Here is a 72089-nt window from a genome sequence, read left to right on the forward strand (position 1 = left end):
CTGAACAGGGAACTTCAGAGGCTTGGCGAAGGTAGGTGCCTGCCGAAACCTCTGCCTACACTTCGCTCGTTCCAACTCCTACTCGTGAAAATAGGGGTCAATGCGAGTGGATATGGCTATCAGCTCTTCCAGTGTGGCTGGACTGTCCCTAGTGGCTAATGTTCAATCTTTTATGTTAAAACTATTATGTCTTTTATGGTCATGTAAAGGTTTTTTTTCCGATAGACTTCACATGGTCAGCCAGTCCTTTCCAGAACACAGGAATAAGGACTTTATCTGGCCACTCCAGCTCAGATGCCAAAATCCAGAAGTGGACGGAAAAATGGATGAACCCTGTGTGAATGCCAGCAGTTGGAGCGCCAAATCATGGGTGACACGAGGTCCCAAAAAGACCTGTCTCAGAGAGTTCAGAAACCTTGGAGCACTCTGCACCACATGATCATCACGCTCCACAGTGGCGTTGCCCACTCCAACGCCCTGCCCGACAACAGGGATACAATAAATCCCACCTTCGCCCGCTCTGTGGGAAAATGTGCAGCCAGGACCTCAAGGTGTATGGCACACTGACTCACGAATCCGGAACACAGCTTACTGTCACCAGTAAACTTATCAGGTAGCGGGAGATGGGATAAGGTTGGAGCAGGAGTGGCAGTGGACAAACTGGCTGTAGCTATGCTAGCAGCCTGAACAGGGATTCCATCAGTTCCTGTATGGCTTTGTGGTCTCTGACAGGCGTTCCATTCGCCGTGATGAAGTCTCTGGCCTTCCAGATTGGTCCATAGTCGTGACATACGCCATAAGCATAGCGTGAGTCAGAGTAGATTGTAGCTTTGCGTTGGGCAGACATTTTGCAAGCTTCTGCCAAGGCCCTCAGCTCTGCCTCCTGTGCAGAGACAGATGGAGGCAATGGTTGTGACAGCAGCACCGTGTCTTCAGTGACCACCGCTATACCAGTGTGAAAGCGGCCTTCTTGGTCTGCATACCTTGATCCATCCACGAAGAGCGTCAGGTCAGGATGTTCCAAAGGTACATCAGTGACTGAGTCAAACCCGGAGGTTTCTTGTCTCATGAGAGCGAGACAGTCATGCTGAGCCATTTCAGAGTCGACTACCTCTTCCATCGTTGTGTCAGAGATGTGGGCTTCACTCTCTTCCCCCCTTGGCAGAGGTAGGAGAGTAGCTGGGTTCAGGACAGCACATCTGGAGATGGAGACATTGTCAGGAAGAAGAAGAGAGCATTGTAGGCGTAAATGGCGGGCAGCAGACAGGTGCTTTGGCTGTGTCTGGGCCAGGATGGCTGTAATGTCATGAGGTGCCATTATCCTCAGTTCATGGCCTAGAATGATGTCAGAAGTCTTGTCAAGTAGCAAATGTGTTGCAAACACGGCTCTCATGCAGGTTGGGGCTCCACGGGCCACTGGGTCGAGTCTGGCTGAGTAGTACCCAAGAGGCCGTTGCCTGCCTCCGTGGAGCTGAGTGAGGACTCCAGTTGCATGTCCTTGCTTTTCCATGACGAATAGGCAGAACAATTTGGCGTAGTCAGGGAGTCCCAGGGCAGGAGAGGATGTGATAGCAGTTTTTAGCATGTAGAACCCATCGATGGCTTCCTTGGTCAGCGTGAAAGGAGTATCCTTGAGGCAGTCATACAGGGGTTGCATGTGGAGAGAGGCATCCAGGATCCAGGGGCGGCAGTAGGATACAAGTCCAAGGAAGGACTGCAGCTGTGGGGGCTTGGTTGGCAAAGGTATGCTCTGGACAGCTGTTTTCCTGTCTTCAGTCAGGTGCTTGGTGAGAGATGCAGTGTCCCAGGAACACAACTTTTTCCTTGCAGAACTGTAGCTTGTCTTTAGATGCCTTGCATCCGTTGGTGGCCAGGAACTGTAGCAAGGAGATGGACTCCGTCTGTGCATCTGATAGGGTGTCAGCACAGAGGAGGAGGTCATCCACATACTGCAGTAGGGTTGTAGTCGAGTGTGTCATCTTCCAGGGTTCCTGGACTGTTGTCATGGCTTGGGTGAACATGGAAGGGCTATTTTGTGCTCCTTGTGGCATCACAGTCCAAGTATATTGTCGACCGTCGTGGATGAAAGCAAACAGGTACTGACTGTCAGGATGTAGAGGTACGCTGAAGAAGGCATTGGCCAAGTCAATCACTGTGAACCATGGAGCGGTAGGTGGGATTGATGACAACATTGTGTGTGGGTTGGGCACGATGGGTGTGTCCAACACGGTGGCCTCATTGACAGCACGCAGGTCATGTACCATGCGGAACTTTGTGGGCTGACCTTTAGGTGTTTTCTTCTTTACTGGAAACAAAGGGGTGTTGCACGGTGACTTGGTAGGGATGATTGCTCCATTTTCCAGGTAGATTTGAAGTTGTTGTGCAATGGCGGCAGATTGCGATATGGAGAGTGGATATTGCGGTTTCCGTGGCAACAGAGCTCCTGGTTTCAGTTCCACTTTTACAGGCTGAACTTTGAGCCTGCCAATGTCTTCCGGTCCGCGCGCCCACATTGAGTCTGGGATCAGTGCCAGCAGTTCAATGTCCACGAGATTCACAGGTGTGTCCTGTAAGGAGAAGAGGCCGTACACTTCTGCGGACTGCTCCGGTGAGAGTGGAGTTGTAAGAGTGACGGTTCCATCATCGTGAAACAGGATACTGGCTTGGAGTTTTGATAGCAGGTCTGATCCTAGTAGATTGACAGGGCAGGTGGACGAGACTACTAGTTTGGACAGCATGCTTTGTGTTGGCTGTAGGCCAATGTGGAGGGGTCTGGTCATTGGGGTGTACCTCGTATTACAATCTACCCCTACACAAGGCACTACTTCATCCGTGAGACAGTCTGGATCGGGTAAGTCAATGTTCCTGATTACACTTCTCGCTGCACCGGTATCCACCAGGAAATTAAGGGGTTTACCCTCAACCTCTAGCTGGATGGTAGGCGTTGGTCCACTCGGCTGTTTTGTGGAGTGAAAGAGTATGAGTGGTGTGTGCAGTGGATCCGGATTGCCAATGTCCTATTGTGGATTGGGTCCAGGTGGCCCCTGGGTGGGCTGTTGTTGCTGCCATGGCCCCCTCTTGAGCGGAGCTGATCTGCAGTTCCTTTTAAGGTGTCCTGCTTTGCCACAGTTGTAGCAGATAGCCCTAGGCCTGTGTGGTTTTGTTGGGTCTGAAGGGTCTTGAGAGAACAGAAGAGTGGTATGGGGTCTGAGTGGTTGGTTCAGCTCTACTCCTTTTGCTGCCATGTGGAGCACTTCTGAGTCTAGTCTTCTGTACTCTGGCCTTGTAGCCTGCACTTGCTTGCGTATTGGCTCTCGGAGGCCCTGCACAAAGGCCTGCACCCATATCTGATGATGGGCTTTGTCATGTAGATCAAATCCTAGATCAGTAAACATTTGATTTAGTCTGTGGTAAAATTTTTCCACAGACTCCCCCTTTTCCTGCATGGTGTCCTGTAGGGAGGTGACTTGGTCCGCCAGGCGGTCCTTAGCCCAGACCCGGAGTTGATCGAGGAAGTCCTGCCCCAATTCTAATGACTGATAATATTCAGGTAGGCCACTTATGAGCCTCAAGGCCGGTTCCATAACGGGCCAGAAGGATTCTCCTGCTTTAATTTCTGCTAGCCCAATCAAGTCTATCCATGAGGCAGCATGTGTCTTGTGTTTTTGACTCATACATAGTAACATAGTAACATAGTTAGTAAGGCCGAAAAAAGACATTTGTCCATCCAGTTCAGCCTATATTCCATCATAATAAATACCCAGATCTACGTCCTTCTACAGAACCTAATAATTGTATGATACAATATTGTTCTGCTCCAGGAAGACATCCAGGCCTCTCTTGAACCCCTCGACTGAGTTCGCCATCACCACCTCCTCAGGCAAGCAATTCCAGATTCTCACTGCCCTAACAGTAAAGAATCCTCTTCTATGTTGGTGGAAAAACCTTCTCTCCTCCAGACGCAAAGAATGCCCCCTTGTGCCCGTCACCTTCCTTGGTATAAACAGATCCTCAGCGAGATATTTGTATTGTCCCCTTATATACTTATACATGGTTATTAGATCGCCCCTCAGTCGTCTTTTTTCTAGACTAAATAATCCTAATTTCGCTAATCTATCTGGGTATTGTAGTTCTCCCATCCCCTTTATTAATTTTGTTGCCCTCCTTTGTACTCTCTCTAGTTCCATTATATCCTTCCTGAGCACCGGTGCCCAAAACTCGACACAGTACTCCATGTGCGGTCTAACTAGGGATTTGTACAGAGGCAGTATAATGCTCTCATCATGTGTATCCAGACCTCTTTTAATGCACCCCATGATCCTGTTTGCCTTGGCAGCTGCTGCCTGGCACTGGCTGCTCCAGGTAAGTTTATCATTAACTAGGATCCCCAAGTCCTTCTCCCTGTCAGATTTACCCAGTGGTTTCCCGTTCAGTGTGTAATGGTGATATTGATTCCCTCTTCCCATGTGTATAACCTTACATTTATCATTGTTAAACCTCATCTGCCACCTTTCAGCCCAAGTTTCCAACTTATCCAGATCCATCTGTAGCAGAATACTATCTTCTCTTGTATTAACTGCTTTACATAGTTTTGTATCATCTGCAAATATCGATATTTTACTGTGTAAACCTTCTACCAGATCATTAATGAATATGTTGAAGAGAACAGGTCCCAATACTGACCCCTGCGGTACCCCACTGGTCACAGCGACCCAGTTAGAGACTATACCATTTATAACCACCCTCTGCTTTCTATCACTAAGCCAGTTACTAACCCATTTACACACATTTTCCCCCAGACCAAGCATTCTCATTTTGTGTACCAACCTCTTGTGCGGCACGGTATCAAACGCTTTGGAAAAATCGAGATATACCACGTCCAATGACTCACCGTGGTCCAGTCTATAGCTTACCTCTTCATAAAAACTGATTAGATTGGTTTGACAGGAGCGATTTCTCATAAACCCATGCTGATATGGAGTTAAACAGTTATTCTCATTGAGATAATCCAGAATAACATCCCTCAGAAACCCTTCAAATATTTTACCAACAATAGAGGTTAGACTTACTGGCCTATAATTTCCAGGTTCACTTTTAGAGCCCTTTTTGAATATTGGCACCACATTTGCTATGCGCCAGTCCTGCGGAACAGACCCTGTCGCTATAGAGTCACTAAAAATAAGAAATAATGGTTTATCTATTACATTACTTAGTTCTCTTAGTACTCGTGGGTGTATGCCATCCGGACCCGGAGATTTATCTATTTTAATCTTATTTAGCCGGTTTCGCACCTCTTCTTGGGTTAGATTGGTGACCCTTAATATAGGGTTTTCATTGTTTCTTGGGATTTCACCTAGCATTTCATTTTCCACCGTGAATACCGTGGAGAAGAAGGTGTTTAATATGTTAGCTTTTTCCTCGTCATCTACAACCATTCTTTCCTCACTATTTTTTAAGGGGCCTACATTTTCAGTTTTTATTCTTTTACTATTGATATAGTTGAAGAACAGTTTGGGATTAGTTTTACTCTCCTTAGCAATGTGCTTCTCTGTTTCCTTTTTGGCAGCTTTAATTAGTTTTTTAGATAAAGTATTTTTCTCCCTATAGTTTTTTAGAGCTTCAATGGTGCCATCCTGCTTTAGTAGTGCAAATGCTTTCTTTTTACTGTTAATTGCCTGTCTTACTTCTTTGTTTAGCCACATTGGGTTTTTCCTATTTCTAGTCCTTTTATTCCCACAAGGTATAAACCGCTTACACTGGCTATTTAGGATGTTCTTAAACATTTCCCATTTATTATCTGTATTCTCATTTCTGAGGATATTGTCCCAGTCTACCAGATTAAGGGCATCTCTAAGCTGTTCAAACTTTGCCTTCCTAAAGTTCAATGTTTTTGTGACTCCCTGACAAGTCCCCCTAGTGAAAGACAGGTGAAACTGCACAATATTGTGGTCGCTATTTCCTAAATGCCCAACCACCTGCAGATTTGTTATTCTGTCAGGTCTATTAGATAGTATTAGGTCTAAAAGTGCTGCTCCTCTGGTTGGATTCTGCACCAATTGTGAAAGATAATTTTTCTTGGTTATTAGCAGAAACCTGTTGCCTTTATGGGTTTCACAGGTTTCTGTTTCCCAGTTAATATCCGGGTAGTTAAAGTCCCCCATAACCAGGACCTCATTATGGGTTGCAGCTTCATCTATCTGCTTTAGAAGTAGACTTTCCATGCTTTCTGTTATATTTGGGGGTTTGTAACAGACCCCAATGAGAATTTTGTTACCATTTTTCCCTCCATGAATTTCAACCCATATGGACTCGACATCCTCATTCCCTTCGCTAATATCCTCCCTTAAAGTGGACTTTAGACAAGACTTTACATAGAGACAAACCCCTCCTCCTCTCCGATTTTTACGATCCTTTCTAAACAGACTGTAACCCTGTAAGTTAACTGCCCAGTCATAGCTTTCATCTAACCATGTCTCGGTTATTCCCACTATGTCAAAGTTACCTGTAGATATTTCTGCTTCTAGTTCTTCCATCTTGTTTGTCAGGCTTCTGGCGTTTGCGAGCATGCAGTTTAGAGGATTTTGTTTTGTTCCAATCTCCTCACTGTGGATTGTTTTAGAAATGTTCTTACCTCCCTTCTGAGTATGTTTTCCTGGGTCGTCTTTGTTCGAGTCTAATGTTTTTCTTCCCGTCCCCTCTTCTTCTAGTTTAACGCCCTCCTGATAGGAAGACTCATCTTCCTAAAGAAAGGCATAGGGTGCCCTTCCGGGTCGGGTAGACTGTTTACTAGAGTAGCCGCTTCCTGGGGTTTCCAGATCACGTAGCGGGTGTTACGTCTGGTACCAATTAAGCTGTCACGGAAAGGAGCTGCATGTCTAGTACGGGGACGGTCTGACACCCTGATAAACTCTGTCCTGTCTGGGCTGTCATCTTTGAAGTAAGGCATAGTTACTTTTGGTGTGTAAAGGGCCGCTGCGGTTGTATTGTCTCTTGGGTTTGCTTCACTGCTTGTGTCTGTTTCTTGCTGTGAGGATGTGGTTGGAGGGCGGACTGTTTCTACTTCCTCCTTAACCCCGTCTTCTGTATCTTTGTCTTCATCCTCATCCCCATGTGTGAATATGCCAGATGCTACCGGAGCTAAGATGGCTGCTCGGTGACGTGTGCCCTTTCTTAAAATGGCGGTAGGTGTATGTGCAGGTGTAGGTGTGGCCTGAGGTAAGATGGCCGCCGGGACATGGGGCGTGCCATCAGCATTAAGGACTGGATATAGGGAAGTAGACTTGTGTGGGTGTGGTGCTCCGCACACAGCACAAGTGTCCCTCCAATCTGGATTCTGATTCTGGCAAACTGCACATGTCCAGGCCTCTGGAGAGTAAGGGGGTGGTCTATGTGCCGTGGGTGCGGCTGCCAGAGCCATTTTATCGGGAGGTGGTCGGTAAAGATATTCACCAGTGGCAGAATTACATTCCTCAACCCACATTTGTCTTTTAATCTCTTTTGCCGTTCTATACCATGCTTCAGCATCTCTAAAAACATTATTATCTCTTAAGAGTCCTTTCTTACTAGACAACATACTTTTCCATTCTGTCTCATCAAGCCTTCCCCCTCGGGTTGTAGACCCCGTAAGTTTCAGGAGGAGCTTTACATTTTTAACATACTGTTTGCCTTCTCTTTCTGCCACTATCTCTTGTGCAGAGAATTGACTGAGTTTAGACTCGTTGGTACCCATATTTCAATTTAATTTCTAACCACCGTACTTCCTGTTTTGCCAAAACTTCATACACCTCTGGACTACCGTAATTGTGAGCACACCTGAAGGGTGTTATATGTGTAGGGTAGTACAACCTATTAGACTCAATGTGGTGTAGTAGTGTACCTTCAGGACTAGGAACAGATATCTTAGCGTGAATGTTCAGTCTAAACACTTTAAATTCAGGAAATTCAGCAGAAAAGGCGGTGTAACCAGTATTGAATCTGCGGACGGGTGTGTCTAGTACTTTGATAATGCGCCAACCCTCTTGTGAGATAGCGAGTATGAGTGTTTGTACACAGTGAGGGCAAGACATGAGACTACTGTGAGTAGTAATGCAATAGTTAAATGCGTTTCCCTTCCCGTCACTGGTTCTGTAACCAAGACAACTAGGGCTGAACTTTGGTACTTCAGCTGCAATGGGCAGTAATATAGTTAATGATCAACTTTGGCTAGTACAGTTGATCTTACTGCGGAGGGGTATAGCAATGCCACAATCCTTTGAATCAATTGTCACATATATGTGTATGCCGTGTCAGTCACGTCACCAGACCCCTGTTTTGCACTATGGGGCGAATGGCCGGACGTGAGCACCTGTATGAGTATAGCTCTTCGACCGTCTAAGGCCGGAACCAGGGCGATTGCGTGTTGGTTCTATAACAGTCCCCCCTCCGCACTTAGCTGATCTAGCAGCCCATGTGTAGTGTGGGATGGCTTAGGAGTAGACACTAGACACACCCTCAGTCGGACTGGACAATACACACAGATACAGACAATTAAGGAAATATATATCAGACCAGGTTCGTAGACTCAGGACTTTTAAATGTGGTCTATTGTCCAGGGACGACATCCAACTATCTCAGCCCAGGGGAGGACGTATACAGGGGTCAGGTAAGATGATATATTTTCTTACCTTGTTCAGAGCTGCAGACTCTTCCACCAATGACGTCCGTCCTGGGGGAGATGTGGTGCGGCTGTGGTCGCCTGGGTATCGTCCTGAGCCCCACGTTGGTCGCCAGCTGTTAATTCTGTCACACTAGGGTGTGACCCGTCTTAATTGTCTGTGGTCAAATTGGTTCTCTAGAAGAGAAAGTACGTGCACGGAGGAAAGAATCACAGAAGACAGTGGATCATGTCTCAAATGCTTCTCGCCTGGTTTAATGGTTGTAGATTGCCTCCTTTTATAGGAGTAAAGCACATTACATCATGGGTTTTTCCAACTTAACACTTATCAGAAAACTCTTTTGATCTTACATGTTCTATGTTATTATCTTTATTACTATAGTACCATTATTCTAATGATTATTAATTTTAATCTATTCCTGTACCATTATCGCCCTAATGGCGCCTTTGGGTCAAGCTGACATCTGTCTCTGCACGTATTCTACTTATCTTTGGTTTATTGGCGATCGATTCACCTTCGTGCAGATACATTTACTCTAGATAAGGTTAGGGGATTTACACAGCCTTTCTTAAAGTCCATCTGGATACTGGGTGTATCCTGGTACATCCTGGTACAGAGTGATCAACAGAATTTAGTCTTATAACAGAGAATCAGAAAACCTTAAAGCTACATGAATCTAATATATATATATTCAGCAAAGCGTCCATATAAGTTTGATTTCAGTATATCTTCATATGCCATATAGTCTCTCCATAACACTACCGCGGCAATATCCATAGCCGAGGTTGTACGCTCAAGAGCCGCCAACCTTCCCTCCAGCTGCTGGATGTAACGGTGTAGATGCTGTTCATTCACCATTACAAGTCAGACCCTGGCACTAGTGTAATGTTAGAACGGGCAGAATGCACCAAATAATAATTAGAGATGATATAAGATGCTTTTGCAGTCCGGGGTCCACCGTGCAGCTAAGACACCTGCTGCTTAGTAATGATGAACTATATGGCGGTATAATGTAAGTACACACATGTGTTAGCTTCACCCGGTATGAAGGAAGCGAACCCTGTTGCATCACAGGGCTGCGATACCGCACAGAGAGCACAAGCAAGGTAACACAGAACTCTACCCCAAGAGTCAGGGTAAGAGTTCCTCTAGATCTCTTGCGCTTGACACCGCTACTGTGGTACCAGGGAATCAACTAAATTAAACAGTTACTGCACAGGAGTGAGTGCAGTGATGCTCTGGCAGACACCACAAACCACCCTAACTAGTGCCAGGAAAGCGCATTATCTGCGCACAGCGCCGCTCTGGCGGTCGCTGCTAAATAGATTCAGTAACTTGTGCAATTGTGCAGGATAGCACTGTCGGGTGCTAGTTAGCTCTACCATTTGTGATTCCACAAAAGAGAAAAAGAAGAGAAAAGAGCGCACTCACCGGTAGTGAAACGTCAGGTTTATTCGGACATATACATAGAAAACGCAGGGAGGGAGGGTAGTGAATGCACCCGGGTGCATTCACTACCCTCCCTCCCTGCGTTTTCTATGTATATGTCCGAATAAACCTGACGTTTCACTACCGGTGAGTGCGCTCTTTTCTCTTCTTTTTCTCTTTTGTGGAATTTTATATGGACTGTTACTAGAGGAGCACCCCGGCATGTGATGCTATATGTGAGGCTATCTACGGCAGCACAGTGCAGTGAAGGAGTCTTGTGAGGGTCTAACGAATTACAGCAGTGCGGATGTGTTGCTTTTTTCTTATTTTGTGGACTTCTACCATTTGTGAGCAGGCAACAACACTAGGGATGGGAATGATTTGGAGCTTTCATCCAACGACAGGCATTCATCCACACACACAAGTTTACACTAGCGCATGGCCGAGCCGCCATGCAAACCTTTTATAGCAGTAGTGCTCCGGGACCTTCCTGATGGTGCAATAGGAGCTGCAACAGGAACATGTGACCCCCGACCTCCAATGGGAGATTATCCCGTGAGCATGCTCAGTGTAAGAAAAGCAGGACTTAGTCCCTGAAACGCCTGCTCGCTGCTGATCAGTGCTGGCTACAAAGGCAGAGCCCGGAAAGGTAGCAGTACCCAAGCGCACAGTATCAGCTTGAGCCAGACACTGGGATTGACGTCTCTGCTGAGCAGGTTTCACTGCAGCTGGAGGAGAATGGGAGACCGCAGTGTACATGGTTCGAGATTCCCCCTGTGCAGCGGAACTCGACACCTAACATCCAGTGCTTGGGTTCAAAGGCTTATTGGAGTGCATATGACTTTGTAGCAGGGCAGGCCTTGCAGTTAATACATAAGAAAACAGTATGGCAGGACCAACTGAAGAATGTGAAGTGGGTTTTCCTGTCACCATCCAGTACCTGGATTCAAAGGCTTATTGGGGTGCATATGACTGGGTAGCAGGGCAAGCCTTGCATTCAATGCAACTTTTTTTGGGAAACCCTCCTGTACCTCTCGTGAAAGGGGTATTGGGGTGCGTCGTAATTCTTGGCAGCCCAGCTACTCACTGCATAGGCAATAACAGCATAGGAGACCCACTGTTTAATAATGGCCCTTTAAGAATATTAATGCTGCCTGATGCCCCTCTAAAAGTAGGCTTTGTGACTTTAAAAGTCCCTCCTTCATAAATGAAACAAGATGTGTCTCCTTATGTGTCACACACCACATAGCCAGCTAGGGTTGTTAAATGTTACAATGACATTTCCCAGTGAATGCATTTGTATTGCTTGAAAGCAATGTTAAAATTGAAAAAGGCTTCAAAAATGCTGCTTGTGAGCATAGCCCAAATGGTGGAGGAACATTTTGGTCTGGGGTAAATTATTTTGCTTTATATACAAGTCATTAGCCTGGAAAGGATGTACTTTAACATATTTCCCAGCAAAATCCATTTTGGTTTCATTTTTGTATGTTTTTTGTGCACTTGTAAAAAATGGTGTGAAACTCTGACAACATTGCTTACAGCTGTGATCTAGGAGTTAGAAATGGGGACGATCCTCATGATGTTCCCTTTTCATTTGAGCAGTGTTTCCATCATTTACAGATGTTTTTAGACCTTAAAAGGACCCCCGAGGGGGTTCGTGGTAAAAATAATCGGGTTTCCAATAGACTTACATTGGGCTCATTGCTGGGGTCGAGTACCCGAGTATTCTAATTTGCTCGACCCGAGCACCGAGCATACTAGCATTTTAGTGCTTGCTCATCACTATTAATTACGTAGAGCCGTGAAAATAAAAAAATCACATTTTCTCCACAAAAGTGATCTTTTCGGCCTCAATTTTTTATTTTCCCTAGGGTAACAGGAGAAATTGGACTCCAAAAGTTGTTGTGCAATTTTTTAGAAATACGTTGGTATACCAATATAAGGGGTAAATGAGTGGGTGCATGGCAGAGCTCAGACGTGAGGGAGCGCCATATTGGAGAACAGATTTTGCTGGAATTGTTTGTGGGTGACATGTCACTTTGTCAGAGCCCCTGAGATGCCAGAACAGCATAAGCCACCAAAAGTGACTGCATTTTACAAAATACTTCCCTGAATGAATTCTTCTAGTGCTGCATTGAGCATACTGACACCACAGCTGTTCCATAGAAAATTATACCATTGGGCAATGAATAAAAAATAATTAAATTTTTACCACTAAAATGTTGCTTTAACGCCAGATTTTACATTGAAAAATAGGTAGATAGGTAACTGGTCACTACACCCATAGAAGAATTCGTAGAGGGGTGTCATTTCCAAAATGGGGTCACTTCAGGGGGATTCTGCTGTTTTGGCACTTTGAAAAGCCACTAAGTGCCAGAACAATAGAATCCCCCCTGTAGAAACCCTATTTTGGAAATGACACCCCTCTGGGAATTCATCTATGGATATAGTGATCATTTTCACTTCATGGATGATTTCCAGAAATACGTAGAGGAAGTTTAAGAGCAAAAATTGCAAAAATGTCATTGTAGTGCCTAATGATTTGTGCCCAGCTTGTGTCTCTTGAGACATCCCCCCACCTGCCCGCGGAAATTAAGTCAGCTGTACTCAAATGTGTCTGTAACCAAAAATAAACCAAATGCTTGAATGTCAAAAAAAGTTTAAAAACATGGTTCCGTGTGGAAGATTTTAAAGCAGTCTTGGAGGGATAAGGTTGACAATCATGGGCATCGTAGGCAGTAATAGCGGGTATCACTCCTCATTCCTCTCTTGGAACATACATGACATCTTCTCCGGGGTTTTTTAAAATTCCTGTTACTGGGATGAGTGCAATAAATTGTCGCTCAGTGAGTCTACTGACATCTTCAGATTCTAAAGGATGGGGACAAAATTTTCAAAAACAAGATTTTCAATTATCTTTTCCTGATAATCAAGGAAAGTATCTGCATTTCCGGGTTTTTGTATAACACAAAAGAATTATATGTGGCCACCTGAAACAAATAAATGATTAACTTTTTATACCAGGTATATGATTTTCTTGATACCTAGTATGGCTGTAGAACCTGATCAGCAAGGTCCACACCACCCACATATTTATTGTAGTCAATGACTGACACAGGTTTTTGCTTTGGAGTAGAGGATCCCTGTTCTGCAGTGGCCCTTGTGGCATCTGTGTGGATCAAGATGAGGATAAAAATATCTTTTTTATCCTTATATTTAAGGGCAAACAGCTCTCCATTACGTAAAGCCCGACTGCCCCTTTCGGAACTTTTTGTTGACCAATGATTTTAGAAACCCCTAAAAGTTTTTGCAAATGGTCCCACAAGCCCCTATGTTATGTTCAGCCAGACTTTTAAATAGGGGTATGCTGGTGTAGTAGTTCTCAACATACAGATTGTAGCCTTTTTGTAAAAATGGAGTTATCAGCTCCCAAACAATTTTTCCAGATGTCCCCAGATGAGTAGGGCATCCTGGTGGGTTTAGTTGGCTATCTTTCCCCTCATAAATGCGAAAAGCTGATGTGTATCCGGTTGAATTCTTGCACAATTTATAGAGCTTTATTCTGAACCTTGCCCTCTTGGAAGGAATAAATTGCTTGATGTGCAGTCTTCCTTTTATGTCAAGTCTTCGATAATGCGTCTGATTTTGAATAATCTATCATGCTCTGGAGCATTTCTGGGCAGGCATTGACTATTGGCTATTGACGATTGTTGTTAAAATGCCAAAATCTCATGAGCAATTCATTATGGGTTCTAGGAAGAACAGCAGAAAACATAAGGGTGGCTTGAACAGGGCGATTGGACCAATAGGACCGAATGCTTGTTTTTTTTAACAAGCCCCATAGCAAATGTAACGTGGATTCTGTATGTAGGAACGTGGATTCTGGCTGATGAATTGGGAAGCATATAAATTTGTTTGTAGGACAATATGCTCTAGCAAGCTATCTGTCATAAGCAAATTTAACAAAAATTAATTGGTTCAAAAGTTTCCACCTCCACATTTATACTGGGAATGGCATTAAAATAAGGGATGAATGGAGGAGCCGAATCCAAAGCCTCCCAACTGGGAAATTCTACATCAAGAGGCAAAGCCCCTTGGATATTGGTGTGCACCAATTCCCGAGCTCTAGGGACAGTGCTAGTACTGGGAAATGTTCCCTGAGTTGGAGACATTTATCCAGAAGCGCTATTTGCCCTTCTTGTTGTACTGGTCCTTGTGTGTGAGGATGGACCAGAGTCACTGCTCATTTCTGAGCTATCACTGTCTCTGCTACTCAAGTCCTCAATATTCACATTGCCATCTGACACTGCACTTTCTTCCCTGTCAGAACATAAAAGTGCATAAGCCTCTTCTGAGTATAACACTGATGGGCTGTTTTACTATTTTTTTTATTTTAATTTTTTCCGGAAATAGAAAACTCTTACGTGACTGATGCTATGTGACTGACGTGGCTGATGTCTCTGACGTTATGTGACTGACATGACTGATGTGACTGACTGACGAGATGGACGTGACTGACTGACTGACGTGACTGATGTGACCAAATTATTGGTGAAACAATTGAGAAAAGCCTAATTCTTTATCCTAACCCTAATTTTAGAATAAACCCTAACCCTATCCTAATGTGAGGGAGGAACAGGTCAGTAGTCGTGGCTTAGAGCATTTGCGTTAGTGCGCCCTGACCTCCCATCACATGCACACACTGTCCAAAGTTCTCCATACCTGTGACTCCATCACCTGCACCATCAGGTCCCTCTGTATGTTTCTGGTGGCTTTCTCAGTCTGGTTTGTCACAAAATGAGCCACAGTCCAAATCAACTTTCAAATAAACAACTTTACTGATCTTCGTACAGAACACATCTATATTCGTTACAGCATCAGTTTTCACATCAGGCAACTCTTCCTCTTTCCCTGTTCTTCTCTCTGTGTCCCTAAGCTCGCTTCCAGGACAGACCGTACTTTTCAGTTCTTCAGCGTTCTCCCTGTGCAGACTTACTTTATTTGGGGACTTCCTCGACCGTTTCGCACCAGTCCTGAAGTCATCAGCCCACGCAATAAGCTGCCACATGGTGAGTGACCTGCCTGTTCTGCTTTGTCTTCCCTAGCAATGGCAGTACCCACTAAAGCTACACTGCTAACACGGTTGCCGCTGCTTCCACTGATGATCTCCTGGCCACCAATATGGCTGGGCCTTCTTCTTATAAAAGTTGCATGGTACGGTGTTGTCTGGGGCTATCTAGCACAACCGAGCTGCACGGGCACCCAGGCCCCAAACCAATTCTATCAGGAAGTCTTTCCTGCTTTATTCACCATGCCCCTCCTATCTTAACTATTCATATATTTATTCCCTTGTTCTTAATACAGTGTAATGATCTCTGTGCCCCCATCTAGTGGCTAAATTTAGCACTGCGCTTTCGCTATAACATCATTTACAGAAAGGTAATATTATATAATTAAAGTTTATATCTTTATTTAATAATAACAACAGTGATAATAAAAGAAATTGTGTGCACGTATCAGGATAATTTACGCAAACAAATTGTAAAAAATTAAAATAAGTTGCAAATATAATCAATAGATGGTGGACCCAAGAATGAAAAAGGAAAGGAAAACACAGCGTTATATTAGACCATATGTAATAGAACAAAGTGGGCTCCTAATAAAGGTATTAAACCCTGTTGGTGAACACGGCCCGGAAGGGTTCCAGCATGGTCAGCAACTGCGACTGCTGGGGTTCAGATAGCAAGGCACTTACCTCCATGTCCTCGATGGACCCACCGGCCTTGGCTTTGGCCAGCATGTCCAGGAGGGGGTCTTCCTCCCCATCTCCAGGCAGGTTGCAGACTGGTAGAATGCAGGCTTCACATTCATGATGTTGATGTGAAAGGTTTTGCGCCTACACCGAGCGTGGTCAAGCATGACCACAAAGGTGACTGGATTGAGCTGTTGGTGGACAACGTATAGGCCTTCCCAGGCTGTCTGAAGCTTATCCTTTGGTACAGGGACCAGTACCCACACCTTCTGACTGACCTGGTAGTCCCACTCCCGGGCATTCTGGTTGTACCGGTGCATCAAGGTCTGCATTTTGTCACGGAAGTGCATGGCATACTCCACGATGGACACTTCAGAAGGGTTTGGCTCTTCTTCCCAGGATTCCCTTAAAAACCCAAGGGGTCCACTGACTCACCTGCCATACTGGAGCTCGAAGAGGGAAAACCCCGTAGAGGCCTGAGGAACCTCTCGGTAAGCGAATAGCAGGTGTGGGAGGTACTACTCCCAGTTGCACCCTTGGGTCTCAACCAGCATGCATAGCATCTGTTTGAGGGTACCGTTGAAGCACTCACACAAACCATTTGTCTGGGGGTGATAAGCACTTGATACCAGATGCTTCACTTGCATTTTCTTACAGAGAGCCTCCATTAGGCGAGACATGAATTGGGCCCCTTGGTCGGTAAGCATCTGCTTGGGAAATCCTACCTGTGAAAATATGGCCAACAGTGTATCCGCCACCTTATCCGCCCTAGTTGAGGACAGAGCCACTGCCTCTGAGTAGCGCAGTCTACCACAGTGAGGACATATTGCTTTCCAGAGCTGGTGGGAATGGTCAGTGGGCCCACATTGTCCACAGCGATCCTCTGGAAAGGCTCCTCTATCACTGGCAAAGGGATCAGGGGAGCCTTAAGAGCAGGCCCTGACTTCCCCACTCTTTGGCAGGTGATACAGGAGCAGCAGTAGTTTGTCACATATGTCCCCATCTTGGGTCAATAGAAGTGTTGAGACAGCCGGGCCTTAGTTTTGCTGACCTCCAAGTTTCCAGTGAGTGGGATCTCATGGGCAGTCCACAACAACTCACCCATGAATTGGTACAGGATGACCAGCTGTCTTTCCCTCTACCACTCCTTTTTGTATTGACTGGGAACTGTCTCCCGGTATAATCTCCCTTGTTCCCAGAACATCCTCTCCTTATCAGTCATGGAGGTGGGCATCTTGGCAAGGTATCTCAAGTTCTCCAGGCTCGCATCTGAGTCCAGAGCAGACTAGAACTTCTGGCGGGAGGCAGGCAGAAGTGACATAAGGGTCCCTTCCCCATGGGGATCCTCTGGGACCTGCTCTGGGTCCATCTCTGGTTCAGTCACCCTTGTGGCTGAGGAGGGTCCAGAAGGCAGAATGTTATCTGTGTTCCAGGCACTCTGACTGTGGGTGGCAATAGCTACATAGGCTGCCTCCCCGTGGATTTCCACAGATCCGTCAGCTGGCGATGCCATGGGCTCTAACCCCCCATCCAACCCCATCACCTCAGGAGCAGTGCTACCTATGGGGCAGTTACCTTCCTCTGTGGCACTGGTCAGTTGCACAGCATCACTTTTCTCACGGTTCCAATGCATCTCCCCATTTCCCCTAGCACCATCGTTTGTTCCTGTTAAGGATTCCCAAGCCACTTCACCCCGCAGAGTGATGTGGCTGAGCACTCCTGCACATGTAGACACATCATCATTAGGAGATGAATAGTTAGCAGGTAAAACATGCACATTTTCATCATCATCATCATCATCATCCTCATCAGTATGAGATAAATCACTCTCAGGTGACGCATGCAATTTCCCATCTTTATCATCAGCATTAGCATCAACCTTAGCGTCAGATTGAGTAGGGGGATCAGGGATCTAATATGCAAACATTTTCCCCAAATCTGTCACCAATAAAATATCGGTGGACAAGTTATCGGACAACCCCACTTCCTTCACCTCACTCCCGACACCCCTATCTATAAACACCAGGGCCATGGGCAAGGGACAGCAGATGCCCCCAATCCTGGTGACAGTCAGGGTTTTCCCCGGAAAAAACTCTTCAAGGGCCACCAGTTCGGGTCGCGTGAGGGTTTGTTCAGTCCTGGTGTCCTTGTGGCCTGTAGCGATATTACTCCCCACGGTGACGTGCTGCATATTGTCATAGACCCTCCCAACCGCCCCACCCACTAAAAGAACTGCTGCATTAGGCCCTGGCTGGGGGATTCTTCTGCTTCCCCAGACAGTTGGCACTGATATGACTAGTCTTGTTGCAGGCAAAACACTTGCGAAGGTCGGTGGTAAATCTGGTGCTGGCAACGGGGACAAGGCCTCCAGTGAGTCAGTGGGTAGTTTGCAGGCTTACCCCCTCTCCAGCTGGTGATGACTGGCTTCCGCACTTCCGATTTCTGTTTGGCCTCATAGGCTCAGCAATCTGCCCTGCTTTATCCACGTCTTTGGGCTCTTGGTCCATCACGAACTGTTGCACCTCAGCTGGGCAAAGATATAGAAACTGGTCTTTGATCATAAGGTCTCGCAGTTAATCAAAGGTGGTCGCTGACAGTCCTTGGACCACTGGTCAAAGTGTGTCTGCAGCGCCCCAGAGACCTGGTCGTTGCAGTAATGTCACTCTGCCGCTAAGGGGAGTGATGGTACATCTGATGGCACTAAAGGAGTTCATCTGACCAGGTATCACCAGCACACATTACACTTCACACTCCGGCCACTAGGGGGAGCAAAAGGTTTTATTTATTAGGCCACTCCTCACAATGGTAAAACTAGGGGTTGGATAGGTAAGTTAGTCAGAAGCTGACTGGGTTTTGTCCAGGCAACATCCCGTGGCAGGGGGTGTTGCGGGGGAAGATTCAGGGGGGTCCCTGTCAGGCATGGGAACCTGGCAGATACCTAGCGACAAGAACAGAACGAAACAGAACCGCGCCTGCACTACCTTGTGGCGGTATTCTTAGAAAGGACACGAAGCGAAGGATATTGTGGACAGTGAGAAACGAGATCAAGCACAAAGGAGAGCCAGCAGGAGTCGTGCCCGGAGAACAGCAACATCCTACTGAGGCGCGTAGCCGGTGCCCGGAACACCGAGGAAGTAACTGACTTTATGCCTTACTTCAAATACCGCAGGACAGTTAATTATAGGTTGGCTGTCTACTTTACATCACCTAAGCACACATAGGGGGCAAGGCGTGGAGAGGGGCGTCTCTAGGGTCCCGGAAAAGCTCCGAGCCTTCCCGTCAAATGGGTGCATCCTAGCCATAACAAACCTGGGGGACAGAGAATAGAAAGAACGAGAAAGAACTAGAAAGAACGAGAACAGAAGTTGTGAGGACTATCCCGAATGCTCAGCAGGGAAGCACTACAACACACAGGCGCTAGTGGTAGGCAACGATTTCCACCTGCAAAGGGAACTCTGGATGTGCCTTCGGACCGGCCGGTCTCAGACAGCCCTGTTAACAGTGCTCTGGATTGAGGATCCTGAAGCCTTCAGTAAAGAGGTAAAGAGACCGCAACCCTGTGTCCTCGTTATTGACTGCACCTCACACCATCGCCATCTACATTATCGGGAAGCCCTGGGGACATACTTCACCTGTGGGAAGGTATCCCATCTAGCTGCCATCACATCACCCCAGTGGACCCCAAGCAGCGTCGGTCTCTCTGGCCGAACACCACAGGTGGCGTCAAGAATCCTTGACAGACTTGTATCACCTTTTATTGGACTCTCCTTAGCAGGGTCACGGACCGGGTCCAACCACCGTAACAACCCCAGAACTGAGACAGAGAGGACCGGTACTGAGTAACCTGTGGCCCTGTGTCTGGGGGCGCTCCAGGTCCTGAGTCCATGCACCACATCACTATAACTGTCATGTGGGCCACGTTGGAGGTTCCAGAACTTTTTACGGTAAACCTCAGGAGTCAGTTGGAGCTTCTTTATCAGGGCCTGCTTGATGGCCTCATAGACTTCATCTTGGTCTGGCATTAGAGAAGCAAATGCCTCCAGAGCATTGCCTTTGAGCCCTGGGGTTAGGTATCGGGGCCATTCAGTCCCAGGCGTCGGTACTGTCTGCAGGCTTCCTCAAAGGCCCTCAGAAAAGTGTCCAAGTCCCCGTCCTTTTCCATCACAGGAAAGTGCTCTGGCTGGGGTTTAGGGGATGGAGCATTGCTGGACTCACTGTTCCGCATGGTAGATGGTACTGCCCCGAATTGGGCCATCCGTTGTTCATGGTCCCGCTGAGCTTGGTCCTCAGCAGCTCATGCCTCCTGCTCAGCTTGGTCCTCGGCGACTTGGGCCTCCCGCTTAGCTTGGCGCTCAGCTCTCTCTGCCTCTCTCTGGTCTCTCTCCGCCTCCTGCTGGGCTCTCTCCACCTCCCGCTGCTCTGCTTGGTATTGCTGGATCAGCCTCAGATGTCCATCACGGTCATTGTCGGGAAGTTGTTCCAAGGCCATCTGCAGGTGGAAGTTCAATCCACCCTGGTTGCAAGTAGGGCCGGCATTCAATGGTTGGACCTCTGCTGCAGCAACATTTGCGCTTGGGCTGGCTTCTGCATCCGCTGGGCTCTGAGCGATTTCCAGTTGCACCAGAGCCAGGTCCAGCTGGCTTTTGTTTTTGGCCATGGCATCTATCTGTCTCAACCCTCAAAGGGCAATAAGAGTGTCCTTGTAATGCTGCTTATACCAGCCTTCCCAAGTGTAGCCATCATTGCCAAATAAAAGATAGGATAGAAAAACAAAGAGAAAGGGAGGGGTAATCGAAAGTACGCATGGTATCACCTCAGAACTAGTAAACACTGAGCTTGTTCTCCAAAACTTTTTGTGCAGGGTCCTCGCAAGATCCATGCCAGTTTTTAGTGAGACGAATGATTGCTCAAACCAGATCACGAATGCTCTATTATCCCACCGCTCTGCCACCAATGTGTCATGAACCGGGGATGTTTGGTTGCCCCAGTTATTTCTTCAGGGATTTATTTATATACTACTTCCCAGTTCCGGTTTTGGAACTTGCAGCTCTCTGGAGCCCTCCTTACCATCAGGTTAGTCAGGGAACTGCACCTAGGGCAATTACTCACCAGAAAGGCTGCCCGGTCATGTACTGGCTATTGGGCATGGTGCAGTGAGGGCGATATACCTATTCCCTGCCACAGCTGGGCAATACTCTTATAAACCCCTTTCTGTCATTGGCAGCTATACCCAACAAGCTCAGTACGCTCTGCTGTCACCAGCTCCTATTCCTATGATTAATAGCGGGTCAGGAGCCAACCCAATCAGTAGCGTAATTTACTTCAGAGGACATTTAAGGTACGCTTTAGAGTAAGAAAAACGAAGCTAGTAAATATTATAGCTTTTACTCCAAAAAGATTAGGCAGTGTTTACAAAAGATATAAAAAATGATATTACAAGATGAGACAATTATAGTATGCACAGAATGATTACAAAATAAAAGGGATTAAAGTTGAAAGAAAACACAGTTCTATCATATCACGGCTGGCTATGCGGCTGGGGGAAGGGCGACGCATCCCAATGCATCAGAGTAGAGTTGAGCGACCTTGACCTTTTTAGAGTCGAGCCGGGTTTCGCGAAACCCGACTATCTCAAAAGTCGGGTCGAGTGAAATCGGCCGATTATGACGTAAAGTCGGGATCGACCGAAACACGAAACCCAATGCAAGTCAATGGGGCAGCATAGTCGGCAGTGAGTGGGGGCCAGGAAAACACCTATAGTGCCCATTTTAATGTCAAAACCATCCATTCTTCTTAATGAAGCTTGTCAAGCGTAATTTACCTTATAATAATTGGAAGGCATTTGAAATTGGGGGTCATTTGGCTAAAGTTGTGGTGGGTAGGGCTGGTTCAAGTAATTAGTGGGCCCAGGAAATCTGGACCACGTCACGGCAGTGGAGCAGGGAGAGGTAAGTATTTCAACTTTGCAAGTGCTGTGAACCTGAGCAAGCAGGGGGGGCCCACTCGTTGGCATTGGCACTGGCACAGGGCCCCTCAAAGTACAGCGGTGTGTTTGCACGGCAGGGGCGCCTCCCACCGGCAGCAACACTTTTGCGTACCATGAGAGGCCCTGTGCCAGTGACGTCGCCAACTAGTATTCCTCCCCCCACCTGATGAAGGAACCTGCACTTTCATCTGCACCTTCCTGTTTGTCCCCGTGTAAGGTGGTATGGTATGCGGGAAGGGGGACCTGACTTTCAGCAGGGTCACAATCTTGCAGTGTAGCGTGCACAGGAAATGTTGCGTTATGGGTCAATGTACCAGCAGACTCATCTATCACTGGCTGGGCAATGGGCAGGATGAGGAGGAAATACAGATATAGGCCCAAAGAATAAAGTGGGCTAAATGCAGTTCAAAATTGGTAACACAGGACTAATCAGGGGGCATTGCAGTGGAGGACAACTGGAATGAGAGGCTGACACAGAGAGTAGGCCCAAATCAGTAAGTAGTCGAAATGCAGTTCAAAATTGGCAACAGTAGTAAACAGGCGGCACAGCTTTGTTCAGTGGAGGAGAACAGCAAGGAGTGGCAGACACCGATAGTAGGCCCCAACCCAACTAGTAGGCCAAATGCAGTCTAACATTAACAACTACTTAACGAGCGCCTGAAAACGGAATTTCAGGACAGGAAACCAGGAGAACAGCAAGGAGCGGCAGACACCGATAGTAGGCCCCAAACCAACTAGTACGCCAAATGCAGTTGTTCCGTTTAACCACAATTTAATGAGAGCCTGAAGATAGAAGTTCAGGAAAGGCAACCTGGAGAACACCTTGGAGTGGAACACACCATCTCTCTACACCCCATACCCAATTTGTAGGTCTAATGCAGCGTAGTTTCCAACAACTACTAAACGAGAGCATGATGATCGAAGCATTGGCGAGGAAACCTGGGGAACACCTTGGAGTGGAACACACCATCTCTCTACAGTGGAACACACCATCTCTCTACACCCCATACCAAATTTGTAGGCCTAATGCAGCGTAGTTTCCAACAACTACTAAACGAGAGCCGGAAGATCGCAGCAATGGAGAGGAAACCTGGGGAACACCTTGGAGTGTAACACACCATCTCTCTACACCCCATACCCAATTTGTAGGCCTAATGCAGCGTAGTTTCCAACTACTAAACGAGAGCCGGAAGATCGAAGCAATGGAGAGGAAACCTGGGGAACACCTTGGAGTGTAACACACCATCTCTCTACACCCCATACCCAATTTGTAGGCCTAATGCAGCGTAGTTTCCAACAACTACTAAACGAGAGCCGGAAGATCGAAGCAATGGAGAGGAAATCTGGGGAACACCTTGGAGTGTAACACACCATCTCTCTACACCCCATACCCAATTTGTAGGCCTAATGCAGCGTAGTTTCCAACAACTACTAAACGAGAGCCGGAAGATCGAAGCAATGGAGAGGAAACCTGGGGAACACCTTGGAGTGTAACACACCATCTCTCTACACCCCATACCCAATTTGTAGGCCTAATGCAGCGTAGTTTCCAACAACTACTAAACGAGAGCATGATGATCGAAGCATTGGCGAGGAAACCTGGGGAACACCTTGGAGTGGAACACACCATCTCTCTACAGTGGAACACACCATCTCTCTACACCCCATACCCAATTTATAGGCCTAATGCAGCGTAGTTTCCAACAACTACTAAACGAGAGCCGGAAGATCGAAGCTCAGGAAAGGCAACCTGGAGAACACCTTGGAGTGTAACACACCATCTCTCTACACCCCATACCCAATTTGTAGGCCTAATGCAGCGTAGTTTCCAACAACTACTAAACGAGAGCATGATGATCGAAGCATTGGCGAGGAAACCTGGGGAACACCTTGGAGTGGAACACACCATCTCTCTACAGTGGAACACACCATCTCTCTACACCCCATACCCAATTTGTAGGCCTAATGCAGCGTAGTTTCCAACAACTACTAAACGAGAGCCGGAAGATCGAAGCTCAGGAAAGGCAACCTGGAGAACACCTTGGAGTGTAACACACCATCTCTCTACACCCCATACCCAATTTGTAGGCCTAATGCAGCGTAGTTTCCAACAACTACTAAACGAGAGCCGGAAGATCGAAGCAATGGAGAGGAAACCTGGGGAACACCTTGGAGTGTAACACACCATCTCTCTACACCCCATACCCAATTTGTAGGCCTAATGCAGCGTAGTTTCCAACAACTACTAAACGAGAGCCGGAAGATCGAAGCTCAGGAAAGGCAACCTGGGGAACACCTTGGAGTGTAACAAACCCTCTTTCTACACCACGGAAGGGCTGATTCTTAGGAAGGAAGGCTGTCGGAAAGAAGCAGGGCGCGTCCGAGGGTGATTATATTCTTATTAGGTATATACTCACCCTCGGACGCGCCCTGCTTCTTTATTTGTAATGAATGTTTATTTGCAATGTGGTTTTGACTTACTCTATTTTTTTGGTAAATAATGATTTTATTATTTTCATTGTTTTGCATCTTCTTGGCAATAATATAAAGAAGACGCGACAGGACAACACTCGGTGGATGCCATATCTGTGTTTAAAATTGAAAAAACCTTTCAGTTAACTACTTGCAGGAGAAAGTTATTGTAGCTGGTGGCCATTTTTAGTACTGTACCAGATTTTTGTTGTATGTGTTTGTCTTTAATGTTAAAATGTCTGCATTTGATATCTCTCCAGTATTTTCTTTTTTATAAGCAAAATACTTATTTTTATATTTTCTGATGTTGGTTCCAGGGGTACACGGGCAGCAGTGGTGTGGTCAGTGGAGGCCTAGTGGAAGGAGTGACCGCAGACAGGCATCGAAGGCCTAAAATAATAACACATGGCTGTAGGCAATTTTAAATTGGTTCCAGGGGTACACGGGCAGCAGTGGTGTGGTCAGTGGAGGCCTAGTGGAAGGAGTGACCGCAGACAGGCATCGAAGGCCTAAAATAATAACACATGGCTGTAGGCAATTTTAAATTGGTTCCAGGGGTACACGGGCAGCAGTGGTGTGGTCAGTGGAGGCCTAGTGGAAGGAGTGACCGCAGACAGGCATCGAAGGCCTAAAATAATAACACATGGCTGTAGGCAATTTTAAATTGGTTACAGGGGTACACGGGCAGCAGTGGTGTGGTCAGTGGAGGCCTAGTGGAAGGAGTGACCGCAGACAGGCATCGAAGGCCTAAAATAATAACACATGGCTGTAGGCAATTTTAAATTGGTTACAGGGGTACACGGGCAGCAGTGGTGTGGTCAGTGGAGGCCTAGTGGAAGGAGTGACCACAGACAGGCATCGAAGGCCTAACATAACAAAAATGTCAATACAATGGTATTGTCAGTGGCAGGCATTGAAGGATGTCAGCGCATAGACTAAACATTGGTGGAGCTGTGAGATAATTTTGCAAGTGGTAGAGCACTGTTTGAGCTGGGGTGGGGGGAAACTGTCTTGTGGCCGGCGGTACAGGCCCAGGGCCCCTCATATTACAACGGTGTGTCTGACGTTGGGTGCGCACCACCACCGCCAGAGACACTTTATTGTACTAGGAGGGACCCAGTGGCAGTGCCGTCGACCAAAAGCGGGCTCACCCACCTCTTCAGACAAACTGCACTCTCACGGGTGCTGTCGCCAAGTGTCGATACCACGGCCCCGTGTGGGGAGTTTGGCCATTTAGTGAGGTGTAAACATGTCGTATGCTGGACAATCAGGTGCAGAAAATTACGAGATTGGAAAAGGCATTCAGAATAGTCCACAGGCAAGACCTTTTCATAGGAAAGCTAGGTGTCAGCCGGGCAAGGTGGGGCAAAAGATTTTGAAATCCAGTTGTGGTTCATTTTAATGAAGGTTAGATCATCTACATTTTGGGTAGCCAGACGAGTCCTTTTTTCTGTTAGTATTGAACCTGCAGCACTGAATACTCTTTCTGATAGGACACTAGCTGCCGGGCAAGCAAGCTCCTGCAATGCATATTCTGCCAATTCTGGCCAGGTGTCTAATTTTGATGCCCAGTAATCAAATGGGAATGACGGTTGAGGGAGAACATCGATAAGGGATGAAAAATAGTTTGTAACCATACTGGACAAATGTTGTCTCCTGTCACTTTGAATTGATGCTGCAGTACCTGTCCTGTCTGCGGTCATAGCAAAATCACTCCACAACCTGGTCAGAAAACCCCTCTGGCCAACGCCACTTCTGATTTCTGCCCCTCTAACTCCTCTGGTCTGCTGGCCCCTGCAGCTCGTGTGAGAACGATCACGGGCGCTGTGTGCAGGGAATGCCAGAAGCAAACGGTCAACAAGAGTTGATTGTTTGGTTGCTAATATTAGTTCCAAGTTCTCATGTGGCATTATATTTTGCAATTTGCCTTTATAGCGAGGATCAAGGAGGCAGGCCAACCAGTAATCGTCATCATTCATCATTTTAGTTATGCGTGTGTCCCTTTTGAGGATACGCAAGGCATAATCCGCCATGTGGGCCAAAGTTCCAGTTCTCAAATCTGCGGTTGTGCTTGGTTGAGGGGCAGTTTCAGGCAAATCCACGTCACTTGTGTCCCTCAAAAAACCAGAACCCGGCCTTGCCGCGCCACCAATTTCCAGTGGCCCCGGAAAAGCTTCCTCATTAAAAATATAATCATCCCCATCATCCTCCTCGTCCTCCTCCTCCTCTTCGCCCGCTACCTCGTCCTGTACACTGCCCTGGCCAGACAATGGCTGACTGTCATCAAGGCTTTCCTCTTCCTCAGCTGCAGACGCCTGATCCTTTATGTGCGTCAAACTTTGCATCAGCAGACGCATTAGGGGGATGCTCATGCTTATTATGGCGTTGTCTGCACTAACCAGCCGTGTGCATTCCTCAAAACACTGAAGGACTTGGCACATGTCTTGAATCTTCGACCACTGCACACCTGACAACTCCATGTCTGCCATCCTACTGCCTGCCCGTGCATGTGTATCCTCCCACAAAAACATAACAGCCCGCCTCTGTTCACACAGTCTCTGAAGCATGTGCAGTGTTGAGTTCCACCTTGTTGCAACGTCTATGATTAGGCGATGCTGGGGAAGGTTCAAAGAACGCTGATAGGTCTGCATACGGCTGGAGTGTACGGGCGAACGGCGGATATGTGAGCAAAGTCCACGCACTTTGAGGAGCAGGTCGGATAACCCCGGATAACTTTTCAGGAAGCACTGCACCACCAGGTTTAAGGTGTGAGCCAGGCAAGGAATGTGTTTCAGTTGGGAAAGGGAGATGGCAGCCATGAAATTCCTTCCGTTATCACTCACTACCTTGCCTGCCTCAAGATCTACAGTGCCCAGCCACGACTGCGTTTCTTTCTGCAAGAACTCGGACAGAACTTCCGCGGTGTGTCTGTTGTCACCCAAACACTTCATAGCCAATACAGCCTGCTGACGTTTGCCAGTAGCTGCCCCATAATGGGAGACCTGGTGTGCAACAGTGGCAGCTGCGGATGGAGTGGTTGTGCGACTGCGGTCTGTGGACGAGCTCTCGCTTCTGCAGGAGGACGAAGAGGAGGAGGGGGTGCGAACGGCTACAGCCAATTGTTTCCTAGACCGTGGGCTAGGCAGAACTGTCCCAAACTTGCTGTCCCCTGTGGACCCTGCATCCACCACATTTACCCAGTGTGCCGTGATGGACACGTAACGTCCCTGGCCATGCCTACTGGTCCATGCATCTGTTGTCAGGTGCACCTTTGTGCTCACAGATTGCCTGAGTGCATGGACGATGCGCTCTTTAACATGCTGGTGGAGGGCTGGGATGGCTTTTCTGGAAAAAAAGTGTCGACTGGGTAGCTCGTAGCGTGGTACAGCGTAGTCCATCAGGGCTTTGAAAGCTTCGCTTTCAACTAACCGGTAGGGCATCATCTCTAACGAGATTAGTCTAGCTATGTGTGCGTTCAAACCCTGTGTACGCGGATGCGAGGCTAAGTACTTTCTTTTTCTAACCATAGTCTCATGTAGGGTGAGCTGGACTGGAGAGCTGGAGATCGTGGAACTAGCGGGGGTGCCGGTGGACATGGCAGACTGAGAGACGGTGGGAGATGGTATTGTTGCCACCGGTGCCCTAGATGCAGTGTTTCCTACTACGAAACTGGTGATTCCCTGACCCTGACTGCTTTGGCCTGGCAAAGAAACCTGCACAGATACTGCAGGTGGTGCGGAAAATGGTGGCCCTACACTGCCGGAAGGGATGTTGCGTTGCTGACTAGCTTCATTGGCCGAGGGTGCTACAACCTTAAGGGACGTTTGGTAGTTAGTCCAGGCTTGCAAATGCATGGTGGTTAAATGTCTATGCATGCAACTTGTATTGAGACTTTTCAGATTCTGTCCTCTGCTTAAGGTAGTTGAACATTTTTGACAGATGACTTTGCGCTGATCAATTGGATGTTGTTTAAAAAAATGCCAGACTGCACTCTTTCTAGCATCGGATACCTTTTCAGGCATTGCAGACTGAGCTTTAACCGGATGGCCACGCTGTCCTCCAACAGGTTTTGGCTTTGCCACGCGTTTTGGGCAAGATACGGGCCCGGCAGATGGAACCTGTTGCGATGTTGATGCCTGCTGCGGCCCCTCCTCCTCCGCTTCAGAACTGCTGCCGCCTGCACCCTGTTCCCCCAATGGCTGCCAATCGGGGTCAAGAACTGTGTCATCTATTACCTCTTCTTGTAGCTCGTGTGCAACTTCGTCTGTGTCACCGTGTCGGTCGGTGGTATAGCGTTCGTGATGGGGCAACATAGTCTCATCAGGGTCTGATTCTTGATCAGCACCCTGCGAGGGCAATGTTGTGGTCTGAGTCAAAGGACCAGCATAGTAGTCTGGCTGTGGCTGTGCATCAGTGCACTCCATGTCAGATTCAACTTGTAATGGGCATGGACTGTTAACTGCTTCACTTTCTAAGCCAGGGACGGTATGTGTAAAGAGCTCCATGGAGTAACCCGTTGTGTCGCCTGCTGCATTCTTCTCTGTTGTTGTTTTTGCTGAAGAGGACAAGGAAGCGACTTGTCCCTGACCGTGAACATCCACTAACAACGCGCTGCTTTGACATTTACCAGTTTCGCGAGAGGAGGCAAAAGAGCTAGAGGCTGAGTCAGCAAGATAAGCCAAAACTTGCTCTTGCTGCTCCGGCTTTAAAAGCGGTTTTCCTACTCCCAGAAAAGGGAGCGTTCGAGGCCTTGTGTAGCCAGACGACGAACCTGGCTCCACAGCTCCAGACTTAGGTGCAATATTTTTTTTCCCACGACCAGCTGATGCTCCACCACTACCACTACCCTCATTACCAGCTGACAATGAACGCCCCCGGCCACGACCTCTTCCACCATACTTCCTCATTGTTTTAAAAACGCAAACAAACTAACGGTATTTGTTGCTGTCACACAAATTACACGGTGAGCTATAACTTCAGTATGATTTAGCTACCCCTTTACAGGTGAGTGAGACCACAACGAAAATCAGGCACAATGTTACACACTCTGTTGTTGGTGGCAACAAATGAGAGAGATGCCACACACGCAGGACTGTCACTGAAGCACAAATGTAAATATTAATCTCCCACTGATTTGATTTTTTTTTTTTTTTTAAGGGAGACTTTAGGAAAAAAAATAATAGAATAAAATGATTTTTTCAGGAAGAATTTAGAAACCAAATAAAATAAAATGATTTTTTCAGGGAGAATTTAGAAAACAAATAAAACAAAAAAAGGCTTTCTATGGCCCACTGAGTGAGAGATGACGCACACAGGAGTCAGGAGTGGCACACAAGCCCAGAGGCCAATATTTATCTCCCACTGATTGATGTAGTGATTTTTTCAGGTAGATTTTGGAACCCAAATCAAGCTAAAAAAAATAATAGGCTTTCTATGGCCCACAATTGGAGAGAGAGAGAGAGATGGCACACCCAGGAGTCAAGACTGGCACACAAGCAGAAAGGGCAATATTAATTTCCCACTGATTTGTTTTTTTTTGTTTTTTTTTTCAGGGAGACTTTAGGAAAAAAAAAATAGAATAAAATGATTTTTTCAGGAAGAATTTAGAAACCAAATAAAATAAAATGATTTTTTCAGGGAGAATTTAGAAAACAAATAAAACAAAAAAAGGCTTTCTATGGCCCACTGAGTGAGAGATGACGCACACAGGAGTCAGGAGTGGCACACAAGCCCAGAGGCCAATATTTATCTCCCACTGATTGATGTAGTGATTTTTTCAGGTAGATTTTGGAACCCAAATCAAGCTAAAAAAAATAATAGGCTTTCTATGGCCCACAATTGGAGAGAGAGAGAGAGATGGCACACCCAGGAGTCAAGACTGGCACACAAGCAGAAAGGGCAATATTAATCTCCCACTGATTTGTTTTTTTTTGGTTTTTTTTTCAGGGAGACTTTAGGAAAAAAAAAATAGAATAAAATGATTTTTTGAGGAAGAATTTAGAAACCAAAGAAAATAAAATGATTTTTTCAGGGAGAATTTAGAAAAGAAATAAAACAAAAAAAGGCTTTCTATGGCCCACTGAGTGAGAGATGACGCACACAGGAGTCAGGAGTGGCACACAAGCCCAGAGGCCAATATTTATCTCCCACTGATTGATGTAGTGATTTTTTCAGGTAGATTTTGGAACCCAAATCAAGCTAAAAAAATAATAGGCTTTCTATGGCCCACAATTGGAGAGAGAAAGAGAGAGATGGCACACCCAGGAGTCAAGACTGGCACACAAGCAGAAAGGGCAATATTAATCTCCCACTGATTTGTTTTTGTTTTTTTGTTTTTCAGGGAGACTTTAGGAAAAAAAAATAGAATAAAATGATTTTTTCAGGAAGAATTTAGAAACCAAATAAAATAAAATGATTTTTTCAGGGAGAATTTAGAAAACAAATAAAACAAAAAAAGGCTTTCTATGGCCCACTGAGTGAGAGATGACGCACACAGGAGTCAGGAGTGGCACACAAGCCCAGAGGCCAATATTTATCTCCCACTTTTTTTTTTTTGTTCCAGGGAAAATTTATAAACCCAATAAAAAAAATAATAAATAGGCTTTCTATGGCCCACTATCTGAGAGACAGAGAGAGATGGCACCCTTAGGACTGGCACACAAGCCCAAAGGCCAATATTAATCTCCCTTTTTTTTAAGGGAGAATTTATAAAACAAAAAAAAAATAAATAAATAGGCTTTCTATGGCCCACTATTTGTGAGAGAGATGGCACGCTCAGGACTGGCACACAAGCCCAGAGGCCAATATTAATCTCCCACTATATTTTTTTTTTTCCAGGGAAAATTTATAAACCCATTAAAAAAAAAAAATAAATAAATAGGCTTTCTATGGCCCACTATCTGAGAGAGAGAGATGGCACGCTTAGGACTGGCACACAAGCCCAAAGGCCAATATTAATCTCCCTTTTTTTTTAAGGGAGAATTTATAAAACCAAAAAAAAAAAAATAAATAGGCTTTCTATGGCCCACTATTTGTGAGAGAGATGACACGCTCAGGACTGGCACACAAGCCCAGAGGCCAATATTAATCTCCCACTTTTTTTTTTTTTTCCAGGGAAAATTTATAAACCCATTAAAAAAAAATAAATAAATAGGCTTTCTATGTTCCACTATCTGAGAGAGAGAGATGGCACGCTTAGGACTGGCACACAAGCCCAAAGGCCAATATTAATCTCCCACTGATTGATTTATTGATTTTTTCAGGTAGAATTTAGAACCCAAATAAAGCAAAAAAAAAAAAAATGGGCTTTCTATGGCCCACTGAGTGAGTGATGATGCACACAGGAGTCAGGAGTGGCACACAAGCCCTGAGGCCAATATTTTTCTCCCACTGATTGATGTAGTGATTTTTTCAGGTAGATTTTATAACCCAAATCAAGCAAAAAAATAAATAGGCTTTCTATGGCCCACTGAGTGAGAGATGACACAGACAGGGATGGCACTCTAGCAGAAATGTCAATCTTAATCTCCCACAAAAAAAAAAACAAAAAACAGGGAGTGTCCTTCAATTACTATCTCCCTGCAGTAATCTCAGCCAGGTATGGCAGGCAGCAATAAGGAGTGGACTGATGCACAAATTAAATAAAAAGTGTGTACAAACCAAAAAGATAGCTGTGCAGAAAGGAAGGAACAAGAGGATTTGTGCTTTGAAAAAAGCAGTTGGTTTGCACAGCGGCGTACACACAGCAATGCAGCTATCAGGGAGCCTTCTAGGGCAGCCCAATGAGCTACAGCGCTGAGGGGGAAAAAAAAAATGTAGCTTCCACTGTCCCTGCACACCGAAGGTGGTGTTGGGCAGTGGAAATCGCTACAGCACAAGCGGTTTTGTGGTTAATGGACCCTGCCTAACGCTATCCCTGCTTCTGATGAAGCGGCAGCAACCTCTCCCTAAGCTCAGATCAGCAGCAGTAACATGGCGGTCGGCGGGAACGCCCCTTTATAGCCCCTGTGACGCCGCAGACAGCAAGCCAATCACTGCAATGCCCTTCTCTAAGATGGTGGGGACCAGGACCTATGTCATTACGCTGCCCACACTCTGCGTTTACCTTCATTGGCTGAGAAATGGCGCTTTTCGCGTCATTGAAACGCGACTTTGGCGCGAAAGTAGCGTACCGCATGGCCGACCCCGCACAGGGGTCGGATCGGGTTTCATGAAACCCGACTTTGCCAAAAGTCGGCGACTTTTGAAAATGAACGACCCGTTTCGCTCAACCCTACATCAGAGCAGATTGCAGAGTTTCTGTTAGCTGACTTCCTGGGCAAAGACACTCCTAAAATGAGGTTGAATCTATTATACCCTCTGCTCATGACATCACCAAGTAAGCTGAGTTATTAAATGCACTCCTCTTTTCTCAGAGGGGCTGAAGCTTACTGAAAACATCTAACCGTCGTAGCTCGGGGATGGCACCCCGTATAGCGACCACGTAACTACCATTGTTCCGAGCATGAGCTGGGCATTAACTTGAGCCCAAACATGAAGTATCTGTATGACCTGGTTACGTAGTAATCCATTTCTTGGAATCTGCTGGTACGGGAAATTAGATAACGCACTTGTGTGTAGCTCTATCATTGTACGTCCCAAATATGTAACTTTCACATTTATACCACTACTTGGAGTCGAGTTATTCCATCTTGAATAACTCTCATACACAAATGGAAGCACATACTGTAGCTGCAAACAAAGAACTGGTTTCTTGAGGGAGGATGGATTAGTGGTTTAGAATTACGCAGCAGTCAGAGGGAGAAAATGAGATAGGGAAGGGTGAGAATCTGCCAGTAAAAAGAAGAGCTAGCTTGCAGGAAGAGGAAGTAGGGGCTGTGGGGGGAACCACAGCTGCAGAGTGCTTCTTACACAGACCTAATGGATGTAGCAGAGCTCAGAGTGCATGATAATTTAGAATCAAATACGTCATATAACTTTGGCTCACAGTCCTCCAGGTGACGTTTACAAATCTGCAACACTCATTGTCCAACGTCTATTATTAACATTTACTTTTCTTATGGCCAGGTTTGGTCACGCTATCCTCCCCATCCTTTGGGAGTGATAAGGGCTTTTCCTGCCCTTAAGGACAAAGAACAGTCCTCCAAGAAAATGGCATCATGCAACGAGCACAACTCTGTACAACTACAAGTTCCCTTTTTTTTACCGGCACACGTCACTACCGCCCTATTAAATTGGTCATGTTCCCTCGGACAGACTGAGGGGGACTCTGCAGCCGCAGAATTCATGGGCTGCCAGTACGCAACAGAGGCAGCATTTCCTGAGGCGGTAGGAGAAGCACAGGGTACCGTTGATTCTTGTCTCGGGCCCACATTTCGTTCTGAGCCATCCTCCTAGGTATGCAGGGCCACTGCCACAAAGTAGCCTTGGGGGCAGTTCTCCTTATAGAAAGAGACCCAGTCCCCTTCTCACAAGGGTCTCCCGAACTTTACAGAGACGGCATTAACATACACCTTATCGTGGGTACCAATCTCCTGCATAAATCCAAAACCCAGATCAATATTGGTGAGCAAAGTTAACCTTGGGTATGGTGCCCCGCCATGGCACCCTCTCCTTGCTGAAGCAGCTGAGCCAAGATCTCCTTTTCCCGCTGCTTCTTTTCCGCGATTACACCCGCAATCCAGGTGGACTGCTCAGACATAGGAAAAGGGACCTCCTCACCCTGATAGAAATGTGAGGTGACCAGCCCTGGCTCCGCGCCAGACGTAGGCCTAGCCTCCCATTTACTATGACCACTGAAGAGATCAAGAGGCTCAGTCGAGGAGGCAGGAGATTAGAGGATAGTCCGGTCGGTTGGGGTAGATGGCTGTGGCAAAGAACAGCCTTTCGGGGTCAAAGTCCGCAGTTGACTCAATGTGGTGGATCTCGGTGGTCCTGCCGTGCCCGTCCCGCGTATGACTTTCTGCAGACGCTGTTGGACTCTCCGGTTCCTGGTGACGAAGTTCCAGCTGGATCACCTCTTCTGGCTCAGGCTCCTCTGGGGCCGCTGCTGATTATGGTCCCCGCGGATGCTGTAACAATGGCTCCAGACAAAGAGGTTCTGGGTCCCAAAGCTACTCCGGTCATCGTGAACGTCTCAGCTCTGTGTCCCGTGGTTCCCACCGAGGGAGTTCCTGCTCCTCTGGGCATCGCAGCTCTGGTTCTCTCGAATGGTGTTCTGTCCCTAGCAGCCGCCATGGACCTTCTTCCACAGGTACGGTGTACACTTCGGCTGCATCATCTCTCTGTTGCCCTGTATGGGCCCGCTTCTCCTCCTGCCGCCACTTCCTTTCGATTTTGGCTACTCCCCTGCAATGGAGAGTGCAAGAGTGATGCATCGCTGCCAGCTCTGTGTCCCATAATGGTGCCGCATAGCTGCACCCAATGTCCTCTTCTGCGCCCCACCTGTTCCAGGGTAGGGTCGCTTCAGGCCCCTCCACCCATTTCCTAGCAAGCAGTTTTAAGGAAGAGAGGTGCTATCTGCCCCCGGCGCATCCTCTGGGGGCGGGACAAGGAACGTTGCCTGACAGGATTTCGTGCCATTACAGCGCTGTCACGACCATGAAGGGTTAAGTCACAGTGGTTGTCTTCTTCTTTGGCACCATACTCCGCCATCTTCATGGCCGCTATCTTGGTCTCCAATACAGTGTCAGTCACATCTGACATTTCAGTCACATTTAGGTTAATAGCATTTCCTTTCTTTGTGGTTTCCCCGCATCGCAAGGTAGCAGCATCCTGCGAGCTAAGCCAAGTGTGATACAGGGACAGGGCAGTAGTTGGGTCTAAGAGCATTTGCATTAGTGCACCCTGACCTCCCATCACATGCACACACTGTCCAAAGTTCTGCATACCTGTGGCTCCATCACCTGCACCATCAGGGCCCTCTGAATATTTCTGGAGGCTTCCTCGGTCCGGTTTGTCACAAAATGAGCCACAGTCCAAATTAACTTTCAAATAAACAACTTTACTGATCTTCGTACACAACACATCTATATTTGATCCAGCATCAGCATCAGTTTTCACATCAGGTAATTCTTACTCTTTCCGTGTCCTTCCCTCTGTGCGACTAAGCTCGCTTCTGGGACAGACCGTACCTTTCAGTTCTTCCACATCCTCCCTGTGCAGACTTACTTCATTAATACGATTAATCCCCAATTCCCACAGTTTTAAGCGTGCCCTAAAAACTCATTTGTTCAGATTGGCCTACCGCCTCAACGCATTAACCTAACTATCCCTGTGTGGCCCATTCAAAAAAAAAAACATAATTGGGTTCCTCGCATCATGTTCACATACATTTTATGCAGTTAATAGCCCTCTGTGTCTGTACTGCTACATACTTAGGCAGTTATCTGGTTCATGCAGCTTTACATGAACACCCGAGCCTTACACTATGGCTGGTCCGACTAACTAAAGCAATTGTTACCATCCACCTCTCGTGTCTCCCCTTTTCCTCATAGTTTGTAAGCTTGCGAGCAGGGCCCTCATTCCTCCTGGTATCTGTTTTGAACTGTGATTTCTGTTATGCTGTAATGTCTATTGTCTGTACAAGTCCCCTCTATAATTTGTAAAGCGCTGCGGCATATGTTGGTGCTATATAAATAAAATTATTATTATTATTTGGGGACTTCCTTGACCATTTTGCCCCAGTTCTGAGGGCATCAGCCAACGCAATAAGCTGTCACATGATGAGTGACCTCCCTGTACTGCTTAGTCTTCCCTAGCAACTGCAGTACCCACTAAAGCTGTGCTGCTAACATGGTTGCCGCTGCTTCCTCTAATGATCTCCTGGCCATCAATACTAGATGGCTGCGCATTCTTCTTATAAATGTTGTGTGGTATAGTGTTACCCCGGGCGAGCCAGCCCAGCCAACTCTATCAGAAAGTCTTTCCTGCCTAAGGCTGGTTTCACATTTGCGTTTTTTGCCGCTGCGTTTTAGCGCAAAAAACACATGCTTTTTTTTTCTATACTTAACATTAAAAACGCATGTGTTTTTTTGCATGCATTTTGCCGCGTTTTGACGGCGCATGCGTCATTTCTATGCTTGCGTTTTGTTGCGGAAATGCAACATGTAGTAATTTCTAGAGGCCTTTTTTTGCTGCAAAAAAACGCATGTGTTTTTTTGCGGCAAAAAAACGTATTGCTGTCTATGTAAACGCATGCGTTTTTAAGCACATGCGTTTGCTTGCGTTTTTAAACGCATGCGTTTCAATAGAAAAACACAAGAATACACACTGATAAGCCACCCCCTAACCCTAACCCTAACCCTAGGGATCCTAACCCTAACCCTAGGGATCCTAACCCTAACCCTAAGGATTAGGGTTAGGGTTAGGATCCCTAGGGTTAGGGTTAGGGTTAGGATCCCTAGGGTTAGGGTTAGGGTTAGGATCCCTAGGGTTAGGGTTAGGGTTAGGATCCCTAGGGTTAGGGTTAGGGTTAGGATCCCTAGGGTTAGCGTTAGGGTTAGGGTTAGGATCCCTAGGGTTAGCGTTAGGGTTAGGGTTAGGATCCCTAGGGTTAGGGTTAGGGTTAGGATCCCTAGGGTTAGGGTTAGGTTAGGGTTAGGATCCCTAGGGTTATGGTTAGGGTTAGGATCCCTAGGGTTACTAGGGATCCTAACCCTAACCCTAACCCTAGCTATTTCTGTTTATAGTGGGTTTTCTAGTTGATTTTGATGATTGGCAGCTGTCACACACTTCTCATCATGCGTTTAAAAAATGCAAACGCAGGAAAAAACGCATGTAAATGCGTCAAAACGCCAGGTTTTTTTGCCACATGCAAAAACGCATGCGTCTAAAAAACGCAGCGTTTGCACGCGTTTACATGCGTTTTTTCCACCCTCGTTTGCGGTTAAAACACTGCGTTTTTTAACGCAAATGTGAAACTAGCCTTATCCACCATGCCCCTCCTATGTTACCTAGTCACATATTTATTCCCTTGTTCCTACTACAATGTAATGATCTCTGTGCCCCCAGCTAGTGGCTAAATTTAGCACTGCGCTTTCCCTATAACATCTACTATATAATTGTCTAAGGGTCACTTCCGTCTTTCTTTCTTTCTTTCTTTCTTTCTTTCTTTCTTTCTTTCTTTCTTTCTTTCTTTCTTTCTTTCTTCCTTTCTTTCTTTCTTTCTTTCTTTCTGTCACAGTTATTTATTCGCTGATTGGTCTCGCCAGCTGCCTGTCATGGCTGCCGCGACCAACCAGCGACGGGCACAGTCCGGAAGAAAATGGCCGCTCCTTACTCCCCGCAGTCAGTGCCTGTTGCCCGCATACTCCCCTCCGGTCACCGCTAACACAGGGTTAATGCCAGCGGTAACGGACCGCGTTATGCCGCGGGTAATGCACTCTGTTACTGCCGCTATTAACCACGTGTGTCCCCAACTTTTTACTATTGACGCTGCCTATGCGGCATCAATAGTTAAAAATTGTCATGTTAAAAATAATAAAAAAAAAAAAAAACCTGCTATACTCACCCTCTGTAGTCGCTCGCGCCGGCCGCCATCTTCTGTTGCAGGTTCCGGTGGCAAAGATGGTATGGGAGAAGGACCTGCCATGACGTCACGGTCATGTGACCACGACGTCATCACAGGCCCTGTGCGCCTGCGCTAGAAAGACCTGTCATGACGTCACAGTCATGTGACCGTGACGTCATCACAGGTCCTGCACTCATACCAACCCTGGGACCGGAAGCTGCCGTGGACTACAACGGGCCCTCGGAAAGGTGAGTATATGTTTATTTTTTATTTTTAACCTGTGACAAACCTGACTGGGCAATATACTACGTAGCTGGGCAATATACTACGTGACTTGCCAATATCCTACGTGGCTCTGTGCTGTATACTACTTCGCTGTGCAATATACTACGTGGCTCTGTGCTGTATTCTACGTCACTGGGCAATATACTACGTAACTGGGCAATATACTACGTGACTGGGCAATATACTACGTGGCTCTGTGCTGTATACTACGTCCCTGGGCAATATACTATGTCACTGGGCAATATACTATGTAACTAGGCAATATACTATGTCACTGGGCAATATACTACATAACTGGGCAATATACTACGTGGCTCTGTGCTGTATACTACATCACTGGGCAATATACTATGTCACTGGGCAATATACTACGTGGCTGCGCAATATACCACGTCACTAGGCAATATACTACGTAACTGGGCAATATACTACGTGGCTGCGCAATATACTATGTCACCTATGTCACTAGGCAATATACTACGTAACTGGGCAATATACTACGTGGATGGGCAATATACTATGTCACTGGGCAATATACTATGTGGCTGGGCAATATACTACGTGGTTGGGTAATATACTATGTCACTGGGCAATATACTACGTGACTGAGCAATATACTACGTAGCTGGGCAATATACTATGTGGCTGGGCAATATACTATGTGGCTGGGCAATATGCTACATGGCTGGGCAATATACTACATGACTGGGCAATATACTACGTGACTGGGCAATATACTACGTCACTGGGCAATATACTACACAGCTGGGCAATATACTACGTGTCTGGGCAATATACTATGTGTCTGGGCGATATAGTTCGTGGCTGGACAATATACTACATGGCTGGGCAATATACTACGTAACTGGGCAATATACTACGTGACTGGGCAATATACTATGTAGCTGGGCAATGTACTACGTGACTGTGCAATATACTAAGTGGCTGGGCAATATACTATGTGGCTGGGCAATATACTACGTGGCTGGGCAATATACTACGTGGCTGGGCAATATACTATGTGGCTGGGCAATATACTACGTGACTGGGCAATATACTACGCGGCTGGGCAATATACTTTGTGACTGGGCAATATACTGCGTGACTGGGCAATATACTACGTGGACATGCATATTCTAGAATACCTGATGCGTTAGAATCGGGCCACCATCTAGTCATATACATAAAGGTAATATGTATACACAGCAGCACTTGTAATGGCATAGTAAACACAACAATATACAAACAGTTACCCGGGAAGTGTTTAACCCCTTAGTGACAGAGCCAATTTGGTACTTAATGACCGAGCCAATTTTTGCAATTCTGACCACTGTCACTTTATGAGGTTATAACTCTGGAACGCTTCAACGGATCCCGCTGATTCTGAGATTGTTTTTTCGTGACATATTGTACTTCATGTTAGTGGTAACATTTCTTCGATATTACTTGCGATTATTTATGAAAAAAATGGAAATATGACGAAAATTTTTAAAATTTTGAAATTTTCAAAGTTTGTATTTTTATGCCCTTAAATCAGAGAGATATGTCATGAAAAATAGTTAATAAATAACATTTCCCACATGTCTACTTTACATCAGCACAATTTTGGAAACAACATTTTTTTTTGTTAGGGAGTTATAAGGGTTAAAAGTTGACCAGCAATTTCTCATTTTTACAACACCATTTTTTTTTTAGGGACCACATCACATTTGAAGTCATTTTGAGGGGTCTATATGATAGAAAATAATGAAGTGTGACAACATTCTAAAAACTACACCCCTCAAGGTTCTCAAAACCACATTCAAGAAGTTTATTAACCCTTTACGTGCTTCACAGGAACTGAAACAATGTGGAAGGAAAAAATGAACATTTAACTTTTTTTTTGCAAACATCTTAATTCAGAACCATTTTTTTTTATTTTCACAAGTGTAAAAACAGAAATGTAACCATACATTTTGTTATGCAATTTCTCGTGAATACGCCAATACCCCATATGTGGGGGTAAACCACTATTTGGGCGCACCGCAGAACTTAGAAGTGAAGGAGCGCCGTTTGACTTTTTCAATGCAGAATTGGCTGGAATTGAGATTGGACGCCATGTCACGTTTAGAGAGCCCCTGATGTGCCTAAACAGTGGAAACTCCCCACAAGTGACACCATTTTGGAAACTAGACCCCTTAAGGAACTTATCTAGATGTGTGGTGAGCACTTTGAACCCCCAAGTGCTTCACAGAAGTTTATAACGTAGAGCCGTGAAAATAAAAAAATCGCTTTTGTTTACACAAAAATGATCTTTTCGCCCACAAATTCTTATTTTCACAAGGGTAACAGGAGAAATTAGACCACAAAAGTTGTTGTGCGATTTCTCCTGAGTACGTAGATACCCAAAATGTGGGGGTAAACCACTGTTAGGGCGCACCGCAGAGCTTGGAAGAGAAGGAGTGCCGTTTTACTTTTTCAATGTAGAATTGGCAGGAATTGAGATTGGACGCCATGTCGCGTTTGGAGAGCCCCTGATGTGCCTAAACAGTAGAAATTCCCCACAAGTGACCCCATTTTGGAAACTAGACCCCCCATGGAACTTATCTAGATGTGTGGTGAGAACTTTGAATGCCCAAGTGCTTCACAGAAGTTTATAATGCAGAGTCGTGAAAATAAAAAATATTTTTTTTTTCCACAAAAAAGATATTTTAGCCCCCAAGTTTTTATTTTCACAAGGGTAACAAGAGAAATTGGACCCCAAAAGTTGTTGTCCAATTTGTCCTGAGTATGCTGGTACCCCATATGTAGGGGTAAACCACTGTTTGGGCGCACGGCAGAGCTCGGAAGGAAGGAGCGCCGTATTGGAATGCAGACTTTGATAGAATGGTCTGCGGGCATTATGTTGCGTTTGCAGAGCCCCTGATGTACCTAACCAGTAGAAACCCTCCACAAGTGACCCCATTTTGGAAACTAGACCCCTCAAGGAACTTATCTAGATGTGAGGTGAGAACTTTGAATGCCCAAGTGCTTTACAGAAGTTTAGAATGCAGAGTCGTGAAAATAAAAAATATTTTTTTTTCCACAAAAAAGATATTGTAGCCCCCAAGTTTTTATTTTCACAAGGGTAACAGGAGAAATTGGACTGCAATAGTTGTTGTCCAATTTATCCCGAGTACGCTGATGCGCCATATGTGGGGGTAAACCACTGATTGGGCGCACGGCAGAGCTCGGAAGGGAAGGAGCGCCTTTTTGGAATGCAGACTTTGATAGAATGGTCTGTGGGCATTATGTTGCGATTGCAGAGCCCCTGATGTACCTAAACTGTAGTAACCCCCAACAAGTGACCCCATTTTGGAAACTAGACCCCCCAAGGAACTTATCTAGATGTGTGGTGAGTACTTTGAATGCCCAAGTGCTTCACAGAAGTTTAGAATGCAGCGTCATAAAAAAAAATATATATATATTTTTCCACAAAAAGGATTTTGTAGCCCCCCAGTTTTTATTTTCACAAGGGTAACAAGAGAAATTGGACCCCAGAAGTTGTTGTCCAATTTATCCCGAGTATGCTGATGCCCCATATGTGGGGGTAACCCACTGTTTGGGCGCACGGCAGAGCTCAGAAAGGAGGGAGCACCATTTGACTTTTTGAGCGCAAAATTGGCTGTCGTGTTTTGAGACCACCTGATGTACCTAAACAGTGGAAACCCCCCAATTCTAGCTCCAACCCTAACCCCAACACACCCCTAACCCTAATCCCAACCTGATCCATAATCCTAATCACTAACCCTAACCATAATCACAACCCTTACCCCAAAACAACCCTAATGTCAACCCTAACCATAACCCTAATCAAAACCCTTAAATCCAACACACCCCTAATCTCAACCCTAACCTCAAACCTAACCATAATCCCAATACACCCCTAATCACAACCCTAACCTTAACCCTAATCCCAAACCTAACCTTAATCCCAAGCGTAACCCTAATGCCAACCCTAACCCTAATACCAACCCTAATCCAAACCCTAACCCTAATCCCAACTCTAACCCTAACTTTAGCCCCAACCCTAGCCCTAACTTTAGCCCCAACCCTAACCCTAGCCCTAAGGCTACTTTCACACTTGCGTTGTTTGGCATCCGTCGCAATCCGTCGTTTTGGACAAGAAACGGATCCTGCAAATGTGCCCGCAGGATGCGTTTTTTGCCCATAGACTTGTATTGCCGACGGATCGTGACAGATGGCCACACGTCGCGTCCGTCGTGCACTGGATCAGTGTTTTGGCGAACCGTCAGCACAAAAAAAGGTCAATGTAACATTCTTTTGTACGTCGCATCCGCCATTTCTGACCGCGCATGCGTGGCCGTAACTCTGCCCCCTCCTCCCCAGGACATAGATTGGGCAGCGGATGCATTGAAAAACTTCATCCGCTGCCCACGTTGTGCACAATTTTCACAACGTGCGTCGGTATGTCGGGCCGATGCTTTGCGACGGCCCCGTACCGACGTAAGTGTGAAAGAAGCCTAACTCTAAATTTAGCCCCAACCCTAACCCTAAATTTAGCCCTAACCCTAACCCTAATCCTAGCCCTAACCCTACCCCTAACCCTAGCCCTAACCCTACCCCTAGCCCTAACCCTACCCCTAGCCCTAACCCTACCCCTAGCCCTAACCCTAACCCTAACCCTACCCCTAACCCTACCCCTAACCCTAGCCCTAACCCTAACCCTAACCCTACCCCTAACCCTACCCCTAACCCTAGCCCTAGCCCTAACCCTAACCCTACCCCTAACCCTACCCCTAACCCTACCCCTAACCCTACCCCTAACCCTAGCCCTAACCCTAGCCCTAACCCTAACCCTAACCCTAATTTTAGCCCCAACTGCAATTCTCCAGCCGGCCGGCAGATGGAGACAGATGGCGGGCGCACTGCGCATGCGCCCGCCATTTTCTTACCGGAGGAAGAAGCCGGCGGCCAGGAGGAGCAGCAGGAGGACCCAGGGACACAGGTGAGTATGGCAGGGTCCCCGAATCCCCCTATTTCTCTGTCCTCTGATGTGCGATCACATCAGAGGACAGAGAATTACACTGTGACTTTTTTTTTTTTTTTCGGTCGCCGGTAAACAGTTAATTACCGGCGATCGCAAAACAGGGGTCGCTAAAACCGACCCCGATCATGCTCTTTGGGGTCTCGGCTACCCCCGGCAGCCGAGACCCCAAAGATTCTCGCGGGGCCGGCCGGCGGGCGCACTGCGCATGCGCCCACCATTTTGAAGATGGCGGCGCCCACCCGGAGACACGAGGAGCATCGGGGGAGATAGGTGAGTATTGGGGGGCCACCTGGGACCCCTTTTCTCTGTCCTCCGATGTGCGATCACATCGGAGGACAGAGAAATTAAAAAGAGATTGCTTTTTTTTTTTTGCGATCGCTGGTAAACGGTTAATTACCGGCGATCGCAATTGCGGGGTGGGTTAAAACCCCCCCGAATCATGTTCTGTGGGGTCTCGGCTACCCTCGGCAGCCGAGACCCTGGAGAAAATCCGACTCTGGGGGGCGCTATTTACTTTTTCCACAGCTGTGGTTTAAGTACCCTTAGCGGCCGCCGTTAAAAGGCGTATCGGCGGTCGCTAAGGGGTTAAAAGGGTGGGTGCATACACCAGTTTCTGCCATCCCTTACACTAACACTAACCCTAACTTTATCCTAACGCTAAACCCTAACTTTAGACTAAACCCTAACCCTAACTTTATCCTAACACTAACCATAACTTTAGCACTAATGCTAACCTGCCTTATTTGTTTTTTTTTTCTTTTTTACTTTATAGCAAGATCGCTGACTGGCAGCAGCACTTGCAACACTGTTTTGCCTCTAATGTCTCACTGACAGGAGATCAAAGTCGAAACAGCGATTCTATGAGGCAGATCGCCTGGGAAAGTATGTTGCTACAACAAACTTTCCCAGTGATTTGTCTCATTGGCTGGTGTGATGCTGACATCATCAGGACCTGAACCAATCAGGTCTCGATGAGGTCAGGGGTCACAGACAGCGTTGTGCACCAGAATCCCCTCGTTATAAGTTACGTGAGGGTCCCGATCAGCACAAAACCTCTCTTGAAGTAATTCATCAATGGCAACCATAAAAAGTCTGAGCACAATAGCACAGGCAAGAATTAGGCACTGCTTGCTGATGCCATTATACTTGCAGCGCCCTAGGGTCCTGGTCATTGCAGTAAGGTCATTTCCCTCTAGGGGGGAGTGATATTACATTTGAAGGCAATAAAGGAGATCTCTTTGCCAGGTATCACAAACATGCAACACACTTCACACTTCAGCTCACCAGGGGGAGCTATGCTCCTATTTATTAGGGCACTCTTTACAATTCAGTAAAACTGGTGGTCTGGATAGGAAGTTAGTCAGTTCCGGTCAGGCAGACAGAGAGGAAGGAGGAACATCTAGTAGTTGCTGACAGGGTTGGTCCCTGACAGGGGTGGGAGCCTGTCAGAGGCCTAGATGGAAGGTCATAGAGCTGCGCCTGCCCCACGTGTGGCAGCACCCTAAGAAAGAGACACGATCAGCTAATTGTATTGTAGCGGGTGAGAAAAGAAGTCTTAGCAAATGGAGAGGAAACCAGAAGGCGTTCTGCCCTACACAGGCTGCCTCCTTCTGAGGCGCAGGATCTGGTAGCCAGAACACCGAGGGAGCAACAGTCTTTAAACCTTGCTCCAGAGACCAAACCAGAAAGTATAGGACCTGGTATATGAGAAAGTCTAGGACCTGGTATACAAGAGATGCCCTAATTACCCCTCCACAGAGAGAGAGAAATTTAGTCTAAGAAGAGGTTTCACAGGTACCCATTCAGATGAAGATGCTTATTCTCAGCGAGGAAAGGAAAGTTTAGGACCTGGTATACGAGAGATGCCCTAATGTGGCTACTAGGTACACATGAATTGGCCAATTTATGCGCTAAACGCTCTCATTTTTTCATATTTCTAGTGCAGTAATGCAGTTCAATTTTCATGTTTCATGTTTGCATGTTTTAGCGCCGCAGTGTGCTGCCTTATTTATTTGACTGTATATGAGTTGGTGACTCTAGGTTCAGCACCTGTTCACACTTAGTCTATGTTTGAATGTGACGGTCAGTTTTTTGAAATTTATATTCATTAGCCTTCTGACTGAGCACTCTGCCTCTTAGCCACAGGATTTTTAATCGCAGCAAGTCCATTACCCCTCCACAGAGAGAGAGAAATTTAGTCTAAGAAGAGGTTTCACAGGTACCCATTCAGATGAAGACGTTTATTCTCAGCGAGGAAAGGAAAGTCTAGGATGTGGTATATGAGAGATGCCCTAATGTGGCTACCAGGTACACATGAATTGGCCAATTTATGCGCTAAACGCTCTCATTTTTTCATATTTCTAGTGCAGTAATGCAGTTCAATTTTCATGTTTCATGTTTGCATGTTTTAGCGCCGCAGTGTGCTGCCTTATTTATTTGATTGCTCCTGAGACCGGCAGGACAGCTAATTCCAAGTTACTGATCCGCCCTATACCCAGTAGGCACGGTGACAAATTGTGGGGGCCGGGGTGTGCTAGAGTTCCTGTAAAAAGCCTCAGGCCACCAGTCATACGGGTTTGTTCCTATCCACCTGAGGGACAGAGAGAGACATAACATCTAGAATATCTGCAACAGTTATGAGGACCTTACCGAGAAGATCAGCAGGAAGGTACAACAACACCCAGGCGCTAGAGGAAGGCTACTGAATTCCACCTGGATAAGGGGACTCTGGATTTGCCTTCAAACCGGCCAAACTCTGCCTGCCCTGTGATCTGGTGCTCTGGACTGTGGATGCTGAAGCCTTCAGTAAAAAGGTAAAGAGACTGCATCCTTGTGTCCTCGTTCTTCAATGCGCCTCACACCATCCACCATCTACACACAGGGAAGCCCTGGGGACACACTTCACTTGTGGGAAGGTATACCATCTAGCTACCATAAAATCACCCCAGTGGACCCCTAAGCAGCGTCAGTCACCCTGACCGAATACCACAGGTGGCGTCACGAACATTTCTCCTTTAAAGACCTTTCCCTTTTACAACGGACCTCCCGAGGGCCACAGACCGGGTCAGCCACCGTGACATCTCCCTTGATAACTGAAGAATCTGGTACTGAGTACCCCACAGCCCACGGGGGCGCTCCATATTCTTAATCACATCTATTTTCATCTGCATTGCTTTCTAACATCGCAGCACCTCATCCAATGCAGGTTGTAGTAATTTGTTAAAATAGGATGACTGATTTTCGTAAGGGTTCCTATAACTGTGGCATAATCTGCTTTTGTGGGACTTCCTATACACCTTTGCTCAGTACTTGGAAAGCATTCCAAGAAATGGGCTGACCACCTGTTGGTATAAGTGCAATGTATAGTTGCACATTCACACTGTGGACTTTAGCAGACAAACCCTAGGATAAAAACGATGAGCAAATACCGTGCAGTAATTAAGTAGGTAACAACACAGTAATAGAACATGTAAATAACATAGGGTACTTGGTTGATACTATTTTGAGAAAAAAAGTGTAAAAGACATCCCACCGCGACTAGGCGTACCCAATCACAATGGTCCTATCTCTAGCATTTCACGTCTCTATGTGTCAGCATGGTTCAATAGAGGAGGGCAGAGCAGGACCCAGGCCTGACTGCTTTGCACCTGCCCATGAAAAGCTACATAGACCAGACCCACAGTACAAAAAGTGTGAGCCACACCACTATATATAGAGTACAATGAACTAAAGCAAAATCAAGGAAATGGGCCGAAAGACCTGTTGGTATGAGTGCAAATTCACACTGTGTTCATTAACAGACAAAACCTAGGATCACAGGAATGGGAAATTACCCTGTAGTAAGTAATTAATTAGGTAAGTAAATAGCAAATGTTTATGTTAATGTGAAAAGACAAAAAGAACAATTCACTCATTAGAATAATGAGTGTATTTAGAAAAAATAACCATAGAAACCAACGTTTGTTAGCAATGTTAAACATGACTTATCTTTTTAAATTACAGATGTTGGAAATTTACCTTGTCCTTAAGGCCTTTGGCTTTTTCCTGATGATAGTGATTGGAATTCCGGGAAATCTCTTTATACTCTTAAAGTTTACCTTCATCAGAATAAACGAGAAGAAACTTTTAGCAACAAACACAATTCTCATGGCATTCGTTGTAATGAATCTCCTTATAGTAATATCTCGGATCATCCCCCAGTTCCTTCATGCTTTAGGCATAAAAAACCTAATGGATGACACAAGATGCCAGATTTTCCTATATACATACCGAGTGAGCAGGGCCATGTCTATCTGCATCACCAGCCTCCTCAGCTGCCATCAATGTATCCTTATAGCCCCATCGGCCAAACACTGGATATATTTCAAGCAGAAAATGACACACAATGTTCTCACAATTATTATAATTATTTTGTACTGCAATCTAGTTATACATTACTCTGCTATTAAGAATGCACAGTCTAACTACAATGCTACAACCTCTATTTACTCATTACACTTAATTTATTGTGATATGGACTATCAGACTTATTATGCCTATTATATTAATGGAGTAATATTTGTATTTAGAGATTTTCTGTTTGTAGGGTTGATGGCAATAGCAAGCAGTTACATTGTGTACCGATTAATTCATCATGAAAGATCAATCAAAGGGATTCGCAGCTCAGACAGAGGCCAAGGGAGGACTGCAGAATACAAAGCTTCCAGAGCTGTCATCGTATTGGTTATTATGTATGTAGCACTTTTTGGATTTGAAAATGTCATGTGGATCTATACTATGACATTGACCAACGTGACAGCCAGCATGAGCGAAGCCAGGATAGTTTTAGCTTGCTCCTATTCAGCCTTGAGTCCTATTGTAATTATCTGTAGCAATCCTAAACTCAAGCAGTGTAGCAAATCTTTTCAGATGAGAAATTTGCTATCATGGAAGAAACAAAATATTGGGCAAAGGAATAATTAAATGATGTGTAAGCAAATATTTATTACAAGAGGGCCTACATTCTATTCTTATGATTATAGCAATTTTACATAGGAAAAGGGTTATGACTGACGGACCTCTTATTAACAACTTCACTCTGCAGAATTGGGTCTGATTTCAAAGCTGTGTCCTCTAGCAGTCATGTGACACAAACAGTGAAGGCTGCCATTCTGATTGGTTGCAAAGGTCATATGGTCTTATTAGAGTGGTTGCCATTTTTAAGACCTTATACTTCATTTGCACTCTTTTATCTAATTAAGTTATGTTACCTTTTATTAAGCGTTTAAATGTATAGCTTTTTTGACATGTCACCTAAACTGTTATTTTTCTTAGTATAATTCAAAGAATATTATTTTTTGAGAATTTTTCTACAGTGCCTACAAGTAGTATTCAACCCCCTGCAGATTTAGCAGGTTTACACATTTGGAATTAACTTGGCATTGTGACATTTGGACTGTAGATCAGCCTGGAAGTGTGAAATGCACTGCAGCAAAAAAAGAATGTTATTTCTTTGTTTATTTTTTTTTTAAATTGTGAAAAGTCTTTTCAGAGGCTCATGTATTATTCAACCCCTCAACCCACCAGAATTCTGTTTGGTTCCCCTAAAGTATTAAGAAGTAGTTCAGGCACAAAGAACAATGAGCTTCACATGTTTGGATTAATTATCTCTTTTTCCAGCCTTTTCTGACTATTTAAGACCCTCCCCAAACTTGTGAACAGCACTCATACATGGTCAACATGGGAAAGACAAAGGAGCATTCCAAGGCCATAAGAGACAAGATCGTGGAGGGTCACAAGGCTGGCAAGGGGTACAAAACCCTTTCCAAGGAGTTGGGCCTACCTGTCTCCTCTGTTGGGAGCATCATCCGGAAGTGGAAGGCTTATGGAATTACTGTTAGCCTTCCACGGCCTGGACAGCCTTTGAAAGTTTCCTCCCATGCCGAGGCCAGGCTTGTCCGAAGAGACAAGGCTAACCCAAGGACAACAAGGAAGGAGCTCCGGGAAGATCTCATGGCAGTGGGGACATTGGTTTCAGTCAATACCATAAGTAACGTACTCCACCGCAATGGTCTCCGTTCCAGACGAGCCCGTAAAGTACCTTTACTTTCAAAGCGTCATGTCAAGGCTCGTCTACAGTTTGCTCATGATCACTTGGAGGACTCTGAGACTGACTGGTTCAAGGTTCTCTGGTCTGATGAGACCAAGATCGAGATCTTTGGTGCGAACCACACACGTGACGTTTGGAGACTGGATGGCACTGCATACGACCCCAAGAATACCATCCCTACAGTCAAGCATGGTGGTGGCAGCATCATGCTGTGGGGCTGTTTCTCAGCCAAGGGGCCTGGCCATCTGGTCCGCATCCATGGGATGATGGATAGCACGGCCTACCTGGAGATTTTGGCCAAGAACCTCCGCTCCTCCATCAAGGATCTTAAGATGGGTCGTCATTTCATCTTCCAACAAGACAACGACCCAAAGCACACAGCCAAGAAAACCAAGGCCTGGTTCAAGAGGCAAAAAATCAAGGTGTTGCAGTGGCCTAGTCAGTCTCCTGACCTTAACCCAATTGAAAACTTGTGGAAGGAGCTCAAGATTAAAGTCCACATGAGACACCCAAAGAACCTAGATAACTGCATGGAGGAGTGGGCCAAGATAACTCCAGAGACCTGTGCTGGCCTGATCAGGTCTTATAAAAGACGATTATTAGCTGTAATTGCAAACAAAGGTTATTCCACAAAATATTAAACCTAGGGGTTGAATAATAATTGACCCACACTTTTATGTTTAAAATTTATAAAAATTTTACTGAGCAACAAAACTTTTTGGTTTGTAAGATTTTTGCATCTGTTAATAAATCCTGCTCTTGTTTGAAGTTTGAAGGCTCTAACTTATTTGCATCTTATTAAACCTGCTAAATCTGCAGGGGGCTGAATACTACTTGTAGGCACTGTATATAAAGGCTATATTTACATGCAAAATATGTTGTTATGCAACAAATAATTGAATTATGTCTGGAGCCATGCTTGTGCATGATAGCTAAAATAGTAGTTTCAGTATTTAATGTTTCTTCTTTGCATTTGCATAATAAGAATTTAGTTTTGTGACATCTTTGATGCTGAAGCATGCGCAACTCAATAAAGTTTGGAGACCCCTTTCTATTTATAGCTGACTTCTCTGTGTGTGTGAGTGTTGTTCTCTGCGGTTGCACCTGCTCCCTATTATAAGGAAGAGACTGCTGTACTACAAATAAGGCTACTCCGACTGTGTTTGGAGGTCCCACTGAGATAGTAATAATAATAATCTGTATTTATATAGTGCCAACATATTCCGCAGCGCTTTACAGTTTAACAGTTTCAAACACAACAGTCATAGGTAACAACGTTAACAATGCAATAATAAAGCAAAATAAAACAAAATAAGACGACCCTGCTCGTGAGAGCTTACAATCTACAATGAGGTGGGGGAGATACAATGTACATGTGTGTATTTACAATGATGGTCCAGCCATCTTCAGGGGGCTACACACACACAAACATAAAATGAGTTTGATTAGTGAACATGATAGGCCGCTCTGAACAAATGTGTTTTGAGCGAGCGCCTAAAACTATGCAAGTTGTGGATGGTCCTAATATCTTGGGGTAGAGCATTCCAGAGGATTGGTGCAGCACTGGAGAAGTCTTGGAGTCGGGAGTGGGAGGTACGGATTAGTGCAGAGGTTAGTCGAAAGTCGTTTGCAGAGCGCAGCGGTCGGCTATGCCGATAGACAGAAATGAGAGAGGAGATGTAAGGGGGTGCCGCACAGTGGATAGCTTTGTGGGTGAGAACAAGTACTTTGAATTGTATCCTGTAATGAATGGACAGCCAGTGTAACGACTGGCGAAGAGCGTACACGTCCGAGTAACGATTAGCCAGATGGACGACCCTCGCTGCCATATTAAGGATAGACTGGAGAGGGGAAAATCGAGTAAGGGGGAGGCCAATTAATAGAGCATTGCAGTAGTCCAGGCGGGAGTGGATTAGGGTGACAGTGAGAGTTTTTGTTGTCTCCATGGTGAGAAAAGGGCGGATTCTAGAGATGTTCTTTAGGTGTAAGCGGCACGAGCGGGCAAGAGATTGTATGTGGGAGGTGAAGGAGAGATCGGAGTCAAACATAACACCCAGACAGTGTGTCTGCTGCCCGGGTGTTATTATGGTGCCACCCACGGAGAGAGAAATGTCAGATTTAGGAAGGTTAGTAGAAGTCGGGAGCAGAAGAAGTTCAGTTTTGGAGAGGTTGAGTTTCAGATAGAGAGTGGACATGATGTTGGAGACTGCAGAGAGACAGTCAGTGGCGTTCTGAAGTACAGCGGGGGTAAGGTCAGGGGATGACGTGTATAGTTGTGTGTCATCAGCATAAAGATGGTACTGAAAGCCAAATCTGCTGATGGTCTGTCCAATTGGGGCTGTGTAGAGGGAGAAGAGAAGGGGGCCAAGGACTTAGCCCTGAGGTACCCCAACAGTGAGAGGAAGAGGAGAAGGAGTGGAGCCAGAGAACAGAACATTGAAGGAGCGGTCAGAAAGGTAGGAGGAGAACCAGGAGAGAGCAGTGTCCTTAATGGCTAGTGACTGGAGCCTAGAGAGTAGGAGAGGGTGGTCAACAGTGTCGAAAGCTGCAGAGAGGTCGAGGAGAATGAGCAGAGAGTGGTCACCGTTACATTTTGCTGTCAGAAGGTCATTGGTCACCTTGATGAGTGCAGTTTCTGTTGAATGTAGGGGGCGGAAACCGGACTGTGAAGGGTCTAGGAGGGAATGAGTGGAGAGGTAACGGGTAAGGTGGGAGTAGGTCAGGGACTCCAGGAGTTTTGAGATGAAGGGGAGATTGGAGACCGGTCTGTAGTTGTTTGTGCAGGATGGGTCAAGGGTGGGTTTTTTTTGTAATGGAGTAATGATAGAGTGTTTGAAGGAGAAGGGGAAAATGCCAGAGGAGAGGGAGAGATTAAAAATTGTAGTTAGGTGAGTTGTGACAACTGGAGAGAGAGACTGGAGGAGGTGTGAGGGAATGGGGTCGGTGCGGTGGTGCATGGAGTCGGACGAGAAGAGGAGAGGAGCTTGGAGACTTCTTCTGTGATGGGATTGAATGTGGAGAGTGAGCCAGGGGAGATGCAGAGAGGGATGGGAGTCATTGCACTTGGTGTCTGGGAGCAGATTTCCTGACGGATATTGTCTGTTTTCTCTATAAAGTGGGAGGCCAGGTCATCAGCACAAATGTCTGTGAAAGGTTCTTCTGCTTTTGGCCTGAGGAGGGAGTGAAAGGTGTTAAAAAATTTCTTGGGGTTGTTGGATAGTGAGGAGATCAGGGTGGTGTAGTAGGATTGTTTGGCGAGGTGAAGTAGTGATGTACAGCCAGATCAGGACAGGAAAAAGAAGAGATTGGGGACAGTGATGAGTGTAGGGAGCCTGAGAGTGTATGAGGGCTAATAGCATGTAGATTTCTGACTGAATGGTAGGTAGGAGAGTGCTGGGGTGGACGAGGAATTGTGAGTGTGAAGGATAGAATGTTGTCGTCAGAGAGGGGAAGCGGTGAGTTATCTAGGTAGGAGAGGTGTGTTTCAGAGGTTGAGAGCTGTGAGAGGCCTAGAGAAGTGGTTAGTGATAATAGCTGGGATGCAGATGTGGAAGTGGGGCTGTTAATGGGAATGTTTAAGTCTCCCAGGATAAGCGTTGGTAGTTCTGAGGACATGAAGTGCAGCAGCCAAACTGAGAAGTGTTCCAGGAAGTGGATGGGTGAGCCTGGGGGCCGGTATATGACCGCTACTCTGAGGGAGAGGGGATGAAAGAGCCTGATGGTGTGGACCTCAAAAGAAGGGAAAGAGAGTGATGGAACTGGGGGTATAACCTGGAACTTGCATTGGGGGGACAAGAGTATGCCGACTCCACCACCAGGTCTGTTTGTGAGTCTTGGGGAATGGGAGAATTGTAAGCCACCATGGGAAATGGCAGCAGGGGAGACAGTGTCAGAGTCCTGGATCCAGGTTTCAGGGAGGGCCAACAGATTTAGAGAGTTGTTCACAAAGTAGTTGTCACGCCCTACAGACGTGTCTATCGGGTGGACCCACTGGACCGCAAATACAGCGGTTACTGATACCAGGAAGGGAGAACCAGACCAGGAAAGCAGGTTCAAACGCTTTATTGTACAGTAATACAAACACTAGGGGAGACACCCCAAAGGAAGGCCACAGGGCCACAACACCAGAAAGCCTCTAAGGAGACCAAGGCTTGGAGTGACCCCTATACAGGGATTTCCCCTAGACAACCAATAGAGGGTCCGATGAGGCAGACACCTGTGTTAAACCGACCTAGGAGGTAGGAAGAAAAGAATAAACAAAACAGGGCTGGATGTGGAACTTGGAAGCAGGAAGAAGACTGCAGGGAACCACACAGGATACTGGACTCAGGATGCTGTGGAGACCAGACTCGATCCTAGGGAAAAAAGGAACACAGAGTAAGACAGGCAAATTGGACCGATAAGCCTAGCAGGATAAGACCTGGAGCAGCAACTTCAGGATAATAGAAGTTGCCCAGGCGGCGTCCAGGAGTGACGGAGATGCTTATATACCTCCAGCCTCCAGGTGATAGGCCGGGAGGAGGGGCAGTGAGTAGGGAGGGGCTGACCCTTTAAGAAGCCAGAGAGATCGCCTGCCCGCCCCCTATGCACTCCCTAGGAGAGGGAGAGAAAGGAGGAAGTGCAGCAGACATGGGAGCAAGGACCCGGGCAGCATGTCTGCAGGGACGGACCCAGGAGCGCCGGCGGTCGACCGGAGCGTGACCCTGCTGGCTAAGGACAGGACCAGAAGAGGTAATAGCAGGCGGGGAAGAGAAAGAAGGCGCCCCGGACTGCGAGGTGGTGACAGTACCCCCCCCCTCCAGGCCCCTTCGGGCGGCGACTGGCAAAGAACCGCCGTAGGAGACGAGGAGCATGGACGTTGCCCTCCGGCTTCAGGACCTCTCCTCAGGACCAAACCCCTTCCAGTCGACCAGGTACCATGTGGCACGCCCTCTCTTCTTCACGTCCAGGATGGCACTGACCTCATACTCGTCATTGTCCGAAATCGGAGGAGGACGCTCTCCCGGATCCTGGGAGAAGCGGTTGAGGATCACAGGTTTGAGGAGGGAACGGTGGAAAGAATTATGTATTCACAGAGAAGGAGGCAGTAGTAGCCGATAGCACACATCGTTGAGACACCTCGAACGGTCCGATGTACCGAGGTCCGAGCTTGAAGGAGGGCACCTTAAGGCGGATGTACTTGGCTAATAACCATACCTTGTCTCCCGGTTGAAACATTTGGGCATCAAGTCTTCTCTTGTCGGCATGGTCCTTCATGCGCTGGGATGCTTTCACAAGAGCCTCACGAGTCTTGTTCCAGATGTTGGCGAAGTCGCGAGCCACGGCCTCTGCTGCAGGATTGGGAGTCGCGATGTCCAAGGGAGTCGGGATACTCGGGTGTTGCCCATATACAGTAAAAAATGGAGTGTTACGAGAGGACTGACCAACATGATTATTGTACGAGAACTCCGCCCAAGGCAGTAGGGACGTCCAGTTGTCGTGGTGTGCGTTGACAAAGTGTCGTAGAAAACCTGCAAACACCTGGTTTACCCGTTCCACCTGTCCGTTAGACTGTGGATGATAAGCCGAAGAGAAGTCCAAGGCAATATCGAGTTTCCTGCAGAGAGACCGCCAGAATCGGGACACGAATTGTACTCCCCTATCGGAAACAATGTTGGAGGGTAACCCATGCAACCGGAGGATATGTTGAACAAACAACTCGGCCAGCTTGGGTGCCGAAGGAAGACCAGGCAGAGAAACGAAGTGACTCATCTTGGAAAATCTGTCCACCACGACCCAGATGACAGTATTCCCGGAGGATGCAGGGAGATCCGTGATGAAGTCCATCGCAATGTGTTGCCATGGTTTTGATGGTATAGGCAAGGGCAAGAGTTGACCGGTGGGAAGCCGTTTGGGGGTCTTGTTGCGGGCACAGGAAGAACAGGCTGAGACATAGTCTGACACCTCTTGACGCATCCCAGGCCACCAGTAGTACCGACCGATCAACTGTAGAGTCTTTGTCAGACCTGCGTGGCCGGCTAGTAAGGAGGAATGTCCCCAGCGAAGGATGCGTTCTCGACTCAGTTCGGGCACCAGCGTCTTACCAGGAGGTACCTGCGACAGTCGAAGCGGTGCAACCATGATCACCTTGGATGGATCGATGATGGGACGAGGTTCCTCCTCCTGATCGTTGGTAAGAAAAGACCGGGAGAGGGCGTCAGCCTTGATATTCTTATCTTCGGGACGAAAATGAAGACGGTAGTCAAACCAAGCAAAGAATAAAGACCAACGGGCCTGACAAGGATTGAGCCTCTGGGCAGACTGGAGATAGGCCAAGTTCTTGTGGTTGGTGTAGATCACCACCGGGTGCACCGCTCCCTCTAGGAGGTAACGCCACTCCTCCAAGGCCATCTTGATGGCAAGCAACTCACGGTCACCAATGGAGTAATTCCGCTCACAGGGGGTAAAGGCCTTCGAAAAGAAGCCGCAAGAGACCATGCGTCCAGAGGCGGCTTTCTGCGTGAGGACGGCCCTGGCACCTGTGGAGGATGCGTCCACCTCCAGAAAGAACTGCTTCTCAGCGACGGGCCTGTGCAGGGCTGGTGCGGAGGAGAAGGCCCCTTTGAGTGCCTGGAAGGAACACTCGGCCTCTGGAGTCCATCCATTAGCAGGTATTCCCTTGCGTGTGAGTGCTGTGAGAGGCTTGACCAGATCCGAGAAGTGCTGGATAAACTGCCGGTAGTAGTTGGCGAATCCTACGAACCGCTGGATGGCTTTGATCCCGACCGGCCGAGGCCAGTTCATGATGGCCGACACCTTGTTAGGATCCATCTCCAGCCCAGAGTCAGAGACGATGTATCCAAGGAACGGCAGAGAAGACCGCTCGAAGAGGCATTTCTCATACTTGGCATACAAGTGGTTCTCCCGTAATCGAAGGAGAACTCGTCGGACGTCTCTTCTGTGTGTGGGTAGGTCTGGGGAGAAAACCAAGATGTCATCCAGGGATACCACTACACATACATACAGCATGTCACGGAAGACGTCGTTCACGAACTCCTGGAAAACGGCTGGTGCGTTGCACAGTCCGAAGGGCATCACCCGGTACTCGAAGTGACCATCACAGGTGTTGAAGGCGGTTTTCCACTCGTCACCGGCCCGGATGCGGACAAGGTTGTAAGCCCCTCGCAGGTCCAGCTTGGTGAAGATCTGGGCTCCCCGGAGCCGATCGAAGAGTTCTGGAATAAGAGGCAGTGGGTACTTATTCTTTACCGTGATAGCATTTAATCCGCGGTAGTCAATGCAAGGACGCAAGGACCCATCCTTCTTTTTCACGAAGAATAACCCGGCTCCCACAGGGGATGTGGACCTCTGGATGAATCCCCGGGCCAAACTGTCTGTGACGTATTCTGACATCACCTGAGTCTCAGCAGGGGACAGAGGGTAGATTCGTCCTGTAGGAAAAGAAGCACCTGGAACCAAATCGATGGGACAATCATAAGGCCTGTGCGGGGGCAAGACCTCTGCTTCTCGTTTATCGAAGACATCCGCAAATGCACAGTAGGCCTCCGGAAGTCCGGGCAAGGACGTAGGTGAGGGAGGCAAATGGATAGGCCGGACGGACAGCAGGCAACGGCTATGGCAGGCCGAACCCCAACGCAGGACCTCCCCTCTTTGCCAGTCTATGACTGGCTCATGCGTACGCAGCCATGGCAGACCGAGCATGAAAGGCGGAGAGAGAGTGGGTAGCACGTAAAAGGCAATCCTCTCAGCATGGAGAGCTCCGATCTGAAGCTCCACCTCACTGGTAATGCCCTCAACGGAATCTAGTAGGGGTCTCCCATCTATGGTGGTGATGATGCGGGGATGCTGCAGGGGGTGTAGAGGAATGCCGAGGCGGAGAGCCATGTCTCGCTGAATAAAGTTACCTGCAGATCCCGAGTCCAAATACGCCAACTCTGAGAATCGCCTGTCACCGACTTTCACCTGTATGGAAACAGTTAACAGTAGAGAGGTATCACTCTCACCTAGGATGGCCTCTCTTACCTGTCCTAGGTGGAGGAGTTTTCCGGTCTTCTGGGACATTGCCGGCGGAAATGGTTGGAGCCACCACAACAGAGACACAACCTCCGGGCGACTCTCTCCTCACGCTCCCGTGGACTCAGCCGGAGACGATCCACCTCCATGGGTTCGGGTGCTTCAGCAGAAGAAGCGTTACCTGGTAACAGGGGCCTCTGAAAAGAGGGTGCCAATCGAGGTGGTCTTTTCTCCTGGGTTCTCTCCTTGGTGCGTTCTTGTAGGCGGCGATCTATCCGGACAGCAAGGGAGATGTATTTATCCAGGGTACCGGGAAGATCTCGTACGGCGAGCTCGTCCTTCAGGCGACTGGATAACCCTCTCCGGAAGACACCGATCAGGGGCTCGTCAGACTAGCGAAGCTCAGAAGCCAAAGTGCGAAACTGTATGGCATATTGGCCAACCGACAGAGTACCTTGCTGTAAGTTGAACAACTCCTCCGTGGCAGAAGCCACCCGACCTGGCTCATCAAAGATCTTCCGGAAGGTGTCCAAGAAGGCCCGCAAATTGGATACAATGGGGTCTTCTTTCTCCAGTAGTAGGTTGAACCAGGCCAAGGCCTCGCCCTCCAGGTGTGATGCCAGAAAGGCCACTTTCGCCACATCCGTAGGGTATTGATGAGGGAGAAGCCTGAAATGCAGCTGGCATTGGTTGATGAAACCCCTGCACATCTTTGGATCCTCAGAGTACCTGGTGGGTTTGCAGAGGCGAGGGGAAGAGTAGACGCCTCCTACGGCACTGGGATCCAACACGGGTCGCTCGTCCACAGACGTCATGTAACTCAGCATCTGGGTCTGCATCCGTCCTTGTTGATCCAACTCCTGATGGAGATCTGCAAGATGAGAGGAGAAAGATGCATCCACCCCCTGAGGGGAAGCTAAACGGGCCTCAAGGGTACGTATGAATGCAACTACCTGTTCCTGGCTCTGGCGGAGACTAGCGAGCTCCCTCTGAGCATCGAACCTGGCATCAGCGGGGTCCATGGCCTGGACAAAATCTGTCACGCCCTACAGACGTGTCTATCGGGTGGACCCACTGGACCGCAAATACAGCGGTTACTGATACCAGGAAGGGAGAACCAGACCAGGAAAGCAGGTTCAAATGCTTTATTGTACAGTAATACAAACACTAGGGGAGACACCCCAAAGGAAGGCCACAGGGCCACAACACCAGAAAGCCTCTAAGGAGACCAAGGCTTGGAGTGACCCCTATACAGGGATTTCCCCTAGACAACCAATAGAGGGTCCGATGAGGCAGACACCTGTGTTAAACCGACCTAGGAGGTAGGAAGAAAAGAATAAACAAAACAGGGCTGGATGTGGAACTTGGAAGCAGGAAGAAGACTGCAGGGAACCACACAGGATACTGGACTCAGGATGCTGTGGAGACCAGACTCGATCCTAGGGAAAAAAGGAACACAGAGTAAGACAGGCAAATTGGACTGATAAGCCTAGCAGGATAAGACCTGGAGCAGCAACTTCAGGATAATAGAAGTTGCCCAGGCGGTGTCCAGGTGTGACGGAGATCCTTATATACCTCCAGCCTCCAGGTGATAGGCCGGGAGGAGGGGCAGTGAGTAGGGAGGGGCTGACCCTTTAAGAAGCCAGAGAGCTCGCCTGCCCGCCCCTATGCACTCCCTAGGAGAGGGAGAGAAAGGAGGAAGTGCAGCAGACATGGGAGCAAGGACCCGGGCAGCATGTCTGCAGGGACGGACCCCGGAGCGCCGGCGGACGACCGGAGCGTGACCCTGCTGGCTAAGGACAGGACCAGAAGAGGTAATAGCAGGCGGGGAAGAGAAAGAAGGCGCCCCGGACTGCGAGGTGGTGACAGTTGTGCAGGAAAGGAAGCTTGTTACATACAGACCGTGGATTCCAAAGGGCACAATTGAAAGGGAGAGATTAGGGAATTCAAGTAATATTAAAAAGGTTAGTATGGTTTTGATATGAGGTAGGGTAGCAGTTGATTTTGGTGGATGTGGGACCGGGGTTGGGGGAGATGTCCCCCGAAATCAGTAGGAGTAAGAAGATAAAAAGCAAGTAGTTTTTGGAAGTGCATGAAGTTTTTTTGTGCAGTGTGTTTTGGCAAGATGGGCTGAGGTTTTTCAGGAAGGTGAGAAGTGCATGGGAGCTGTACATGGGAGAGGGAATGAGTGAGGAGCTTATGTATATGAGTCGTGATGGAGGGGGGATTGGGCGGTGAATATGGATTGCAAGGGAGCATAGGAGGATAGGAATAAAGTACATGGATAGAAGGAAGTGCAGAGTGTGGGTTACCTGACTCCTGCCCTGACTAAATGCCATGGAATAATTGCTGTATCACAACGCTTATCTTCTGTGACGCGTGCACCCCCACATGTGTGCACCCCTAAGGATGGTTCTACATATATAGTCCAGACTGCTGGGACAGAAGAGATGGATTGTGGGACCAGGGTGGGGATAAATTGGCAACTGGGGCCAGCACACCAGGGGGTGGTTAAATGATCAAACACATTGTGGCTGGAAGCATGCTATAAGGGTACCGTCACACTATACGATTTACCTACGATCACGACCAGCGATATGACCTGGCCGTGATCGTAGGTAAATCGTAGTGTGGTCGCTGGGGAGCTGTCACACAGACAGCTCTCCAGCGACCAAGGATGCCGAGGTCCCTGGGTAACCAGGGTAAACATCGGGTAACTAAGCGCAGGACCGAGCTTAGTTACCCGATGTTTACCCTGGTTACAAGAGTTAAACTAAAAAAAAACAAACAGCACATACTTACATCTGGTGTCCGTCACGTCCCTTGCCGTCTGCTTCCCGCACTCAGTGACTGCTGGCCGTAAAGTGAAAGTAAAAGCACAGCCGCTGTGCTCTGCTTTCACTTTACGGCCGGCAGTCACAGTGCGGGAAGCAGAGACGGCAAGGGACCTGACGGACACCAGAATGTAAGTATGTGCTGTTTGTTTTTTTTTAGTTTAACGCTTGTAACCAGGGTAAACATCGGGTAACTAAGCGCGGTCCTGCGCTTAGTTACCCGATGTTTACCCTGGTTACAAGCGAACGCATCGCTGGATCGCATCGCTAGATCGCTAGATCGGTGTCACACACACCGATCTAGCGATGACAGCGGGAGATCCAGCGATGAAAGAAAGTTCCATACGATCTGCTACGACGTACGATTCTCAGCAGGATCCCTGATCGCTGCTGCGTGTCAGACACAGCGATATCGTAACGATATCGCTGGAACGTCACGAATCGTACCGTCGTAGCGATCGAAATGTTATAGTGTGACGGTACCCTAACACCTTCCAACTGATAGTATCTAGAGTGGCCACAGTCATGGATATACATCAAACAGTGAGTAAATCGTACAATGCAACCAATGAATTATACCAAACATTAAGCAGGCACATTAAAATATGTTGCTAGATGGTAGGGTGGCAGATGACAGACATCAGACATCAGACAGCAAGCAGAGGGAGTTTATACCATTAGGCCGGCGTCACACACAGCGTAAAACAATACGGTCCGTATATTATGGCCGTAATACGCTGAAAAGTCCCGAAAAAAGTGGTCCGTAGCTCCTCCGTAGGCAGGGTGTGTCAGCGTTTTTTGCGCATGGCATCCTCCGTATGTAATCCGTATGGCATCCGAACTGCGTGGTTTTCTCGCAGGCTAGCAAAACCAACATACCGCTATAGAAGTGATCCATGTGTCCCAAAAAGAAAAGAAAATATATATATACTGTCTATATATATATATATATATATATATATATATATATATATATATGTCAGTAGACACATATATTAGAGAGAAAAGCCGGTAATTCAGTGCGGTGTACAGTAAAATCACACTGACAGCTTACAGTAGAATAGGTAGAATAAATGTGTACACATAGAATAGGTATATATATATATATATGTCAGTGAGACACATATATGTATATATATTAATATTTATTCCAGCGCTAGACAGCTTGAAAGCTGGTAATTCAATTACCGGCTTTTTCCTTCTCCTTCCTAAAACCCGACATGATTTGAGACATGGTTTACATACAGTAAACCATGTCTTCTCTCCATTTTTTTTGCAGATTCCACACTACTAATGTCAGTAGTGTGTATCTGCAAAATTTGGCAGTTCTAGCTCTTAAAATAAAGGGTTAAATGGCGGAAAAAATTGGCGTGGGCTCCCGCGCAATTTTCTCCGCCAGAGTAGTAAAGCCAGTGACTGAGGGCAGATATTAATAGCCTGGAGAGGGTCCACGGTTATTGCCCCCCCCCCTGGCTAAAAATATCTGCCCCCAGCCACCCCAGAAAAGGCACATCTGGAAGATGCGCCTATTCTGGCACTTGGCCACTCTCTTCCCATTCCCGTGTAGCGGTGGGATATGGGGTAATGAAGGGTTAATGCCACCTTGCTATTGTAAGGTGACATTAAGCCTAATTAATAATGGAGAGGCGTCAATTATGACACCTATCCATTATTAATCCAATACTAGTAAAGGGTTAAATAAAACACAAACACATTTTTTAAAATTATTTTAATGAAATAAAAACAATGGTTGTTGCAGTATTTTATTCAACGCCCAATCCAGTCACTGAAGACCCTCGTTCTGTGAGTAAAAAAACATAATAAACCAACAATATACTTACCCTCCGCAGATCTGTAACGTCCAACGATGTAAATCCTTCTGAAGGGGTTAAAACATTTTGCAGCAAGGAGCTGTGCTAATGCAGGCTGCTCCTCGCTGCAAAACCCCAGGGAATGAGGCTAAAAATAGATCAATGATCTATATTTAGCTTCATTTGCGGTGAGGCGCCCTCTGCTGGCTGTTCATATATCGTGGGAAATTACCTAGAAAGCTCCCTAACACATAAATGTGTTAATAAAAAATAAATAAATAAAAAGAGACAGGTTCCCCCGATTTTTGATAATCAGCTAAGGTTAATCAGATTGGATGTGCAAATTCTTTACCCAGCTCTTTGTGATTGCCCTGGTGCAATGGCAGTCAGGGTAATATTTTTAGGGGTTGATGTCAGCTGTGTATTGTCAGCTGGCATCAAGTCTCTTGCTTAGTAATGGAGAGGTGTCTATCAGGCAATCTAATTACTGACCCAGTAGTAAAAAGAAATAAACACCCAAAAAATCTTTATTTGAAAAGAATTTCCCAATAACTTCCTTAGTTTACCCATTTATTTAAAAAAAACTCCCATGTAGTCCATGGATTCCCAACAAGTTCCTAAATCTATGGAGACTCGGTCTCATGCTGCACTCCGCGAGACCCAGCAGCTGTGATGAGCAGTGTTGTAAGCAAGGTCACATCAGTATACAGTTGCCGGGTCACATAAAGGGTATCGCATCGTGAGAGCCATCACTGCTCATCATTCCTGCTCTCAGCTGCTCTTTGTGTGACCCTGCAGCTTTGAACTGTGATAATTTGACTGACGTCAACACTCAACATCCACCGGGTATAGCGGAGTGCAGTTTGAGACCTGGCACTGGCTGCTGCTACAGTGTATGGAGCTTTGTTTTCAGAATGTGCTCCATACGCTGGACAATGGAAAAGAGCATTGACATGGGACCTCCATGTGGACTATGGCGGACCTGTGGAGTTTTTTCATTTTTTAATAAATTGGTGAAAGAGGGAATTTGGTGGGGAGTTTTTTTCAAATGAAGATTTTTTTTTTACTACGGGGTTAGTAATAGGGGTGTCTGATAAACACCTCTCAATTACTAACCCTTGGGTTTGATCTCAGGGGCAGCTGCTAACATCAACCCCAAAACCCATTACCCCCATTGCCACGACACCCGCGTCTTTTTAACCAGCAAAGGCAAAGCAAACAGCTGTAAGCTGATTTTAATAGGCTGGGAAGGTCCATGGTTATCTAGCCCTTGCCAGCCTAAGAGTACCAGCCCCTACCTGTCCCCTTTACCTTAGCTAATTATTGAAAATGGTCGAACCACACATTGTGCTTTCTATTTATTCATTTCTTCTCTCAGCACCCTAGAAGGGAGCTTCATGCACTGCCCAGTTAATCAGATGTAAATTTGAAATGAATATTAACTGCTCCTTACTCCCACCTCTTAGCATCAGGCCAGTGATAGTAAACATCTTCTCAGGTGCCAGGAGGTGGGAGGTTTGAGAGTGTGCCGAGCATCGTGTCACCGAGTTTTATACAGACCCAACAACACAATGCAACAGGACAATCACATCAATGCCAGTAGCTAATATGGCTAAAGCATTACTGTGTATGGCGGGCAAGCCCCACATTTTTAGTGGCTGAAAATAGCAGTGAAACGTGTGGCAGGGATTCAAACATGCCCTTGAGCACCATGCGATACTCAGCGGAGTAGCGAACTTACCCTAGCGCCCAAATGCTCAATTAAGTATCGAGCAGTGCCGAGCACGCTCGCCCATGACTATCTGACACTAGTGTTGAGCGATACCGTCCGATATTTGAAAGTATCGGTATCGGATGGTATCGGCCGATATCTGAAAAATATCGGATATCGCCGATACCGATATCCGATACCAATACAAGTCAATGGGACACAAATATCGTAAGGTATCCGTAATGGTTCCCAGGGTCTGAAGGAGAGGATCCATATTAATGTGTAAAATAAAGAATAAAAATAAAAAATATTGATATACTTACCCTCGGACGGGCCCTGGTTGTCACCGCTGCAATCGCCATGCTTTTCTTCCTAAGAATGAGCGCTTTAATGACCTTCGATGACGTCGCGGCTCGTGATTGGTCGCTGAGCGGTCATGTGACCGCTCACGCGACCAATCACAAGCCGCAATGTCATCGAAGGTCCTTAACGCGCTCATTCTTAGGAATGAGCGCGTTAATAACCTTCGATGACGTCGCGGCTTGTGATTGGTCGCGTGAGCGGTCACATGACCGCTCAGCGACCAATCACAAGCCGCAACGTCATCGAAGGTACTTAACAAGCTCATTCATAGGAAGGAAAACATGGCGATTGCAGCGGTGACAACCAGGGCCCGTCCGAGGGTAAGTATATCAATATTTTTTATTTTTATTCTTTATTTTACACATTAATCTAAATCCCGATACCGATTCCCGATATCACAAAAATATCGGAACTCGGTATCAGAATTCCGATACTGCAAATATCGGCCGATACCCGATACTTGCGGTATCGGAATGCTCAACACTATCTGTCACTTATCTATTCTGAGAGCTCTGACTATGAATTCACTGTACTTGGCTAATGAAACTTGGTGGTTCATTTGATATGTGTGCGTAAAAAGCAGAAAGCATACACATGGACCGTGTGCAATCCAATTTTTTTCTCGCTCCCTTGACTTGCATTAGCGAGTTTCAGCCAATATACGCAGTCAGTCACAGCATGCTGCAATTTTTTCCTGTAGCCGATTAGTCCTAAGAAAAAATATACAGATGAGCACGGACTCATTGAACAACAATGGTCAGAGTGCAATGTGATGTTTTCTCGCATTGCACTCCTCCGTATTATACGCTAGTGTGAATGAGCCCGAACACTTGCATTTTCATGAGCTCTGTATAACACCATCAAAACCCAATCACTTACTGTCAGCTTCCTGCCTATGCACAGTATACATAGAAAGCTGGCAATCATTGGCGTAGTCAGTGTTATATATAACTTAGCATTCAGAGAACTGGTAGATCTGCAGCAGATAAACCTAAGATTTTATAAAAATTATAACAGAGACCATTAAGTTATACATCACTGGGATTAGTGCTTATGTCACCACATCATGCTGCTCTTAGATGGGGTCACTTCAACTTTTTATCCTCAATTTTCAATTGCTATAACTTTATTATTTTCCAGCGACATAGCCATATAAAAGCTTGTTTTTTTGCAGGACAAGTTGTAGTTTTTAAAGACACCATTATCTTAACCATAAAGTGTACTTAAAAACAGGAAAAAAAATCAGTGGCATAAAATGGTGAAAAGTAATGCCATTTACATATATATTTGGAATTTTTTCTTTTGGGTTGATTTTTCAGGTCAAACTCAGTACAATTACAGCAATACCAAACTTGTATTGATTTTCTTTATATTAGTGTTGGGAAAAAAAAGTCAATAATTTGAAAAATTATTTCTTGTTTGTGTGGACATTGTCGAAAACCTGTACTACCTTAAATTTTTCTGTCGATAAAACAGATTGAGGGTTTGTTTTGAGTAGTTGCTGACATTTTGATTGATACCATTTTGGGGTATATATGACATTTTGGTTGTTTTTTATTGTATTTTTATGGACAAATGGTGATAAAAAAAATTCTGGCTTCTTGATTTTACAGAGTTTACTGTATGAGTTAATTAATTTAAAATTTGATAGATTCGGCTTTTATGGATGCAGCAGGATGGGGACACCGGTTAAGTAATACAGACGGCATTTAACACATTTGAAGAGAGCTCATTGTTCGGATGTCCATATTACTGATGAACGAATTTGTTCAGAAAACGATCAGCAAACATACATTTAGCACAAATATGGCACATTTGGATTAGTGATTGGAAACATGAGCAATATTTTATAAAATCAGAAAAAAAATATTTGCTTGCCACAAAAGTATTTTCACACTTTAGCAACGATAATGGTGGTGTACCATGAGCGCTTGGTGTTTGATGAGGGGAGAGGGTTTTCAGAGCTCAGAGGCCCGGCATTCTTTTAAACGGTCTGTTTTCTTTTTTCTAACTTTATGTGTGCACATTGCAGCTAGCCAATCAGGGTGCAGGAACAACCCACAATGTCCTGACACAACAGCTTGTGTCATTGGCTGTTGAAATCACATGTCCCTCTCCATATAAATAGCGAACATCTTGTTTTAGCATCATTTTGACACTGTAACAGTGCAGCGAGGCTGCTCCTGACTGTTAGCAGCAAGATTTTAGCTAGTTAGTTAGGTGATTGTATATCAGTCAGATAGTGTAGCTTCTAGTGTCCAGTGTGGCTGTTAAATTTACCTTCCAGCATTTTTTTTGCCATTACTGAGGTCCACAGACAAAGCCAGTAGGGCACATGTCCTACAAGCGTGTTGTGTATTGCTTCTATTGTGTTCCATGCATGAGTATAGCATTCTAAATATTTTTCACTAGCTAAATGTGAAACAGCCTGCTTTATCTCATGTTGTCATTTTGTGGCGGTGATATGAACCTGTCTGCAGACCTAAGGCACATTAAAAAAAATTATAATTTTTCAGTTGTAAAAAGTTAGAAACCCGCCGTATTACACTTTCTCATTTTGTTGGGTTGAAATTAAGCTGTAGAGGCCTGATCCAGAGGCCACAAAAATTATTCTGTTCCTAGTGTCATACAGTAGGGGACCTGACTTTCAAATAGTTTGTAGCATCTAGTGTGTTATAGAGGCCTGATCAATAGACCACAAAAATTCTTCTGTTCCTAGTGTCATACAGTAGATGACCTGGCTTTCAAATAGTTTGTAGCATCCAGTGTGTTATAGAGGCCTGATCCATAGGCCACAAAAAAATCTTCTGATCCTAGTGTCATACAGTAGGGGACCTGACTTTCAAATAGTTTACAGCATCTAGTGTGATATAGAGGCCTGATCCAGAGGCCACAAAAATCCTTCTGTTGCTAGTGTCATACAGTAGGGGACCTGACTTTCAAATAGTTTGCAACATCTAGTGTGATATAGAGGCCTGATCCACAGGCCACAAAAAATTCTTCTGTTCCTTGTGTCATACAGTAAGGGACCTGACTTCTTTGTCATACAGGTCTCCTCCAAACACAAACAATTTTTTTCTGTCACTTACACCATACACCACAGAATCATAATCATCATCATTCTCTTCATTCCTGAATATGATGCCTTGGTGTGGGAAATGGCTAGAGCGCCTTGGTCCATTGCATGATTTTCACTTTGATATTTGCCCTAGCTCAGAGTGCTATTACCACCTCGGCTTTCCTAGCCTCCATCACAGATTTGCATTAGAATTGTGTTGTCCATCTCTTCTAGCACCAATGTCTTGTGAAAACAGGTGTTCCAACACATGACTGTTCATGTTTTCCAAAGTATCAACAGGAATAAGTTTTTTTGGTGTATTATGTTACTTATCCTCCAGGGTGCTGTGGATTAGAGAACTTTGGGGCATAATAGAAACAGTTGTCATTGATGGATTGTAAATTCAACTATGTACACCATTAGGTATTATCAGAGTAGAGAAGATGGACTTAGCAAACACTGTCTCCAGCTTATGGTGTCTGTCATGATCCCAATGGCAGGGGATCACAAAAGGACAAGCACAAAAACAAAACAAGCTCTAGGGTGATGGAACCTGAGCTGACCGCGATCCTGAACCTAAACACACAACTAGCAGTAGCCGGGGAACGTGCCTACGATGATTCCTAGACGTTTCGCGCCAGCCGAAGGATTAACTTCCCCTATCAGAAGAAACACAGACCTCACTTGCCTCCAGAGAAACACCCCACAGAAATAGCAGCCCCCCACATGTAATAACGGTGAAATGAGAGGAAAGCACATACGTAGTTATGAAAATAGAATCAGCAAAAATGAGGCCCGCTAAAGCTAGATAGCAGAGGATACAAAAGTGAACTGCGCGGTCAGTGAAAAACCCTTCAAAAAACCATCCTGAAATTACTTGAACTCATGTGCCAACTCATGGAACATGAGGAGTAATTTCAGCCCACTAGAGCAACCAGCAGCAAGGAATCACATATCTGCAAGCTGGACTAAGACAAAAATAAAGCAAAACGTGGAACAGGAAAATCAAAACTTAGCTTGTCCTGAAGATAACAGACGCAGGGAGCAGAGGTAAAAAAAACACGCTGATTACATTGATAGCCGGCGAGGAAATGACAAAAAAGCCAGGTTAAATAGGAAACTCCCATAACCTGATGGAACACGTGGACACCAGAGACCGCAGAGAACACAAGTCACCCAGTACCATCAGTAACCACCAGAGGGAGCCCAAAAACAGAACTCACAACAGTACCCCCCCCTTGAGGAGGGGTCACCGAACCCTCACGAGAACCACCAGGGCGACCAGGATGAGCCCTATGAAAAGCACGGACCAAATCGGCAGCATGAACATCAGAGGCAATCACCCAAGAATTATCCTCCTGACCATAACCCTTCCACTTGACCAAATACTGGAGTTTCCGTCTGGAAACACGAGAATCCAAGATCTTCTCCACAACATACTCCAATTCACCCTCCACCAGCACCGGAGCAGGAGGCTCAAGCGAAGGAACAACAGGTACCTCATACTTCCGCAACAACGACCGATGGAACACATTATGAATAGCAAACGATGCCGGGAGATCCAAACGAAACGACACAGGGTTAAGAATTTCCAAGATCCTATAGGGACCGATGAACCGAGGCTTGAACTTAGGAGAAGAAACCTTCATAGGAACAAAACGAGAAGACAACCACACCAAGTCCCCAACAAGAAGTCGAGGACCCACGTGGCGACGGCGATTAGCAAACTGCTGAGCCCTCTCCTGGGACAACTTCAAATTGTCCACCACATGACTCCAAATCCGATGCAACCTATCCACCACCATGTCCACTCCAGGACAATCAGAAGGCTCCACCTGACCAGAGGAAAAACGAGGATGAAACCCCGAATTACAAAAGAAAGGAGAAACCAAGGTAGCAAAACTAGCCCGATTATTAAGGGCAAAGTCGGCAAGCGGCAAAAAGGAAACCCAGTCATCTTGATCAGCAGAAACAAAACACCTTAAATAAGTTTCTAAAGTCTAATTAGTTCGTTCCGTCTGGCCATTCGTCTGGGGATGGAATGCAGACGAAAAGGACAAATCAATGCCCATCTTAGCACAGAACGTCGGCCAAAATCTAGACACAAACTGGGATCCCCTGTCAGAAACGATGTTCTCCGGAATGCCATGCAAACGGACCACGTTTTGAAAAACCAGAGGGACCAACTCAGAGGAAGAAGGTAACTTAGGCAAGGGTACCAGATGAACCATCTTAGAAAAGCGGTCACACACAACCCATATGACGGACATTTTTTGAGAAACAGGGAGATCCGAAATAAAGTCCATGGAAATGTGCGTCCAAGGCCTCTTCGGGATAGGCAAAGGTGACAACAATCCACTGGCCCGAGAACAGCAAGGCTTAGCCCGAGCGCAAACTCCACAAGACTGCACGAAAGAACGCACATCCCTCAACAAGGAAGGCCACCAAAAAGACCTGGCCACCAAGTCTCTAGTACCAAATATTCCAGGATGACCTGCCAACACAGAAGAATTGACCTCGGAGATGACTCTACTGGTCCAATTATCCGGAACAAACAGTCTTTCCGGCGGACAACGATCAGGTTTATCCGCCTGAAACTCCTGCAAAGCACGTCGCAAGTCTGGGGAGACAGCCGACAAAATCACTCCATCCCTAAGGATACCAGTGGGCTCAGAATTTCCAGGGGAGTCAGGCACAAAACTCCTAGAAAGAGCATCCGCCTTCACATTCTTTGAACCTGGCAGGTATGAAACCACAAAATTGAAACGGGAGAAAAACAGTGACCAACGAGCCTGTCTAGGATTCAGACGCTTGGCAGACTCAAGGTACATCAGATTTTTGTGATCAGTCAAGACCACCACACGATGTCTAGCACCCTCAAGCCAATGACGCCACTCCTCAAATGCCCACTTCATGGCCAAAAGCTCCCGATTACCAACATCATAATTCCGTTCAGCGGGCGAAAATTTTCTAGAAAAGAACGCACATGGCTTCATCACTGAGCCAACTGAGCTTCTCTGTGACAAAACCGCCCCCGCTCCGATCTCGGAAGCATCAACCTCAACCTGAAAAGGAAGCGACATATCTGGCTGACGCAACACAGGAGCAGAAGAAAACCGGTGCTTAAGTTCCTGAAAGGCCTCCACAGCCGCAGGAGACCAATCAGTAACATCAGCACCCTTTTTAGTCAAATCCGTCAAAGGCTTAACAACCCTAGAAAAATTAGTTATGAAGCGACGATAAAAATTAGCAAAGCCTAAGAACTTCTGTAGACTCTTAAGAGATGTAGGCTGCGTCCAGTCACAAATAGCCTGAACCTTGACGGGATCCATCTCAATAGTAGAAGGGGAAAAAATATACCCCAAAAAAGAAATCTTCTGGACTCCAAAGAGACATTTAGAACCTTTTACAAACAAAGAATTGGCCCGCAGGACCTGAAACACCTTCCTGACCTGCTGAACATGAGACTCCCAGTCATCAGAAAAAACCAAAACATCATCCAAATACACGATAATGAATTTATCCAGATATTCACTAAAAATATCGTGAATAAAAGACTGGAAGACAGAAGGAGCATTAGAAAGTCCAAAAGGCATCACCAAATACTCGAAATGGCCCTCAGGCGTATTAAATGCGGTTTTCCACTCATCACCCTGCCTTATCCGCACAAGATTATACGCACCCCGAAGATCAATCTTAGTGAACCATTTAGCCCCCTTAATGCGAGCGAACAAATCAGTCAACAATGGCAAAGGATACTGATATTTGACTGTAATCTTATTCAAAAGACGATAATCTATGCAAGGCCTCAAGGAACCATCTTTTTTGGCCACAAAAAAAAAACCTGCTCCCAAAGGGGACGAAGATGGACGCATATGTCCCTTTTCCAAGGACTCCTTAACATAATTCCGCATAGCAGTATGCTCTGGCACTGACAGATTGAACAAACAACCTTTAGGGAATTTACTGCCAGGAATCAAATCTATAGCACAATCGCAATCCCTGTGAGGAGGAAGCGAACTGAGCTTAGGCTCCTCAAAAACCTCCCGATAATCAGACAGAAATACCGGAACCTCAGAAGGAGTAGATGAAGCGATAGAAATCGGAGATGCATCATCATGAACCCCCTGACATCCCCAGCTTAACACAGACATTGTTTTCCAGTCCAGGACTGGGTTATGAGTTTGTAACCATGGCAGACCAAGCACTAAGACATCATGTAAATTATACAGTACCAGGAAGCGAATCACCTCCTGATGAACGGGAGTCATACGCATGGTCACTTGTGTCCAGTACTGAGGTTTATTCATAGCCAAAGGTGTAGAGTCAATTCCTTTCAAAGGAATAGGAACTTCCAGAGGTTCCAGACTAAATCCACAGCGATTGGCAAATTACCAATCCATAAGACTCAGGGCAGCGCCTGAATCCACATAGGCATCGACGGAAATGGATGATAATGAACAAATCAGCGTCACAGACAGAATGAACTTAGACTGTAAAGTACCAATGGCAACAGACTTATCAACCTTTTTTGTGCGTTTAGAGCATGCTGATATAACATGAGCTGAATCACCACAATAAAAACACAATCCATTTTTCCGCCTATCATTTTGCCGTTCACTTCTGGACTGAATTCTATCACATTGCATTATCTCAGGTGCCTGTTCAGAAGACACCGCCAAATGGTGCACAGGTTTGCGCTCCCGTAAACGCCGATCAATCTGAATCGCCATAGTCATGGACTCATTCAGACCTGTAGGCACCGGGAACCCCACCATAACATCTTTAATGGCCTCAGAAAGGCCATCTCTGAATTTTGCAGCCAGAGCGCACTCATTCCACTGAGTAAGCACCGACCATTTCCGAAATTTCTGACAATATATTTCTGCTTCATCTTGCCCCTGAGAGAGAGCCAATAAAGCTTTTTCAGCCTGAATCTCTAGGTTAGGTTCCTCATAGAGCAAACCCAATGCCAGAAAAAACGCATCCACATTGAGCAACGCAGGATCCCCTGGTGCCAATGCAAATGCCCAATTCTGAGGGTCACCCCGCAGGAAAGATATAACAATCTTGACCTGCTGAGCAGGGTCTCCAG

General features: G+C 46.4%; 1 protein-coding gene across 1 annotated transcript; it reads left to right on the forward strand.

Moving 5' to 3' along the window:
• The first annotated feature begins 34079 nt into the window (after positions 1–34079).
• Positions 34080–48078, forward strand: LOC138671599 (olfactory receptor class A-like protein 1). Its single transcript, XM_069759774.1, has 2 exons — positions 34080–34544; positions 47119–48078. Exons 1-2 carry the CDS (start codon positions 34080–34082, stop codon positions 48076–48078), a joined length of 1425 nt encoding a protein of 474 aa, XP_069615875.1.
• The last annotated feature ends 24011 nt before the right edge of the window (positions 48079–72089 follow it).

This window comes from Ranitomeya imitator, chromosome 3 (assembly GCF_032444005.1).
Source record: "Ranitomeya imitator isolate aRanImi1 chromosome 3, aRanImi1.pri, whole genome shotgun sequence".
Lineage (NCBI taxonomy): Eukaryota > Metazoa > Chordata > Amphibia > Anura > Dendrobatidae > Ranitomeya > Ranitomeya imitator.

Excerpts from the sequence above, each read along its gene's own strand:
- LOC138671599 (XM_069759774.1), top strand. The coding sequence starts at position 34,080 with ATGACCACTGAAGAGATCAAGAGGCTCAGTCGAGGAGGCAGGAGATTA. Across the intron at positions 34,545-47,118 it reads CCATGGACCTTCTTCCACAG|ATGTTGGAAATTTACCTTGT; the intron begins GTACGGTGTACA and ends TTTAAATTACAG.